The 60948-nt window shown below is 42.4% G+C and overlaps 2 protein-coding genes across 2 annotated transcripts; one reads left to right on the forward strand and one right to left on the reverse strand.

Moving 5' to 3' along the window:
* Window positions 1-17241: 17241 nt before the first annotated feature.
* LOC145413538 (uncharacterized) lies at window positions 17242-42886 on the reverse strand. The gene is made up of 8 exons (XM_080283233.1): window positions 42789-42886; window positions 41861-42113; window positions 36687-37970; window positions 34814-34996; window positions 31389-31571; window positions 28155-28364; window positions 25155-25286; window positions 17242-18708 (listed from the first exon to the last, which is right to left on the reverse strand). Exons 2-8 carry the CDS (start codon window positions 42101-42103, stop codon window positions 17731-17733), a joined length of 3213 nt encoding a protein of 1070 aa, XP_080139359.1. The 5' UTR covers window positions 42104-42113; window positions 42789-42886; the 3' UTR covers window positions 17242-17730.
* A 3817-nt stretch (window positions 42887-46703) lies between these two features.
* Window positions 46704-56685, forward strand: LOC145413525 (uncharacterized). Its single transcript, XM_080283220.1, has 3 exons — window positions 46704-46741; window positions 51758-52262; window positions 55039-56685. The coding sequence occupies exons 2-3, from the start codon at window positions 51776-51778 to the stop codon at window positions 56520-56522; spliced, it is 1971 nt and encodes a 656-aa protein (XP_080139346.1). The 5' UTR covers window positions 46704-46741; window positions 51758-51775; the 3' UTR covers window positions 56523-56685.
* The last annotated feature ends 4263 nt before the right edge of the window (window positions 56686-60948 follow it).

Here is a 60948-nt window from a genome sequence, read left to right on the forward strand (position 1 = left end):
TACAGGGCTGCCCATATATATATCTGGTGTTGTCGGCTCAGTCTGCGGGTATGGGGGAAGCACGTATTTTGACAATTATGCTCCGTTTAACTGGGTATTAAATTACCATCATTCCTTTGTAAATGCTAGTTGAAGCATGACTAATATGGTGCTAGTCAAGAAGAAGTGCTATGGAAAGGATGTTGGGCCACAGTGCTATCTTATTCTGCCAGTGACGTGAGGGAAATGAATCTGCATAAGGACAAAAATCGTCTGTTTGTGTCATACCTTGTGCCATGCTTTTGTGTGTCATGTCTGTGTGTGTCGTGTTTCTGCATGTCATGTCTCAGTGGCTGTTCAATTTGTATATGGATGAGGCTATAAAAGAGGTAATAGGAAGGAATGTGAATATATTGGTATCTAGTGAGGGAAGGTAAGATGTGGAAACTTCCTGAGCTGTTGCTTGCTGATGATACTGTATTGTGATGAATATGAACTGCAAGGCTTGGTGCATGAGTCTGAGGATGTAAGAAACAGAATCCTAAAGAGAATATACGTATGGGTAAAGTTATGGTCTTGAGGGAAATCACAGCATACAGAGTGAGACTGGATGGTGAGGAAATAGATAATGAAGGTGCATCCAAGTACTTTAGAGTGATGAGTGAGGATGGAAGGATGTGCTTGAATGGGTACAACAGGGTAGAAAGGTTGCTGGATCACTGAAAGCTGTGATAAGACGTTGAGAAATGAGGCTTAGATCCTGTTGGAAGGGCACAAGAGTGAGAGCAGTGGAAATGACCTGAGGAATGTGTGGAGTTTTATGGACAGACAGATATACAAATGAGGAAGTGGAAAAGTGCTGTGGTGCTATTAGGAGAAATACTTTGAGGTAGTTTGGCCATGTAGAGGATGGGGAATGAGAGCATGACTAGAAGGTATGTGTATGATGTGGAGAGGAGGAGAGACCATGGCAGAGACGGAAGACTGGAGTGGAGAGATACAAGGGAGGGAGGTGTGAGTTGGAGAGTGGGCAGTCAAATAGCAGATAACAGAACGACATGGAGTTAATTTGTTTGTGGCCTCCCCTTATGCAACTGAGATGTATGGTAATAGATAAAAGTCAGTGGAGGGTAAAAATCTCTTCTTACCAAAATGAGTGAACTTTAAGCAATTACTGAAGAAAATGCAAGAGGAGATATTAAATTACTTGATAAAAAAATGCAACCAATGGATGCAAACAAGCAATCACTATCAAGTAAGAAAGGGTTATGGGAAACAGAAAATGATGCAGGGTAGAGATGGTAAAGCCGACTGACCCTCCACCATATCAATCATCAAATAATCAAAATCAATATAATAATCATCATTCATTATTATTAAAATCATCACTGCAATCGTCATCCTCATCATCCCAGCCTCTTCTTCCCACCTAAGGATGGGGTAAGGTATGGTTCAAAATGCAACAACAAAACACATGGGATCAGACATGTTATATATGAACCACCCTGTATTTTTTAGCATCTGTGGCACATAACCAGGACTTAACTGCATCTGTTTGTGATGTACAGGCATGTGCAAAAGTATGCCAACAATACTCTGCCAGTACTAACTTGTATTTCATATTTACCACTCTTCCCCAAATGACTAGAGGGTAACATTCCTTCTTCTGCCTGTTTTCCTGATGCCTGGAACAGACACTTTCATAAGGCAATGATCAGATATTGAATGTCAGATTAAAATAACAGCCTTCAGTTCCTTTACTATCCCCATACAGGAGAATGGTGGACTAGGAAAGAATAGTAACGTTGATGTGCAGTCCTTACCACATAAAATATTTCAAACAACACCTTCCATTCCTACAGCTGGCAGAGAAGTGTCTACATACTTTGCTCATGCTCAGGACAGGATTTATGCAAAACATTTCATAGCCAATGGTTGTGTACGGCTGGCCAGTTGTCTATAACCTTAGTCGCTTTACTCGAATCTGGCGAAGATGACTTCTTTCAGAGCTGACGGCAGCAAGTAAAGAAACTGGTTGTTTGATAAGATTACTAATCAAAGTGGACATCTCGTGACTATCATGAGTGACAAGCCAAGTGGCTTCTGGCTACCCAGGATATAAGTTACTACACTTGGTGGTAATATACAACTAGACAGTCACGTGGTGGTGTAAAGAGTTACAGCGCTCCAGCTGGATGTGGCAATATCCGGTATTAAATTAGTCAGTAGCTAGTCCCAGGTCTCTTCACAAAATGGGGAAACAAAAAATTGGTAAATGACTGGGTGGCTGTGAATGTGAGGTCCAGCATCTGATAGATGTGAACAAAGTGTGCAACGTCTGGCTTGCAATATCCACTTAAGAACGTATGCCCAATCCTTGAGGCATTGCCTAGGCCGTAAAAAATAAACAAAAAAACTGGCCATCAAACACAACCCCCTCATAGAGCATTCCACCCCCTTACTGTACGGCCACAACGTGGTCATTGCAAGCAAGGCCTGAGTGCATGTTTTACCTATATAATCATCCACCTGTGTGCCACTTATCCTTCCAACATACGCAATGATGGAATCCTTCTCACTGTCCGACAGCCCCCATTACCCATGTCAAAACGGATATATATCATGGCACACAATGGTGGGTTGTGTGTGATGTAAACGTATTGACCCAACCCCCCAGACATCCCCAATCCCCCAAAACCCCACTAGTAGCAAAGGGACTTGGGGCCACGCTACACGACAGTATTACGGCAACTAATTCGGCGCACAATTTTTAAAGTTTATCTTTACGATGCAGACTTTTTGTTCATTTACTGCAGGAGCAAAACTTTAATCTCCTCAGTCTGACTTGGCGCTAATTTTTTTTAAAAGCATACCGGTACTTAGCGTTCCAACTCCCACACAGGGGAATCGATGGGCCGAGGTTCGTAAACAATGAGTAACGCAAGAACTGCAGGGTTGATTGGTGTGGGTGATTTAAACGGACAACAGAGCGACAATATACACAAGTATCAAACAACTGGCCAAACCACAGGCTATAAAAAAATCTGTCCACTGTGCATCAATTACAATACAAACATCAACATAATAATCAAGCAATAATCATATGTACAATTCACTTGGGTGTCTACTAGGTGGCTCAGGAGGCTTGCTAAGAAATCACGTTAGGAAATCACCCCAGCCACAAAGAAGACAAGCCACTTTGACTGAACTAACACCAGACACTGTTCAACTGAGAGAAACACTACCAGCAGTCAAAGGCATCAAAAATAACATGAGGAACCTTTCCATCACAAAATTCTTGCAGTATACCTGGTATCTACCTAGCTAACATTTACTGCAATATATCTACTACCTATGTGTATCTGTGTAATGTTTACCTATCTGTGTACTTTATCTATCAGCTTGAAATATTGCTGAGCTGAGGCAACACCTTAGCAAGGAGACAAGCTAATCATGAAGTGCAGGGGAAAGGTTTCAAAACTATCTGCTACTGGTAAACCTGGGGAATTTACTTACTGTACTCTCGTTACTCTACCCAGGCATAAAATAAGCATCTTAGCAATAGTTTATCAAGCAGAATGCTAGTCATGAAGAAGTGCAGTGGGATGGATGTAGACATGTAGTACTGTGTTATTCTGCCACAGAGATGTATGAAAAAAGCAGGTGAATGGACAAATCCCAGGCCACGTTACAGTGCAAGAAGTATGATAATTGAGCATAGACGAATATAAATAAGTTAAAAATCCATCCAATCAGCCATCATCCAATCCCACGTTGCCTCACAGAGGAGCGTAGGAACCCGGGGCTAGGCAAGTTCGTCCTGACATTTAAAATGAAAATAAGTTAAAAATAAAGCTCATTATTATTCTTAGACCCCCAGTGCATCACTCTCAGTTGAATAAAACCATCTGGTGTTAGTTGGAATAAAGACAGTTGCTCTCCCACTTACGAACAAGAGCTAAGAAGAATTGCTGTTGAGATTAAACACTTATCGGCTTGAGATTTCATTCGGCTGTGTGGTTGCCAGCCTGATCGTGCCAAGGACTGACTCCTGGCACTGCATCATCCTAGCTTATCATCAATCATCGTCCTCGTTGATTGGCCAGTAAAATCAGCACCTAGACTAAATTAACTGGCCTTCTATATCCTAGTGGTGGAATGATCTAGTTATGGAGCCTAGCACTAACTATTCTATCATCAATCATCGTCGTCGTCATCAACAGGCAAGTAAAATCAGTACCTAGACTAAGTTAACTGGTCTTGTATACCCTAGTGGTGGAATGATCTAGTTATGCAGCCCAGCAATGCCACTGATTATAATTAAAATCATCATTAGGCATTATCATCATCATTCCTGACTCCTCTTCTCACCCAACGATGGGGTCAGGAGTTCTCTATTAAAATATCGTAAGTAGGGGAGCAACTGTTATACTCTGTCCATCTCAACTTGGCTTAAAAGTGATCTGGAAAGGATGCAGAGCCACAGTATTGCTAGCCTTGTCTTACTCTGCTTCTGGCCGATAAAATTAGGCTGCCAAGGACAAAACTCTCCGCCAAGTCAAGGTGGACCAACCAAAAATTTTCTAACTCACATTTCAGACGGGTAGTTGTAGCTGTAGTTGTAGTAGAAGGAACTGAGATGTAGATAGGTTTTCAGGATCAACGGAGCTGGGAACCTCTATATCTATCACAGGTATTTCCCGAGTTTTGAGGCCACTGAGTATTTTTCAACATTCACCACACTATCTTGTATCGCCCTATGAGCAGCAAAGAAGCCCAGGGCTGGACAAGTTGGTCCCGACATTCAAGATGAGAGTGACAAGCCACACTCATCCCCGAGTGGCATTACGTTAACGATAAACCCCAACCACCCTTGGGTATAGACATTGCATGATGAGAAAAATTGAGCCAGCACTGCCGGCTCCAGTAGGCAGCACCACCAGGATCAACTCCAGCACGGCAGCACCACCAGGATCAACGCCAGCACGGCAGCACCACCAGGATCAACACCAGCACGGCAGCACCACCAGGATCAATGCCAGCACGGCAGCACCACCAGGATCAACGCCAGCACGGCAGCACCACCAGGATCAACGCCAGCACGGCAGCACCACCAGGATCAACACCAGCACGGCAGCACCACCAGGATCAATGCCAGCACGGCAGCACCACCAGGATCAACACCAGCACGGCAGCACCACCAGGATCAACGCCAGCACGGCAGCACCAACTCAGCAATCGCAGGAACAGCAGCTTGAGTAACACAGACGGACCCTGAAAATAAGGCAAGGTTTTAGAAGACAATCTCAAGTGTGTTCAAACTTAAACCTTTTGTCTGTGGAGGAGTTCAATATGGATCTTAATTAACCCCTAGTGTATTGGTGCTGGATGGGGGGGGGAAGGCTGCCTGACATTTACACTTCTCAATGCCACATCTATCCCGCAAGAGGAGAATGATGGACTACAGAAGGGTAACTCAGCCTGCAGTCCACTGGGATAATGTTCTGCTGTGCCTGGGGTTGAACTACTACTAGTACACAAGACCTAAGATGAACAAATCCATTTTACATCATCTGTCTAGCTCAATTCCTTGGTTATAGTCCCTTAAGTACTTCCTTATTCCCAGCAGAACAAGAAATTCCAACGGCTCTGCATTATTTACCGAACTCTTCATGACTGGCTTTATTCCTGTGTTAATCTTTTGTCACAACTCAGCACTGAATAAGGACAGATGGCAGTTTAAACAGATAGTGGGAAACTGGGTAGTAGATAAATTCCTTCACAATGATGGCCGTCTCCTAATATAAATGAAAGAGTCTGGTGGTAGCAAGTATATTATGACAAGAGCAGAAGGCCCCATACTACAGGTCCCTTTGGCAAAATTCAAAAAAGTCACAATAGGACGCTTACCTGAGAGTGGAGGCAGATGGCTGGTATTACCGTGACTGGGCAGCTGGTTGGTATTAATTTGGCAGCTGGTTGTGGTTTTCTTCTCCCCTTTCTCCGTCTCTGTTGGCAGTTTCCACAGCTGGGTCAATTAACACACCTGAAAAAACAGTACACATTAGTCCTTTCCTTCCAGACCTTGATTAACAGAAGTATCTGGTTAGCAGCAAGAACAATATAAGCTGGGAACAGTAAGGTTTAATTACATGGCAGTAAGAATTTGTGAAGTCTGTAGTAAAAATAATAATAATAAATAATAATAATAGTAATAACAACAATAATAATAATAATCGTTTCATTTTTAAAGGCTCCAACATGCTTGCATGAGTCGGCCTTGGTCACCTAATGGCGGCTCTCCATGCTGCACGATCTATTGCAGCCTCCCTGTTCAGTCCCTTAACCCTGAGGTCACACTTAATGACCTCGTCCCATGTCTTTCTCGGTCTACCCCTCATAACCCCACCCCCAATATTAACATTTCTCACCATCCTCACCCAATTATCATCCCCCATCCTCTCCACATGCCCAAACCATCTCAATTTACCTCTGCTCATCACAACACCAATACATTCCAGTCCCATCCTACCTCTCAACTCTTCCATCGTAAACCCAGCCCCCTCAGACCTTGCACACAAGGACGCACTACACATCCACATAATCACTGTCATTTCTGTACGTCAAAGCCTGCGAGTATCCTCCTCCTTTACTGCTCAGGTCTCATTACCATTCAGCATGACACTCCTAACACATGCTGCATACAAAGACCTCTTAGCACGTAGGGAGAGTCCTCTCAATGTCATGAGAGGCAAGAGCTCCCTGAACTTCTTCCAACCACTTCTCACCCTAGCCACAGAGCTAGCTCCAGCCCCACCTCCAGCACACAACATGTTTCCCAAATAACAAAACTCTTCCACACACTCAAGAGATTCACCAGCAAGATCAATCCTTTCACGCCTGACAATCTCCATCTGCTCTCCCCGACACGCTGTACACATAAAATCAGCAGTATCTCACAGTATACCTCTGATAGCACTACATCTGTTGCACCCCCATTTATCACAAACACCACACAAGATGGAATTACTTCCCATGCCCTCGTGTCAAACTGCACATGGCCACTCTCCCTCGTCTTTGACAGTACCGCCACCAACCCTAGATATCATCACTTTTGTTTTATCTGCAGTTACCCTTAAGCCCTTGTGCCCCATACCATCCCTCCACTTCCTAAATCTTTCCTCCGCTTCCCTTTCATTCTCTGCAATCAACACCAAATCATCGGCATGCAACATCTCCCACAGGAATCTGCTTTTGAAGTCATGTGAGAGGGTTTCATAGTACCATGATAAACAACATAGGACTCAAAACTGACCCCTGATGCACACCAACGTTCACGGAAAACTCATCACTCAAATCTCCATTCACTCTTACCTGGTTGCTACCTGGGTGCGTGCACCCACATACATAGCCATAACCACCCTAACCAGCCACTCCTCCTAGTCAAGCCTTCTCATTGCCCACTTCATCACCTTTCTAGGGACTCTGTCAAAGGCCTTTTCCAAATCAACAAAAACAAAATACAGATCCCTTTTCTAACCAATATATTTTTCCTGAAGCTGTTAACAATGAATATGGCATCAGTGGTCCCCCTACCTGGCATAAGCCCAAAATGCATCTCATCAACATTCACTCTCTCTCTAATTATACCTTCTAAGACTCTCTCCATTACCTTCATTATCTGATCTTTATAAAAGCTTTATACCTCTATAATTTCCTATTTCCAGGTCATCACCCTTCCCTTTATACACATTTACAATTACACACTTCAGCCAATCATCTGGGACAACACCATCCATCCATCAACCAATCCTACATTGCCCCATGAGGAGAGTAGAAGCCCGGGGCTAGGCAGTTGGTCTCGACATTTAAGATGAGAGTGACCAGCCTCACTTATCCCTGAGTGGCATTCACTCATAAATAATCATATTTGTCAGGTCAGTGACTAACCGCACCCCTATATCTCCTGAGGCCTTCAACATTTCGGCAGTCAACCCAGACACACCTGCTGCCTTACCCACCTTCATCCTGCCTATTGCCTCACTCACAGTAGCAGCATCAATCAAAGGCCAAGGGCCAAACACTGGATCTGCTGGCTCCAAACCTTCCCTGTCCCAGTCAAACTCCTCATTCAACAACCGGTTATAATGCTCTCTCCATGCATCTTTAATATCCCCACTGTTTACCACTACCCTTCCTTCATCATTCTTCACACACTGCTCACCTATAATATCCCGATTATCCCTCTACATCTGATCACTTCATCACCTTAAATATCATATTTTTCCTTTCCACACTATTTAGGTTATCAAACAAAAGTCTTGGTGACTCAGACTTCGCCCTGTATACCTCTCTTCTAGCCCTACGCTTGGCAGCCAAGTATTCCTCCTTGCTATAATGATAATCATCATCATCATCTGGGCAGGGTGAGGAGTAGCAATGTCCAGACAGCCCAAATTTGCCCAATCCAATGGGCCACGCTTCCATTCGCTCACCATTCAAGCTCCCAGAATCCTGGCTCTGTATAATACGCCAAAAACATTGACCACGATCTGTAGCTTCACATAAACGTATCCGAGAGTCAATAATAATAATAGTAATAATAATAATAATAAAAATGCAGTACCCCAATCTGCAGTCCACATACAGTATACGCTGGCTATAATTTACATATTGAAGGGACAAAAAAAATGTCACCATATGCTAAATTAATCTGCCTTCCAATACAAAAGAATTACAGAAATCTGCCTGTATCACACTCCAGGGGTTGTTGCTGTTGATCAACCCTTGTCTGTCTAGATGAGCAGACCCATCAACTGCAGGGAAGCAACTGCCCTTCCCATGCACTGAGTCTGTATTCCCTTGCGGCTGACAGCGGGGAATAGTGTAAAAGTTTAGTTCCTGGATGGATGTCACATTTGGGTAATTCCACGAAGATGTCAACCTTTTGTGTCAAAATCAGAATTGCTTAAAAGAATATAAATTATACATCATTTTAAAGCTTAATCATTGAATTTTATGAATCTGAAGAGAAAGAGAGCCTAAACTGTCAACTTGGGGAGCTGCATAAAAAACTGTCACGTTATGTCACCAAAGAAAAACCAATGCTGAATATAGCAACTTTCAAAACATCATTGACCAGAGTATGTTATTGTTTGGAATGCTGACACTGTGTTTTACTGAAAATGTGTCTATTTGAGTTGTGATTGACACTACAGTTGTTTACATATACTGTATGTTGTGGTCAGAATGTAGCATGACCTTTAAATGGAAGTATTTCAGGAGTAACGTGTCTCATGTTTTTTCCCCATTTTTCCCATACACAACTAACAAACTGGAGAATACCAACATAACTTTATATTATGAACAGGCATCCCAAGGCCTTAATAATGTAACGCTGGGATCTATCTATCTATCTGTCTATTGCCAGACGCCTCAATCCCGTTTGGGGTGGCCACAAACAAATCGCTCTCAAGTCGCCCTGTCCCCTGCCATTTCACTGCCCTGCTCCCAACTCACATCCCCCTCTCTCATATACCTCTCCACCCCATCCCTCCATCTCATCCTCGGCCTCCCCCTCCCTCTTCCCCCCTCCACCTCACTCACATACACTCTCTTCGTCAGTCTTTCACCCTCCATCCTCTCCACATGGCCAAACCACCTCAGTGTGTTCCTCATAACGCTTCCTAGCAATTCCACATCCACACAACGCTCCTTTATATCTTCATTCGTCAGCCTGTCTCTCCATGTGACTCCACAGGCTCCTTATAAATAACTCATTTCCACTGCTCTCACTCTTGACTTGTGTCCTTCCAACAACGTCCAAGCTTCATTTCCGTACGTTAGAGTTGGTATCACAATACTGTCATGTAGTAACTTTTTCATTTCCATGCTCACTTCCCTGCTTCTTATCACTCCTTTCAAGGAACCAGCAACCTTTCTTCCCTGCTGTACCCTTTCAAGCACTTCACCCTCCAAACCTCCATCCTTACTCATTACACTACCCAAGTACTTAAACGTCCTCACATTTTCCAATTCCTCACCATCCAACCTCGCTGTACATTCACTGACTTCACCTCTCTCAAAGACCATCACTTTACTGTTCCCTACATTCACCTTTAGATTCCGTTTCTTACACTCTCCCAAACTCATCCACCAAGCCTTGCGGCTCTCCTTCGTCTTCACTCAACAACATAGTATCATCAGCAAACAACAGTACAGGGAGTTTCCAAACACTACCCTCTCTCACCAGGGCCACTCCAACATCCACTACCCTCCCTTGTATCTCTTTTATTACCCCATCCATGTACAGATTGAACAACCATGGAGACATGACACATCCGTTTCAACCCAACCTTCAAAGAGAAAAATTCACTTAGTTCACCATCCACACGCACTGCAGCCATAGCACCATCATACATACTCTTCACAGCATTCAACAACTTCCCATCTACTCCATATATTCTTAATACTTTCCACAATCCTTGTCTATCCACCCTGTCATATGCTTTCTCCAAATCCATGAAAGCCGCATACAACTTCTTTCCCTTCTCTAGAAACTTTTCCATTAAAGATCTAAGAATGAATATCTGATCTACACAACCTCTTCCCTTCCTAAAGCCTCCCTGTTCTTCTCCCACTAATTCCTCTGTTCTTTCTCTAACTCTGTCAATAAATATCCTACCATACACTTTTCCTATTATACTAAGAAGACAGATGCCCCTATGATTACCACACACTTCTTTTTCCCCTTTTCCTTTGTACAAGGGAATAATTATACCTGACTTCCAATCCTCCAGGACTCTACCTTCCTCCCAGGCCAATCTGCACATTTTCCACATCCATTCTACTACTATCTCTCCCCCATACTTCAGCATTTCACCAAACACTCCATCAAATCCTGGGGCTTTCCCCAATTTAACTTTCTTCATTGCTTCCACAACTTTTACTGGCTTCTTCCTATATTCTCACCTCTCTCCTTCTCCCAGCCATTCCCCAGCCACTTAAACTCGCATTACTTCCATCCTCTATGTTCAACAATTCCTTAAAGTGTTCTCTCCATCTGCTCACTTTTTCTCCCTTCTCCACTAGTAATCTACCATTTTTATCTTTCACTCCCCTGCTAACTTCACTTCCACCCTGTCTTACTCTTTTCACCTCTTTCCAGAACATTTTCTTACAGTCCCTCCACTTTACACTCAAGTTCATTCCAAAGTCCTCATCCGCTCTCTTCTTACTCTCTCTTACTAATCTTTTCACCTCTCTCTTTCTTTCTACATATAACTCTCTCTTCTGCCTCTCAACTTCTTCCACACTCCTATTTCTCATCCATTCATTGTATGCTTTCTTGTTTTGTGCCACAGCCTGTCTCACCTCTTCATTCCACCATGCTGTTCCTTGCACTCCCTCCGTCTTCTCTTCATCCCACACACCACATCACATGCTGCACATATTTCTTTTGTAAATATCCTGCACACACCTTCCACTTCCCCCATCTGCTCCAATTCATTTTTGCCCAATCGTTCCTCCACTTCTCTCTTATATTCTGCCTTTTTTCTCATCCTCTTGTAACCTTTCCACTCTCCTTACAAATACTTCTTCTTCCTGTCCTTCCCTTCTTCTATTTCTCCATCCTAATTGGACCTTGATTCTGGCCACCACCAAGTAGTGGTCAGAAAGTCCACTCCCCCAACCTCTATAAGCTCTTGCATCCATTACACATTTTCGCATCCTTTCATCCACACAAACATAATCAATCATTGCCTTCCTTTCATTCAGGTCACCACCCACCCTTCTCATCACTCACCATGTATACCTGTGGATCATTTTGTGCCTGAAGAGGGTATTGGCTATCACCAACCCCTTCCCAGCACAAATGTCCACTAACACACTGCCATTCTCATCTATCTCAGCAGGCACACCCCACTCACCAATTATTCCATCCACCTTCACATTCCCTATCATACGCCTTCTCTAAATCCATGAACACCCAAAACACATCCTTACCTTTCGCCAAATAGTTTTCACACACTTGTCTCACAGCAAACACCTGATCCACACATCCCCTCCCCCTCCTAAAGCAACACTGCTCATCACCAATCACTCCCTCTGTACCCTCTCTAACTCTTAATTAACACTCTGCCATACACCTTACCTACAACACTCAACAGACTTATACCCCTAAAGCTAGTACATTCATCCTTATCACCCTTACCTTTATACAACGGGACCACGCAAGCACTTGCCCAGTCAATTGGCATCATACCTTTCACAAAGCACACATTCAACAACCATACTAACCAGTCAACAATAGTTGCTCCACCACCTTTCAGACATTCGACAGCACACCCATCCATACCTGCAGCTTTCCCTGTTTTCATTTTTACTGCCTCCTGCACTTCCTCCTTTGTGATCAAAGAATCATTCAACTCTCCCAACACATTTATTCCTTGCATCCTTCCATCCGCTACAATCTCAGCCTCCCTTTCCTCCTCTACATTTAACAGTCTTTCAAAATACTCTGCCCATTTCTTTCTTACTGCATCCATCTCAGTTAATATCCTTCCATCCTCTGCTTTTACTCGCTCTTCCTTCCCAGACTCTCCCTTTTGCACCCGTTTCACCTCCTTCCAAAACATTTTCTTATTCTGTTGAAAATTCTCAGTCAACTGCCTACCCCACCTCTCATCTGCTGCCACTTTAGCATCACGCACAGCCCTTCTTTTCCTTATACTCTCACATGATACCTCATCCTTCCTCTGCAGCCACACTTCATATGCATGTCTCTTCTCAGCCACAGCCATACTTACTTCCTCGCACCACCATTTCACTTCCTTTTCTTACACCACCAGCCACTCGTCTCACACCACACACCTCTTCTGCATTGCCCCACCACAGCACTCTTAAATAATTGCCATTCCTCCTCCACACTGCCACTTTCCTGATCTTTCACTACGTTCCACTCATCTTTCAGTTTCTCCTGATACTCTATCATATTCTCTCTTTTGTCAAACTCACTCACTTTCAAAACCTCCCTGCCACACCTAACTCTCCACCAGGTAGTGGTCAGACATACCTTCACCCTCCCCTCTCAAAACTCTCACATCCAACAATCTTCCTATTACATTCCTGGACACAACCACATTTTCCATCAATGCTCTATCAACAACCCTTCCACCCTCCTTTCTCACCCTTGTATACTTATAAATCTCTTTCTTCTCAAACAGGGTATTCCCAATCACCATCTCTCGCTCAACGCACATCCTTATCATTCATTCCCCATTTTCATTTCTTCCAGGCACACCATGCATACCAACTACACCTTCAACTGCTACATTTCCCACTCTAGCATTCAGATCTCCCATCATTACCACATTCACATTTGCCCCCAAACTGCAGACACTCAACATCATTCCAGAAAGATTCCCTCTCTTCTTCATCCCTTTCACTATCAGGCCCGTGTGTACTCACACACACCCACTCACGTTCAAATTTCGCTTTCACCACATCAGTCTTGATGACACCTCCTTCCATTCAATCACACACTGCTGTACTTCCGGACTCACTAACAAGCCACACCTTCTCTTGCCCTTCCTCTATCAGCACCTGACAATCTTCCATTCACACTTCCAAACATAGACTCACCCTTCCCTTTCATCTTCATTTCACTCAAGGCTAACACATCCAACTTTCTTCTCACAAGCATTCTCCCAATCTCCTCCCTTTTAGCCTCAATCGTACTACATCCATGCACATTCATAGAACCAATCATCAGGGTACAGTGAGAACTCAATCCCCCATCACATTCTCTGGTCTGTCTCTTTTTAGGAACTAAAAAACAGAGGAGGGTGTCCAAGTGAAAAACTTACTACATGACAGAATTGTGATACCAACTCTAACGTATAAAGTGAAGCTTGGACCTTGTTGGAGGGACAGAAGTCAAGAGTGAGAGCAGTGGAAATCAGTTATTTGAGAGGAGCATGTGGAGTCACATGAGAGACTGACTAACAAATGAGGAAGTGACGGAGCATTGTGGTATGGATGTGGATGTGATAGGAAGCATTAGGAGAAACATATTGAGGTGGTTTGGCCATATGGAGAGGATGGAGAGTGAAAGACTGACAAGGAGAGTGTACGTGAGTGAGGTGGATGGGGAGAGAGGGAGGAGGAGGCCAAGGATGAGATGGAGGGATGGAGTGGAGAGGTATATGAGAGAGGGGAGTGTGAGCTGGGAGCAGGACAGTGAAATGGCGGGGGACAGGGTGACATGGAGGCGATTTGTTTGTGGCCACCCCTTACGGGATTAAGGCGTCTGGCAATAGATAGATAGCTAGACACACTCATGACATGAGGTGAGGCACTTTATTGAATAGCTTTTGAAAGTCAAAGTAAATGATGTCTGCTTTATTTCTGTCATACTCACCCAGCGTTCTGAAGAAAAATTGAAGGAAATTGGTTAGCTTTGATCTATGTCGTTTAACCCATGACGAGAGTCCATAATCAGGTTATGAATCTCCAGAATCTTGTCTACATTTTTTCCCTCTAACAGTTTTATTATGGCAGAGGTCAGACTAATTGGACAATAATTCTCAGGACATTCTTGATTCCCTCGCTTAAAGATTGGGGTAGCATCTGCAAGCTTCCAGTCTTCATGCCGTTTCCATGTTTCCATTGACTTGTTGAAGATTTTTGCAAGTAAAGGAGCTACTTGGTCACGTACCTCATTAAGAACTCTCGGAGGGATTTTATCTGGACCAGGTCACTTGTAAACATTAAGCTTTAGCTTGTCGATTCTTCTTGCCACCTCCTCAGGTGTACATCTGAGGATGACAGAATTTTCACTCTCATGGGCCAGTACTTATCTTGCCATGTCATGAGTATCTACCAAGGTAAAGTTATTTAGAGTGTGGGCCATATCCAAGTCTGAGATGTGCATTACACCTGACTGATCCTTACGTGGTCTAGTGCTAACTTTGAAAGGTTTCCTACGATTTACAAGGCTGAAGAACTCTTTAGAGCTCTTTTTGCATCACGATGCCAACCTGATTTCTTCAATTAGCCAACTTTATCAGTGGTGGTGGGTGGGGGCATTCACCATCCACCCACTCAATGTAGTGCTGCTCTCACATGGCAGCCCTGTCCTCTCTTTCTTCCTTCCTCCTTTGTCTGACTTTCCTTCATTCATTCCTCTTCCTTCTGTCTACGGGTGACTCTACACTGAGTGACAGGCCAAATGGTTTCCTGTACACCAGGAAACCATTTACTACACTGGATGGTAACCATATAACCAATTCATGGCATCTGGTGTCTTAGTGGGTAATTAGGGCACTCCAATCAGATTGAGCCTGTGTAGGTTTATATCCAAGGGGTGGCTGAGGTTTACCGCTCACCTAATGCCACTCAAGGATGAGTGAGGCTGGTCACTCATCTTAAATGTCAGGACCGACTTGCCTAGCCCCAGGCTCCTACGCTCCTCTTGGAGCAACGCAGGCTTAGATGATGTATGTACAGTACCCTCGCGTCCAGCACGGTAATATTGTCATGCATGGGTCACGTGTTGGACCAAAAATGTGTTGGACTAACAACAGAGCTTATGGGGAAAATTGAATTATGTCAGCAACCCTCGGAAAAGTCACCCTAAATACCTACCATATACCTATACATATATTGGTACTATTGTAATTATAATAAATGGTACTGTGCTATGAATGATAACTAACCTTTTAGGATAGTGTTGGTGGGCTTGCTGGGAAATCAAACCTCCCTCATAAATCCTTCGAAATCACACTCAGAATCACTATCTTCGTCCATTAATCCTCAGCAAAGTGCATGCTTCTCACACTGTTGCCAAAGCCCCGTCTCGTGACTGTGGAAAGTGGTCGCTGTCGCTGACTTGGTAGAGAATAAGGAGAAGCAACTTTGCTTATAAACTGGTATGCACGCCTATGAGAAGGGTTTCAAAACGATTGATATTTATTCTAAAATATTAATATGTATTCAGTGCCAGGCTAAATGTTCAATGCTGTAGTACGATACATTCTCTGTCGGGTCGCCTGGGTTTTGGTCACACTGTTTTCCCCATCGTATCCTCGGCAGGAATCCATCCAGATGAATTCCAAATGCCCGTGGTATCGTCGGCAATTTTACAACGTTACCGTTCCGATTTATCATCGTATCCTCGGCAAACCTGGTATGAAGTGCCGTGTGATAGCCTTCGGCTGCCAGGATCTTGTCTTAAGTTTTTTATTATGATCACGTTGGCTTCATTCATGTTGTAGGCCTTGGCAATGTCAACTTTCCTCTCCCCTTTCTTCTTCCTCTCGATGCTTTCTAGCTTGGTGGCCTGAGGGAGGTGCCGACGCTTCTTGGGGTGCTCAGAAGGCTTCCTAGGCATCATGAGCAGGGTAAAATGCAGTAACATGGGCAGAAAATGCATCAAGAAAAAAGCACCTTCCAATGCAATTATGTGACTGAGTGGCTCTGTGGCGGGAGAAATATAAACAAAACATCACGTGACACCAGAAGCGTTTTTAATTGGGCGGCATCACGATCACGTCACGATAGCGGGCGGGGAAGGCTACTTGATCAGAAGTTTTTCATTGGCTATCATCATCATGGGAATGTCCAGTATGGCCGTGTTGGACCAGGGGTGATCGTGCTAGAGTGAACTCTGCGGATTTGGCCCACTTCTCGGAGCTCTGTGCGTGTTATGCTAACACACTCGTGTTGCAGTAATTAAATCATATTAAATACTGTAATACTAATTAATTGCTCACCGTGCTGGACTCGTATCGTGCTGGATTAACGCGTGCTGGACGCGAGGGTACTGTACTGTATATATGTATGATTAGAGATTTCCCTCTATATAAAATCTTTAAGGAGTCCAAAAAATAATTCTGGTCCTGGCTGCTTTTGGCCCACTTGCATGTGGCCCTTCTCTCTTTTCCTGCATCGACAATTTAATTACTAACCATTTTGGTTGAACTGAGTTTAGAGGAATCGAGGGGTATGGATGCATCCTGTTGTTCTGAAATTTACTCTTTACATGAGAGATACATTGCATGTACATTACTGCCCTCTGGTCCAACACTCATAAAACACTAAAAACCTGCAAAGTCAGCTCGAGGGATGTCCAGTTTTCTTTTATGAGGTCCAGACGATCTTCATAACAAATACACAGAGAGAACGTAATCAAGTTATATGCTGACTGTCAAGGGGATGTTGTAGTGAATGAGGGCAAGGAGGAAGGGAATGTAGTAGTGAATGAGGGCAAGGAGGTCATTTCAAGCTCTGTTCTCTGAGAATAGTGTACTGTAGTTGGATATGATTTTGAATTTGATCTCTCGTATTAGTTTTACGCTGATGTACATGTGGTTGAAACTGTTTCGTTTTGTGGTTTTTGTGTTTATATCATTACAGTTTACTGTAATTATATAAGCTTTAGTGTGTTTCTTTTGCTTGGGTATGTGTGTAGTATATTGTTTTGTGTGTTAGAGCAGACACATTTATACTGTAAAAGTGTAACGTGTACTGTGCAGTTCTTAGAAGGCTGGAACAGCTAAGGCACAACCACTCACTGCAACCATTCTAGCTGACTGATCACTGTCTGTGTCTGCTATTTCTTTTCCATGTTAGGCAAGTGTAGGTGAGAACATGGGTTGGTCTCAGTGTCTCCATTAAGAGAAGCAAGAGGGATTAACAGACATGAGCACCTGCAGTCCCTCAGGGTAGTAAGGTTGAATGTATTGTGTATTATAAATCTGATTCAGATCTATTCAGTATGACTGTCTGGACAACTGGTGATACCAAATCAGAGCTGAGAACCGGGAGAGTGTGTGTAGTCTCTGAAAATGTTTGATCTGAAACTATGAAAATGTTTGTGTTGTCATTAAGATTACTACCATTTTCAATAACTGGAGTATCATTTGTAATCCAAACTTTAATAGTAGATGATGAATGGATGTCATCAATTTCTCTGCTGTTATTGGAAAACTTGTCCAGGATAACAACTTCCTTGCAATCGCTATTCACAGCCTCACTAATGTTAACTGAGAGATCATCCAATGTCTGGTTTTCACTGACAACCAATGATGAACTACCTGTTCTACTCACTTCTTCTTGCAACAGGGAATGAACATCAATGGACTGATCATGCCCCATGGTTGTCGCTTTTCCAGATATACCACTCAGAGGAATGTCCCGACTTTCCTCAAATTCTGCACTGGGTGAAAGAAGTGGATATGTGATCTGTACCTGACCAGTTTCTTCTGTGATTCTTCTAACAAGATGAACTATAGGGGTCATGTTCTCCATCAGTTCTTTGTTAATGTCATTCCTAACTTCCATACTTTCCCTTAGGTTATTTGATAAGCTGAGAGATGGTGGATCCTGTTGTGATGAGGCATCAATTACATCGCATGAAGAAATTTCTAGTGAGCCATCAGGTCGGACTATTTCATCCGGTACCTCAAGACAGATTTTTGGAAGATTGATCAAATCATCATGACAGCTAAGAATGTGCCTTTCAAAATTCTCTTTCACTGTGAACTCCTTGCAACAATGGCGACACTGGAGAAGTTTCTGCCCCGTATGAGTCCACTTGTGTTTCAGCAATTCCTCTATTGTTTTGAAGTCTTCTTTGCAGACTAAACACGTGAAAGGCTGCTGGCCAGAATGGATACGATGATGACTCTTCATGTTGCTGTACTGAGCAAAGCGTCGCCCACAGATCTGTAAGTTCAAACAAATGCAAATTTTTACAACTGTAACAGGTTGTGGGTAACAAGAAATGACCATGCTTTATAGGTGTGAGACTGTTTGATCAGACTTGAGGTTGTCAAAATCAATAAATATCTAATTCACTAGTACACTGACATAGTGAGGCTGACAAAGCACTGATACTGTGATGGAGAACTGAGGTATGGAAAGAACTATAATGGAGGAAGATACTCGTGGAATACTTGGAAATGGTCACATGGAAACAACAGATAATGACAAGCCTGTTAAAATATGCATCTCATGTGAAAACCTAGGCAGGTAGGTGGGAGGTACTACCATGGGAGGTGTCGAACAAAAATCCTTGAAACTGGCTTTACACTCCCAGCCAGAGGACTCGACTGCATTTACACAATCAAAGTTTGGGCTGAGAAACTATACATAAAGTACATATCTCTTTTTACATGACAACCCTGAGCTATGCTGCACTCATTAGCTTCGGATGGTAACTGGTCTAGGAGATGGAAAATCCTGAACTCAAATCAAAAGCCCCTAATAGCTGGTGACAGTAAGGTCATAAGGCCATTACCTGGCAAACACCCTGAGGGATACTTAACTCCCAGATGTCATAAATGTTTGATGGTTACTGCTATGAGCAGGGTTGGTGAAAGCCGGGTTGAGAAGTTAAAATGTACCTGAGAACTTCAAAAAAATTGATCTACCTGTGATGCAGCTTTTGCAAGAACTGACATAGGAAGTGTGTTCATCACTGAAAAGTTATTTCCCAACTTTTTAAAAATGTGCATATGCATTTGCATCCCTCAAGGCCAGATGATTTTTTTCATGATACATGGCAAGCTTTAGGACAAATGCATATGGACTGGAAAGACAAGGAAAGAAATGAGAGTACCTGGAGTTAGTAATGCATAGATTATACATATTACGTCAGAAGTCTCCAAACTGGGGGAAGCACTTCCCTTAGAAGGAGTGTAGTGAATACAGTGCATGAAAAAATGTTTAATTATTTGTTTGAAAGAAGTATTAACCCCTTAACCGTGGGGCATCACTTTTGTGACGTTTGGGAGCAAGGGATCATACCGCGGGGCGACACTTTTGTGATTCTGTGTTATTTTGAATTCGCCCGGGGTTTGAAGTGGTGGCTTGTATCATCTATCAGTACTGCCAATGTCCAACACTAGTCAGCACTCCTAATCTCATCTGTACTCCCATCCATTGTTGACAATTTAGCCATTTCTCCCCATTCTTGACTCCCCTCCCTACCTCCCCTCCATTACCCTATCCTCTTGCCTGCCCGGCCATGCTACGCTAAGTAAATCATCCCTGGAATTTTTCACTGATTTCATCCAATGAAATGAGCCCTATGCCTTATTCTTATACCAAATAATATATACAAGAAAGAAATAAGGTAAGTGAGAGTGCCATACACCTAGAATTGGCTAATTATCACCTGACAACATCTCACGTGCACTCGTTAGCTAATTTTCGCTGTTAATTTCCCTTGAAATATGCCGTATAATCTATTTTTGTAATAAAAATATATATAAGAAAGGAAGGGAGAAGCCTAAGTGATATTTACATTCACCTGGAACTACCTAATTATTGCTGGCCACCACACTGTATTCTACGCTAAGTAAATCTTCCATGGAATTTTCCACTGATTTCATCCACTGAAATAAGCCCTATGCCCTATTCTTATACCAAATAATATATACAAAAAAGAAATAAGGTAAGTGATAATGCCATACACCTGGAATTGACTAATTATCACCTGACAACACCTCACATGCACTCGTTCGCTAATTTTCGCTGTTTATTTCCCCTTGAAATATGCCGTATAATCTATTTTCGTAATAAATATACATATAAGGAGGGAAGGGAGAAGCCTAAGTGATATTTATATTCACCTGGAACTACCTAATTTATTATGTATTGTCTTGGTTTCCTGCCAATCATTTCATTGCTATATATTAGCAGGTCTCATAGGGCTGAAGTTGGTAGTATTGGACCTACCCTAGCCAGGCGGCAGGAGGCCACCACTATCAGTTCACTGTCGTCTTTGAAAGTGGGAGTATGTTTGATTTGCTCCTGCTAACTTCCGTCACTTTATAGCCCCATGCAAAGGGCCCTGTGACTTTCATCCCCTACTAAACCTCGTGTGGAAAGAAGTAAAGGGCTGTCAATTGATAAAGAGTGACTATGATCTTTTTATTGAGTAAAACAATGCAAGTGGAATTGTAAATAACGTGTAAATAATGTGTAAACAGCAAGAAAGCAATGAATGTAAATATAAGTGAACAGTGGAAAATAGTTTTATAAGTTACTTCAAGTGACAGTGCATAACACAGTGTAAATAAAATAGAAATGTAAATAATGTAAATAAAGTAGAGAACGTAAATAGAAATGTAAATAAGTGGTATTATAAGAATACGAGTATATATACTAGGAGTAATGAAAGTGAAAGTTTCACTCTAGCATGTATGAATACTATGAGTTATGAGAGTGAAGGTGAAAGTGACATTCACTCTCAGTGCTAGTATACAGGACGAGAAAGTGAATGCTACGTATTTTACTGAAAGAAATTGAATCCCTACAGTGACAATAAACTACTATTACTGAAGGAAATTTAAGGATAAAGACTGTAGATATATATAAGTGTTATATAGTAACAGAAATATAAACTATGAGTGTTTTTATGAATAATAGACAACACTAGCGGCGAAGGATCGGAAGTGGGATGGTCATACGCCCTCGTAATTTTCATTGCTTTCACAGTGTTATATCATCTGCATAGGAAGCTATGTGTATCTGTGGTGTGTGGGGTGTGGGTATGTCGTGCATGTACAGATTAAAGAGTGTAGGGGACAAAACTGATCCTTGGGGGATGCCATTTGTGAAGTTTCTGATGTTAGAAGACTGACCGGCAAATGTTACGTATGAACATCTGCCTGCTAAGTAGTTTGCCAGCCATCTTTTTGTGTTATTGTGCATGTTTGTGTTGAGTATTTTGTTTGTGAGGTTGTGGCGGGGGATGGCATCAAAAGCTTTGCTAATGTCTAGTGTGATTAGGAGTGTTCTGTGTGGTGGCCTAGCTGAATTCATGCCATCGAAAACTCTCTGTGTAAGGTCTGTAAGAAGGGTGCTTGTGGAGTGTAGTGGCCTATAGCCATGTTGTGACTGGGCTAGGGGAATGTGAGATGTGACTAGCTGTAGTACCAGTTGTTCAGTGACTTTAGAGGGGGTGCAGAGGAGTGTGATGGGGCGGTGTGAGGAGGGTAACATGGGGTCTTTGTTGGGTTATGGGATAGAGATGATAATGCCATGCTTCCAGATGTTGGGTATTATGTTGTGTGAGTAGCTGTAGTTTGATATGTTGGTGAGTGCTTGTATGCCTTGTGGTCCAAGGTGTTTAAGGTGAATGTTGCTTATGTTGTCTGGTTCACAGGCGGATGAGTGCTTGAGGTTGTTAATGATGAGCTTCGTCTGGTTGTAAGTGAAAGGTGCGTAGTCTGGGTCTTTGGAGAACTGTCTCTTACGTCTGATAATACGTCGGCCTTCGGGATGGGGGTTTAGATGGCTGACTTGTGAAAAGTGATTGATGAGAGTGTTTGCTTGTTGACTGTTTGAGGGTATGGTGTCTGTTGTTGTGATGGCAGCATGTGATTGTGTGGTGCTGCTGTTGGAAAGTGTGATGCTGTTGAGCGTTTTGTAGAGTTTGCTGATGTTTGTTTTGTGGTCAAGTGTTTGGAGGTAATTTTTCCAGTTTAGTGTTTGCTGTTCTGATATTTCATTGTTTATTTGAGTGTTGGGTTCTTGTATTTGTTGTACGGTGTCTTGTGTATGGGGTGTTGGGGAGTGTCGCAGTGTGTCCTGTTGTCTGATGAGGCCTTGAATTTCTGGTGTGAAGTTGGGGTTGTGTCTCTTTCTGTTGCCTCTAGGGATGTGTCTTTTGTCTGCATTTTGTATAATTGTATTGAAAGTGTGCACAGCGGTGTTGATGTTTGTGATGGATGTACTGTTTAGTGTTTCGAAACGTTGTTCTGTTTCAGTTACAAAGGCTCCCAGTTGGCTCTCTTATAATTAGTGTATGTGTGTTTGTGGCCAGCTGGGGTGATTCTGGTTTTGGTAGTGATAATGACTGGGAGGTGATCAGAACCTAGGGTTTTAACCACTCTCCAGGATGTAGTGGGGGCAAGGTTTGGGGAGCAGAAGGTGATGTCTGGAGATGATGGGAGGAAGAGGGCTTGGTGTGAGATATGGGTATGTTAGCCTAGAGTATTCAGTATGAAAAGATGATCTGTCTGGGATTGTAGTACCAGCCCTCTGTCTGTGTCAGGGTTGTTGACATGCCAGGCTGACGACTTGGCGTTGAAATCACCACCCAGGATGATGTATCTAGGGTTGGTGGTAGTACTGTTAAAGAAGGGGGAGAGTGGCCATGTGTGGTCTGCCACAAGGGAGTGGGAAGTAACTCCATTTTGTGCAGTGTTTGCTATAAGTGGGTGCATAAGAGATGTAATTGTATTAGAGGTAGACTGCGAGATAATGCTGGTTTTATGCATGTGGTGTTTCGGGGAGAGCAGGCAGAGATTGTCAGGAGTGATAAAACTGATCTTGCTGGTGAGTCTCTTGAGTGTGTGGAAGATATTTGTTACTTGCAAAACATGTTTTATGTGTTAGTGGTGGGGCTGGAACTAGCTCTGTGGCTACAGTGAGGAGTGGTTGGCAGAAGTTCAGGAAGCTGTTGCCTCTCCCAGCACTGGGAGGGCTCTCCCTCTGTGTTAAGGGATCTTTGTATGCGGCAAGTGTTAGGAGTATAATACTGTATTGCAGTGTAACCTGGCAGTAAAGGAAGAGGATATTTGTTAGCTCAAATGTACAGAAATGTCAATGATTAGGTGGATGAGCAGTGCATCCTTGAATGTGAGGTCTGGGGGGGCTAGGTTTAAGATGGAAGTGTTAAGAGGAGGGATGGGACTGGAGTGTACCGGTGTTGTGATTAGGAGAGGTAGATTGATATGGTTTGGACATGTGGAGAGGATGAGGGATGACAACTAAGTACAGAAAGTGAAAAGTGTGAATGCTGGGGGCAGGGTTGTGAGAGGCAGATCGAAAAAGACCTGGGACGTGGTCATAGAGGGCGACCTCAGGGATAAGGGATTGAATGAGGAGGCTGCCAGCAATGCAGCAGCATGGAGAGCCGCCATTACGTGACCGAGGCTGATTCATACAAGCATGTTGGAGCTTTTATAACTGAAACAAAACAATTTCATGTGTGCAGTGTGTTGGGCAATGCAGGTGGAGACTGTCAGGCGTGACAGGACTGATCCCGCTGGTGAGTCTCATGAGTGTGTTGAAGAGTTTTGTTACCTGGGAGACATGTTATGTGATGGGGGTGGGGCTGGAGTTAGCTCTGTGGCCAGAGAGAGGAGTGGCTGAAAGAAGTTCAGGGAGCTGATGCCTCTCCTGACACTGAAAGGGCTCTCCCTCCATGCTAATGGATCTTTGTATGCAGCATATGTTAGAAGTGTAATGCTATATGGTTGTGAGACCTGGGCAGTACAGAAAGAGGATATTTGCAGGCTTAAACATACAGGAATGATAATGACTATGTGGATGTGCAGTTCATCTTTGCATGCAAGGCCTGTGGGGAACATTTTTATAATGGAAGAGTTGAGAAGAAGAATGGGACTAAAGTGTATTGGTATTGTGATTAGGAGGGGTAGACTGAGATGGGTTTGGGCATGTGGAGAGCATGGGACGTGACAACTGAGGTGTAGAAAGTGAGAGGTGTGAACACTGGGGGGAGGGTTGCGAGAAGCAGACTGAAAAAGACCTGGAATAAGGTCCTGGTGTGTGACCTCAGGGATGCGGGATTGAATACGGAGGCAGGGAAAGATCAAGCAGCATGGAAAGCAGCCAGGTGACCAAGGCCAATGCATGCAAGTATGTTGGAGCCTTTCTAAATGATACAATGAACAATACAAATTAATTACACATGCAGCTGAAAGTTCTTGAGCAGAGAGTAAACTTAAGTTACAAGTGTTTCAAGACATAATGATACTAAAAAAAAAACAATCACTGAGCATCACTGGCTGACCCAAATGCTTGATTAAAAATAGCTGAGGATGTAAGCTGTCTGAACTCTGCCCATGGCAGCCAGGGCTTTGGTTCTCTCCATGCTCAATGACTTTCAGTCACATATGCACCTGTAATTACTCTGGAATGGATATGAATCTTAGCAGCTGACAATAAAGTTGAATTTTAAATTTTCAGTCATCAGTTTCTACTAGGGCAATTGGTGAGTTTTGCCACATAAGTGAGGGAAGAATATTAACTGATATCACCATATAATCAGAGATTACACAACTCTCAATGTGAAAAAGGGCCAATGTATTTAAAAAACAAATGTGCTCCAAAAACCAATAAACCAAATTACTAACCTTACAAGAATACTTTCGATCACCAGTATGGATATTTTTATGCAATTTCAGCAGAGCAGAATCACAGAATGTCTTGTTGCAAACACTGCACTTGAATGGGCGCTCTCTTGTATGCACTGACCGAATGTGAACCTGCAATGTGGCAAACAGAAACAAATGGCTGGACAAATTATTATGTAAGTAAATCAAACTGGGTGAAGATCAACACATAATATACTAAGAAAGTTTTGATTTACAATTCTATCTATCTATCCATCTATCTATCTATTGCCAGACGCCTTAATCCCATATGGGGTGGCCACAAACAAATCACCTCCACGTTGCCCTGTCTCCTGCCATTTCACTGTCCTGCTCCCAACTCACACTCCCCTCTCTCATAAACCTCTCCACTCCATCCCTCCACTTCGTCAGTCTCCCACCCTTCATCCTCTCCACATGGCCAAACCACCTCAGTGTGTTCCTCCTAACGCTTCCTATCACATCCACATCCACACCACAACACTCCTTTATATCCTCATTTGTCAGCCTGTCTCTCCATGTGACTCCACAGGCTCCTCTTAAATAACTCATTTCCACTGCTCTCACTCTTGACTTGTGCCCTTCCAACAACGTCCAAGCTTCACCTCCATAAGTCAGAGTTGGTATCACAATACTATCATGTAGCAACTTTTTCACTTCTGTGCTCACTTCCCTGTTCCTTATCACTGCTTTCAAGGAACCAGCAACCTTTCTTCCCTGCTGTACCCTTTCAAGCACTTCACCCTCCAAACTTCCATCTTTACTCATCACACTCCCAAAGTACTTAAACATACTCACATTTTCCACTGCCTCACCATCCAACCTCACTGTACTGTACATTCACTGACTTCATCTCTCTCAAAGACCATCACTTTACTCTTCCCTACATTCACTTTTAGATTCCATTTCTTACACACTCTCCCAAACTCATCCACCAAGCCTTGCAACTCCACTTCATCTTCACTTAACAACACAGTATCATCTGCAAACAACAGTACAGGGAGTTTCCAAACACTGTTGTCTCTTATTAGGGCCACTCCAACATCCACTACCCTACCTTTTACTTCTTTTATTACCCAATCCATGTACAGATTGAACAACCATGGAGACATGACACATCCCTGTTTCAACCCAACCTTCAAAGAGAAAAATTCACTCAGTTCACTATCCACACACACTGCAGCCTTAGCACCATCATACATACTCTTCACAGCATTCAACAACTTCCCATCTGCTCCATATATTCTTAACACTTTCCACAATCCTTGTCTATCCACCATGTCATATGCTTTCTCCAAATCCATGAAAGCCGCATACAACTTCTTTCCCTTCTCTAGAAACTTTTCCACTAAAGATCTAAGAATGAATATCTGACCTACACAACCTTTTCCCTTCTTAAAGCCTCCCCGTTCTTCAACTAATTCCTCTGTTATTTCCCTAACTCTGTCAATAAGTATCCTACATGCCCTCTCCTCCTCAAGACTGCAGCATCATTTTACAAGGCTACAGTAATATCATACTATGCTACTAATGAAAAAGTTCTAGGACAGGGTGTGAAATTATGGTTCAAGTTGGTGTAAAATGGGTATAGTATTCATTGCTAGTGATAGAATATGCAATTTTGCTAATATAGTTATCATTATCTGCTTGAAATCTCACTTTGGGGGGGGGGGACATCGGATTTAATGGGTTATTGGCTTTATTGGACAGGGCTTCCCTGTAAATGATCTGGTATGGAAAGGTTTCTCTCTCTCTCTCTCTCTCTATACTCTCACTCACTCACCAGTCACACTCACTCACCACTCTCACTCACTCTCCCACTCACCACTCTCACTCACCACTCTCACTCACTCATTCTCACTCACTCACTCTCACTCACCACTCTCACTCACTCACCACCACTCTCACTTACTCATTCTCACTCTCACTCACTCACTCACCACTCTCACACACACACACACACACACACACACACACACACAGAGCCAGGCAGGCAGCTTGCAGTTTGCCAGGCAGGGGTGGGGGAGAGTGTGAGCATGGAGAGAGATGCAGGGCAGGGGGACATGCCTGGCAGTGCTGAGTATGGTGGGGGAGGGAGAAGAGAGGGGATGGAGGGAGCGTGGGAGGACTGGGAGAGCTGGTGAGCTTCGTTTCAAACCTTGGAAGAGGAGGGGTGTCGGACTAGCGAGCAACAGATATTCAAACTGTTCGGATAGTAGGAATGTTCTCCTATTTTTTGTGTTCGGTCTAAGCTGGTTATTGATGTGTCTGATAATGGGGTATGGGTATATTTAAAAAAAAAAAACAGCATACATGGCCTGACCATGTTCTAACACACTGCCAAATGGTAAACTTTTACCCTTTGATCTTAACTCATTTCATGCAGATGATCAATTTTTCAGAAAAAAAAAAAAAAAAAAAAGTTATGTCCATCAATGAATTAATATTGGGAGTGCATGTTGAACTACTCCCTGTAGAAGAAGTGAGTTTTACGCCAGGTACCCCTTTTTTGGATAAGGGCTAAGGCGTTGCTCCTGGGTAGAGGACTTTGGTTTGGAGCGTGTAGCATTTTATGACCGGATGCCCTTCCTGATGTCTACCAATGACCCTTGGGTGGATTCGATCCTCCGACCCTTCGGTCAGAGCTGAGCGCTCTAACCCACTGAGCCACGGCTGCTACTATTAATTAAAAATGTCACATGTTTTGCATTCACCTCAAGAGTATTGCTCAGTCTGACAGTTATTACAGTCTCCACATTGTACTAAAATTGGTTAATTATGGGGTCACTAATGTTTCAAACAACTAATACCCTGAATAAAACAAAGTACAAATATTACTGGATCTCAGTATACTGTACTACAAATGTAAATGTTAGCTCAATCTACTTCAATGGCTGAAACTCAAGAACATCCTTTATTTGTTGAGTACTATCTTCTCATGGACCCATAGTGAATAACCATTTAACACCACTCTCATCTTACCTGTAAAGAAGATGACTTGGAGTACCTCTTACTGCAGAAATGGCATGCAAAAGATCGCTGTTTCTGGTGAATACTAGCAATGTGATTTTTAAGGTTTCTAACTGAAGTAAGTTCTTTACTGCAAAGGTTACAGGTGAAACGTTTCTCTCCTGTGTGAGTTGTCATGTGTGCTGCAAGATCTTTTGGTAGCTTGAAGATTTTGTCACACAGCTGAAATTTAAAGAACATATTACCATGATGTGTATTCGGGGATTACAAAGTTATGGTATTGAAGGGGACAGTCTACTAATTCAAAACTTAGTCTATACTGTATTCCTGGGAGTTCCCCTGTGGGAAGTCAACACAACAGGAGTGTTACCAGGATACTTGGTCCTTACAAATCTCTTGCTAACTTAAGCACTCATCTTTGCTCACCAACTTTCACCTATGCAGTAATTAGTTCCTCTCTGGTCTCTAGTGTTATTTAAGGAATTCCTTCTGCAACACCACCAATTACTTTACTTTCAACATTCCTTGCTATTCTGTTTATTTGCATGATGTCCAAAAGTCCATATTACCTTGTTACTCTCTTCTCCCAACCTTATCACTACACAATGGCAAACTGGGAGGATGGGGGCTCCTAGGTATGTGCCCTTCCCCCCCCCCAAAAAAAAAAACTATTACTGATGATGATGATGATAATAATAATAATAATAATAATAATAATAATATAATAATAATAATAACAATAATAATCCATCCATCATCCATCAGCCAATCCAATGTTGCCCCATGAGGAGTGTAAGAGCCTGGGGCTAGACAAGTTGGTCTTGACATTTAAGACGAGAGCGACCAGCCTCAATTATCCCTGAGTTGCAAACTCGAGCAATAAACCCCAACCATCCCTTGGATATAAACCTTCACTGGCTCAATCCAACTGGAGCACCATAATTACCCACTAAACCACCAGGCGCCATAATTTGGTTATATGGATACCACGTAGCGCAGTAAATGGTTTCCTGGTGTACAGGATCCCATTTGGCTTGTCATTCAGTGTAGAGTCACCCATAGGCAGAAGGAAGAGGAAAGAATGAAGAAAAGAAAGACGGAAGGGGGGAGGGGGGAGGGGAAAGGGAGGAGGGGGAGGGGAAAGGGGGGAGGGTGGGTTAGGGGAGGGGAGGGAAGGGAATGGGAGGGAGGGGACAGGAGGTATGGGAAGGGGAGAGGAGGGGAGGATAATTTTTACTATATATCATATTTTTATTGGGGGGGGGGTTCATGACCATTTTCCCTAGCTAGATTTGACAGCTCGGCAGGGAGGGAAGGGAGGAGGGGAAAGGGGGAGGGGAGGTTAGGTGAGGGAAGGGAAGGGAAGGGAAGGGAAGGGAAGGGAAGGGAAGGGAAGGGAAGGGAAGGGAAGGGGAGGGGAGGGGAGGGGAGGGGAGGGGAGGGAAGGGAAGGGAAGGGAAGGGAAGGGATTGGAGGTATGGGGAGAGGATAGAAGGATAATTTTTACTATTTATCATATTAATTTGGGGGGGTCTGTCACCATTTTATTTTTTCTAAGCACATTACAATGGTTTATAACATCTGTAAACACCAAAAAAATTGATTTTGGTGATTTTTGTACATACTTATGTGAAGAAAACAGGTGCAAGCAGCGTATTTTCTTTCTCGCCAGGGCCGTGACAAGTAACAATTATCAACTTTGACGGGCCATAGCTCAGTAACTATTGGGTCTAAGAGGGTGGGGTTTGCGTTTCCAGGTGTGTAAATTCAAGCTCTATAAATCGGGCATAAAACTTTTAACCTTTGACATAGTCAAAAAATAGGCCTGCTTTTGCGTCCAGGGGGGTAGACGAGGCTGGAGAATTGAGTACCCTAGGGGTTAAGATGAGAGTGACCAGCCTCATTCATCCCGGAGAGGCATTATGTGAGCAATAAACCCCAACCACCCCTTGGATATAAACCTACACAGGCTCAATCCGATTGGAGCACCTTAATTACCCACTAAACCACCAGGTGGCTCAATCGGTAGAGTGGTGGCCTGCAGGCCTACCAGACCCAGGTTCAAATCCCGGCTAGGGCAGGGAACAGTTTAAGGATTTGAATTTCTTAAAATCAGACTTTACTAATCTACCAAAAGACCCGCCGACATGCAGTAAAAATACCCCTGCTAATACCAACACAGTACACCAGTCTTGTATGAGACAGCCCTAACATGTATTCATGGACAGCAAAACATTAGTCACATTCCATACCTCACAATAAACAACACCCCCCTACCATACACACATACAACCAAAATCCTTAGTGTAACCTACAATACATTAATGTCATTTAAACAACACATCACAAACATTAAAAATAAATTAACACCAAGACAACGCCCTAAGGTCACTTGCCCATGCAACATTTGGACACAACAAAGAAACCATCACCACAGTATACAAACAATATATACATTCAGTGATGAATTAAGCAAGCCCTGCTTGGGCTTCTAACTACATTAAAACGCACTATAACACCCTACATAACACACAGAACAAGGCCCTAAAAATAATCACAGGCTGAACAGCTACTACACCTACAGACCACCTACACCAAAAAACCAAAATCCTCAAAGTCAAGGATCATCTATACATGAGAGGCACAGAGATTCTTGATGCAACCTCCATAAAAGCACACCATCCACTACACTACATGACAGCACATCCACATACACACCTAGGAACATCAAAACAACACCCAGCACATGATATCATACACACTTCACAGCACCAGCTACTTTCCTTCCTTGTGTCACTCAACTTTCCACTTCTTTTGCATATTTTCCTCTCTTTTCTATAACTGTACCCATGTATTTGAACTCTCACCAATTCCAGCCTCTCTTCATTTGCTGTAACATCACACTGGGAGTCACCTTCTCTCTCTCTCTCTCTCTCGAATACCATCACTTTATTCTTTTCTACATTTACTCCAAAAGCACAACACTTGCAGATATCGGCATAACTCTAAACTAGTCTACTAAGTTGCTGTCCAGTATCTGCAAAGCAGTACTGCTTCACCAGCATACAACAAATTTGAAACATGGCAGACTGACTGCTTTGTGTGTCCTCTCATGCTGATATACATCATAGTCTCTCCTAAACATCTGGCCACAGATTTGACATCGGACAGGCCTCTCTGAGTCTCTATGCACAAGATGAGCATGTAACCCAGGAGTTAGTTAAAGTTTTAAAGATTAACCCCTACCTGACATGGCAAACTGGCTGCTTTGTGTCTCTTCTCATGCTGATATAAATCACAACGTCTCTTAAACATCCGGCCACAGAATCGACACATCTGACGAGCCTCTCTGTGCACAAGACGAGTATGTGACTGGCAGTTTCGCAGATCAGAGAATTTCTTCCCACACTGATCACATTCATAGCTAACCTGGAAATATAGGAGTCGTTATATAAATCCAATGAACTTATACATAAATACTCGAATAAGATTAAAATATGACTATAACTTGAACTTATATATACAGTATGTTGGTAGGATACTTATTGACAGAGTTAGGGAAATAACAGAGGATTTAGTTGGAGAAGAATGAGGAGGCTTTAGGAAGGGAAGAGGGTGTGTAGATCAGATATTAGATCTTTAGGGGAAAAGTTTCTAGAGAAGGGAAAGAAGTTGTATGCAGCTTTCATGGATTTGGAGAAAGCATATGACAGGGTGGATAGACAAGGATTGTGGAAAGTATTAAGAATATATGGAGTAGATGGGAAATTGCTGAATGCTGTGAAGAGTATGTATGATGGTGCTAAGGCTGCAGTGAGTGTGGATGGTGAACTAAGTGAATTTTTCTCTTTGAAGGTTGGGTTGAAACAGGGATGTGTCATGTCTCCATGGTTGTTCAATCTGTACATGGATGGGGTAATAAAAGAGGTACAAGGTAGGATAGTGGATGTTGGAGTGGCCCTGGTGAGAGAGGGTAGTGTTTGGAAACTCCCTGTATTGTTGTTTGCAGATGATACTGTGTTGTTGAGTGAAGACGAAGGGGAGCTGCAAGGCTTAGTGGATGAGTTTGGGAGAGTGTGTAAGAAATGGAATCTAAAGGTGAATGTAGGGAAGAGTAAAGTGATGGTCTTTGAGAGAGGTAAAGTCAGTGAATGTACAGCGAGGTTGGATGGTGAGGAATTGGAAAATGTGAGTACGTTTAACTACTTGGGTAGTGTGAAGAGTAAGGATGGAGGTTTGGAGGGTGAAGTGCTTGAAAGGGTACAGCAGGGAAGAAAGGTTGCTGGTTCCTTGAAAGCAGTGATAAGAAACAGGGAAGTGAGCATGGAAGTGAAAAAGTTACTACATGACAGTATTGTGATATCAACTCTAACGTACGGAAGTGAAGCTTGGACGTTGTTGGAAGGGCACAAGTCAAGAGTGAGAGCAGTGGAAATGAGTTATTTAAGAGGAGCCTGTGGAGTCACATGGAGAGACAGGCTGACAAATGAGGATATAAAGAAGCGTTGTGGTGTGGATGTGGATGTTATAGGAAGCGTTAGGAGGAATACACTGAGGTGGTTTGGCCATGTGGAGAGGATGGAGGGTGAAAGACTGACGAAGAGAGTGTATGTGAGAGAGGTGGAAAGGGGGAGAGGGAGGGGGAGGCTGAGGATGAGATGGAGGAATGGGGTGGAGAGGTATATGAGAGAGGGGGGTGTGAGTTGGGAGCAGGGCAGTGAAATGGTGGGGGACAGGGTGACGTGGAGGCGATTTGTTTGTGGCCACCCCAAACGGGATTGAGGCGTTTGGCAATAGATAGATAGATAGATAGATAAATACAAACAATTCACGCTACGTTATATATATATGTGTTCTATTTGTATTATTTATATTACGGCATATGACATTACCATGATTCACAGTTTCACACAACAGTGTAGATTTTTAACAAAGAAAAATATTCTTTTTAAACAGCGCGGGGACTGTGTTGGTCCCAATGCTGGTGACATATACCGGAATACTAGGCTTTTCAGAAGCACCCCATTATGCCAGATGTTCAGGAGATTACTGTGGTTTGCATGTCAGTGTGCAAAGAACAAAAACAAATGCCTGGAGTGGCTGTGATGAGACTGAAGAAGAGACAATTGGAACCAAAGCAAAGGATATACAGGTCTCCATATCACTAAACTAATATTACAGACCATTATGCTTTTATTATTTTTCAATTTAATATTAACTTTCATTTGACTGTGAATGACTTCAGTTCAGTAAGGTTTATGAATACAGACTCTGATAGGTGTTATGCAATGAGCTTTTCATTACCGTATTTCTAAGCAAGAATACTGCAGTTACTTGTTCTTTGACTGAACTGTTTTTTGTTTTGGGAGGTTACCTTCAGCTGTTTCACTGCTGTTGTGGCAAAAGCTAGCAAGTGACAGAATGTACGATGAAGTGTTGTGGTGGCCAGGTGAGTCTGGGAGAAAGAATGAATGGCATGCAGAGGGAAACATTTTTCATTTCCTCTCACTGTAGGCCAAGAATGTGCCTTCTAGCATTTAACAATGATGCTTAGCAGCATGTTGGTAACTGCAGTGTGGTTGTAGGGAGTGATGTTGTGGGCTGAAAGGCCAAGAGGGGAACTTCGGGCTTGAGATTGGGACACAATTACATGTAATTATTTCCATAAGTTCTTTTTTTTTCAATACTGTGCTAAAAGCTTAGAATACAATAGGCATTAAGGACACAATTTGGACCCTCTATGCAACTGTACTGTACTCTTCAAGTTCTACCCTTACCATCTGGTATTAATCCATCCATCCATCCATCATCCAATCCTATATTGCCCCATGAGGAATGAAGGAGCCCAGGGCTAGGCCTTCTAGTGCCGGTATTAATACGTAATAATAATAACTTTACTCTCATCTTAAATGTCCTAAATGTCATAGCCCTGGGCTCCTACACTTCTCACGGGGCAACATTGGATTAGATAACTGATCGATAGATGATGATGATGATAATAATAATAATACAGTAATAATAATAATAATAATAATAACAACAATAATCATCATCATCATCATCCATACCTCCTTTCCCACCCTAGGGCAGGGTGAGGAGTAGCAATGTCCAGACACCCCAAAGTTGACCAATCCAATGGGCCACTGTCCCATTCATACATCATTCAAGCGCCCGGAATCCTGGCTCTATCGGATATGCCCCGGCTGGGGCAGGGAACAGTTTAAGGATTTGAATTTCATAGAAGCAGACTTTCCTGATCTACCAGATAACCCGCCGACATGTCATAAAAGTACCCCCGCTAATACCAATACACCAGTCCTGTATGAGACAGCCCTAGCATGTATACAATATGGACGGTGGGTGTTAGCGCCGAAGTGGTGACATATGGAGGTGTAGGAGGACTACTGGGCCTTGGGATAGGCTACTGCCCCCGAGATATAGGCCCTGAAGCCTTTGCCCAGAGTCGGACACATTAAAAAAAAAAAAAAAAAAAAAAAAAAAAAAAAAAAAAATCATGTTTTGTAGCTTCACATAAATGTATCCGATAGAGTCAATCCGGAAGCTGCCACGTTAAAAAGGGGTGCCAAATAATAACATAATAATAATAATAATAATAAAAATAATAATAATGCTGTTGGTGAGATAACACAAAAATTCAGTACACAACTTACATCTGCTGTGCTGACCCTAGACTGCAGGTAATGATCTATTTCCTCTGATATCCACTGATTAATATCCACTCCCTCGTCCGGTTCTTGGTGCTTCCCAGTCCCCTCTTCTGTCTCTCCTCCTTCCACCTCACATTGAACAGAAGTAGTGCTGCCTGCAAGTGCCTCACAGTCTTTGATCAGAACCTGAGAAGGGATATAACACACAGTTGTATGCAGAATATATGGTACACGATATGCTCATCTGTTACTCGTTTTTAATGTCTGCCTATGAGCACAGATTTGACAGTTCATTCCATGAAGCCTGGCACTCCTCCAACGTGCTAAACTACTTCATATGTCGCCAATGTTAGCAAGATTATTTTTTTGACATGCTGACTGATTATGTAAAAGACTGGTAAAGTTTGTTGTAATGAAATTCAAAAAATAAAAATGTCACCTGATCCAGTCTGAGATGGAACCCATGTCCTTTTCTACAAAAGATCACCTCTCAAACCACTTCACCATCATTTCCTAACAAGTGGCTATGGTAGTAAAATGGCATTCAAACAAGTTTTTTACTATGGCATAAGCTTAGGCCTCATCACATCACTACTGTATAAGAAAGGAACTGAAAGGTTTGCTTCAGTATCATACTAAGATATTGTACTCCATATCACTTACTCGTAGGTGATATGTGGGGGCACTCACCATCCACTCACTCGATGTAGTGCTGCTCTCGAGTGCCTGTCCTTTCCTCTCATCCTTCCTTCTTTTCATCCTGCTTCTTCTATCTGTCTTTCCTTCATTCTTTCCTCTTCCTTCTGACTATGGGTGATTCTACACTGAGCGACATGCAAAATGGTTTCCTGTACACCAGGAAACCATTTACTGTGCTGGGTGGTAATCATATAACCAAATTATGGTGCCTGGTTGTTTAGTGGGCAATTAAGGCACTCCAATCGGATTGAGCCTGTGCAGGTTTATATCCATGGGGTGGTTGTGGTTTACTGCTCACATAATGCCACTTACGGATGAGTGAGGCTGGTCACTCTCATCTTAAATGTCAGGACCAACTTGCTTAGCCCCAAACTCCTACGCTCCTCATGATGCAACACAGGATCAGATGATGAATGAGTGAATGAATCACTTACTAGTAAGTGACTAAAGTTAACTACCAGTTCATTCATTCATTCATCATTCAATTCTACATTGCCCCATGAGGAGCATAGAAGCCCAGGGCTAGGCAAGTTGGTCCTGACATTCAAGATGAGAGTGACCTGCCTCACTTATCACTAAGTGGCATTACATGAGAAATAAACCACAACCACCCCTTGCATATAAACCTTCACTGGCTCAATCCAACTGGAGCACCATAACTACCCACTAAACCACCAGGTTATATGGTTACCACCCAGTGTAGTAAATGGTTTCCTGGTGTACAGGAAACCATTTGGCTTGTCACTAAGTGTAGAGTCACCCACAGGCAGAAGGAAGAGGAAAGGATGAAGGAAAGAAAGACAGAAGAGGGAGTGTAAAGTCACCTGTAGGCAGAAGGATGAGAAATGAAAGAAGGAAAGAAAGACAGAAGAGGATGGAGGGAAAGAAGGATGAAGGAGAGGAAAGGGCAGACACCCGAGAGCAGCACTACATCAAGTGAGTGGATGGTGCGCGTGTGTGCCCCCACCTACCACATATTAGCTACCAGTAAAAAAATAAATAAATAAATAAATAAAAATCAGATAGGCCTAACTGCTACTGAAGAAATGGAGACAAGAGCTCAAAAATATTGCTTTAAAGTAACAAAAGCTGCAAAGGGGTGCACAAAATGGAAACATAAGATGACAAACTTAGTTTTTGCACTTAGTAAAATATGAGAAACAAAAGCATGCCAAACCTGAAATTTAAAAAGTCCATCCTCTTCATAATTATCTTCACACTTGACGTCATACGGGTTCTTGGGTGACTCCTGGCACTGGTATAAATCAGTGACTTGCTTTATAGAAACATCTGATTGTGAAACTGATGATGCTACCACTTCTCTCCTTGGTGGTGAAAGCGACAAATTTTGAGAAATAACAGAAGACTCTTTGGCAACTGATTCTGGGGAAACATTTGTTGCAGTGTAGGAAGAGGATAAGTTGGCTAGGTTTTGTTGTTCTGCCATATCCTGCAGGTAGGGAGTGTCAGAACAAAACAAGTGAGGCATGCTGAGTGGGGACATTCCTGGCTTTGATGTAACTGGTAAAGCTGATGGGTGGGACACAGACCTATCACTCTTAGTGGGTGACTCACTTGGTATAGTAAAACATGGCGATAGTGAAGATCCTGAATCATCATCTGCAACTGGTGAAACATTTTTCATTTTCTGTTCATTTACACAATTATAGGATTCTACAGGTACATGCACAACAGAATTGTCGAAACTATTTTCAGCCCATGTATCTGTAGGTTTTCCAGACTCAAGTTTTTTCTCTAAATTACTTCTCTTTACTGGTGTATCTGAAACATTTTTTCTCCTGCATTTTCTTAACTTTGGAAAGCTTAATTCATAAACATCTGAACTGTATCTGTTCCTTATCTTTCTGCAGCTTCGACCTGGCTGTCTGCCGTGACATGCTTTGTCTGCAATATGTGCGCTGGTTTCATTCTTTTTTTTCAAAGCAAGGTTTGGAGAATTATCACAACTAAAAAGTTTCTTTTTTTGCAGATTCTTCCGTGTTCTCACTGTGTATAAATTCATTTCCTGAGGTCTCTCATGGGAGGGTTTCAGATTAACACACTTTTCATTCTTGCATGGTCTAGCATTAGTGATTTTCTCATTCTTGCATATACTTTCCTCTATGCAAGTCACACTGCACTCCCTGACTTCAAGGCTGCCATCCTCATTGTTTGCATATTCTCCTTTCTTGCCAACCATGTCAATGCTTTTTTCACTTTTACCAGTCACATTGTTGCTAGCATTTTCTTTTGCCACACCATCAGATTCAAGACAACTGACCAAGCCCATAATCTGTAGCAGCTGAGAAACCTCAAAGACTTGTTTTTTCTCTGCAAGGGGCACACTGGCTTTCCCACAGTATAGGAAGTTAAGGATGTGCCTCAGGGTGCCAGGGGACACATTAGGGAGGGTAATTGTAGGGCAAGGGTCCCTGTAGTCGCAGTAGTGCTCTTGCAGCAGCTGCAAACACCAACACAAAAAAATAAGTTGGGTCAGAAACAATATACAGTACCAGTACGTCATTCTAACAAGGTCTGTCTGTAATGTCTATCTGTAATGTTACCTATAAATGCTTACCCTGAATAACAAGCCAAACATATTCCTGTATGGGCTAATAGGAAAATATTTATTACAACCATAAAACCTAACCATTGGGCTGAGGGAAAGAATAATGCACCTGTACAGTATTCTCCTCCTGTTAACCCTTTAACCGCGGGTATTGTTTTGGTCTGACTGTCCTCTCCCGCGGGGGTTTCAGCCAAATGTAAACAAACCTTTTAACCTTAATAACTCTGCACAGAATAAAGCTAGAGAAAAAAATAAGGTACCATTAGAAAGTACTAACCTTCAGCTTTCCATTGATGTAGGTTTCATGACTTTGTTGACTTTCACAGGACGGGCAGTGCCGTTAGAAGTGAGGGGTGTAAAATCACTATTTTTCGCTCACACATCATTACCTTCGCTCATACACCATTACCAAATGCCAACCTCATTCTGATAATAATACTATAAACATATATGAACACTGCACATACGATAAACACCCACTCTGTGTTCACTGAGGCAGGTAAAAGGCACTGTAATTACCTGCACTTCACTGCCACATCAGCAGTGTTGTAATCACTATTTTTCGCTCACACACCATTACCAAATGCCAACCTCATTCTGATAATAATACTATAAACATATATGAACACTGCACATACGATAAACACCCACTCTGTGTTCACTGAGGCAGGTAAAAGGCACTGTAATTGCCTGCACTTCACTGCCACATCAGCGGTGTTGTAATCACTATTTTTCGCTCACACACCATTACCAAATGCCAACCTCATTCTGATAATAATACTATAAACATATATGAACACTGCACATACGATAAACACCCACTCTGTGTTCACTGAGACAGGTAAAAGGCACTGTAATTGCCTGCACTTCACTGCCACATCAACATGTGTTGTCACTCACACAGCTGGACAGATACTGATGCGCGCTTGGTCAGGGGTGGGGTGGGGGGCCCAGGGGGTGGGAGGTGGGGCCCTAGGGGGGGGAAGAGGGAGGTGGGGGTCGGCTGGAGTGAAAGAACTTAATAGCTACTCTCCCTTGAAACAATTGGCGCACGGAAAAAACGCGGGGTATTCAAAATATTCACAAACATTCGAGAATGACACCCGCGGTTTGGTCCAGTTTTAGCAACGTCATTCTGGAATGACACCCGCGGTTAAAGGGTTAAGCACCAGCAGGGTAAAGGGAAGAGGATAGTAAAAACCTTCAATCACCTTAACATTAAAATCTTCCCTAAACCAGTTCAAATGGGCTTGAATCTGGGTCTTGTGCCTGTTCCAAGTCCTAATAAAACCAGAGAGGCTGATATGACTGTGTGGAATGTGAGAGATGTGAATTATTATCGTTTTTTATGTTTTTCAAATGTCCATATGTAAGCATTTTTCACCAGATGATGACAAATAACAATGATGCTGGATATCATGGCTCAAATGACACTGATGTGTAACCAACAAGCAGGTGGTCAAGTTCTTACAATGGCATTATACCCTTACATTCTCAACACTTACCTCTAGCCTTGCATTTGAATTTGAATGTTCCTCTTCCTGGGCCTACATTAAGAGTTAAAAAGGTCCTACATTAAGAGTTAAAAAGGTCCTACATTAAGAGTTAAAAAGGTCCTACATTAAGAGTTAAAAAGGTCCTACATTAAGAGTTAAAAAGGTCCTGCATTAAGAGTTAAAAAGGTCCTGCATTAAGAGTTAAAAAGGTCCTACATTAAGAGTTAAAAAGGTCCTACATTAAGAGTTAAAAAGGTCCTACATTAAGAGTTAAAAAGGTCCTACATTAAGAGTTAAAAAGGTCCTGCATTAAGAGTTAAAAAGGTCCTGCATTAAGAGTTAAAAAGGTCCTGCATTAAGAGTTAAAAAGGTCCTACATTAAGAGTTAAAAAGGTCCTGCATTAAGAGTTAAAAAGGTCCTACATTAAGAGTTAAAAAGGTCCTACATTAAGAGTTAAAAAGGTCCTGCATTAAGAGTTAAAAAGGTCCTAGGCATACACTGAGTAAAACAGGATTACTAAATTTCTTTCCCATCTTCCCACATGCACTAATATCCTCATTTTTTTTTTTTTAACTCTATCTATCTATCTATCTATCTATTGGCAGACGCCTCAATCCCGTACGGAGTGGCCCCAAACAAATCTTCTCTACGTCGCACTGTCCCCTGACATTTCACTGCCCTGCTCCCAACTCACACCCCCCTCTCTCATATACCTCTCCACACCATCCCTCCATCTCATCCTCGGCCTCCCCCTCCCTCTACCCCCCTCCACCTCACTCACATACACTTTCCTCATCAGTCTCTCACCCTCCATCCTCTCCACATGGCTAAACCACCTCAGTGTGTTCTGCTATGTGAAGAGGATGGAGGGTGAGAGACTGATGAGGAGAGTGTACTGTATGTGAGTGAGGTGGAGGCAGGGAGAAGGATGGGGAGGCCAAGGATGAGATGGAGGGATGGGGTAGAGAGGTATATGAGAGAGGGGGGTGTGAGTTGGGAGCAGGGCAGTGAAATGGCGGGGGACAGGGTGACGTGGAGGAGATTTGTTTGGGGCCACCCAGTACAGGATTGAGGCGTCTGGCAATAGATAGATAGACAGACAGATAGAGTTAAAAAAAAAAATGAGGATATTAGTGCATGTGGGAAGATGGGAAAGAAATTTAGTAATCCTTTTTTACTCAGTGTATGCCTAGGACCTTTTTAACTCTTAATGTAGGACCTTTTTAACTCTTAATGTAGGCCCAGGAAGAGGAACATTCAAATTCAAATGCAAGGCTAGAGGTAAGTGTTGAGAATGTAAGGGTATAATGCCATTGTAAGAACTTGCCCACCTGCTTGTTGGTTGCACATCAGTGTCATTTGAGCCATGATATCCAGCATCATTGTTATTTGTCATCATCTGGTGAAAAATGCTTACATATGGACATTTGAAAAACATTAAAAAATGACAATAATTCACATCTCTCACATTCCACACAGTCATATCAGCCTCTCTGGTTTTATTAGGACTTGGAACAGGCACAAGACCCAGATTCAAGCCTTCTCCAAATCCTTAAACGCAGCATGCTGTGGCATACCCATTCTGACGCAATGGGACAGTGTGCATAAGTGCTCTTCCTTCATACAAAATGGTAATGTGACTGTGCTTGTTTCAATTCAACATATCATTCTGTCATCCTACAAGATCTCATTTACATAAGCTAAAAACTAAATGAAAGAAAACAAGAGCATGTTTTTCTGTCAACACCCGCTCTGAAGCATGTGGTCTTTAACTGCCTGAGTAGGCCATTTAAATTTTGTAAAATAGAAAACAGACTGCTGCCAGGGATTCCTGTCAGGTTAGGCATCTGTACACAATGACATCTGACAACCTTTACTTTTCATGATAATTCAAGTTTGAAAGTGGCATAGTTCTCTAATATACCCATGATTCTAACACTCTCCCCAGGTCCCTTGCTCTCTGGACAAAGAAACTGTAACTGCCTTTCTCCATTCTCCATTTCTTATTACAGTTCGCACACATAGTACATTATCCTATGTCAACTACCTTAGTCACTGCCATACCACAACATTTCTCCATTAATGTCATCCAATCTTGTTGTCTTACACAACTCCAGCTTATTAGCTGTTGTAAGTATTTCCACACTTCTAATCTGTCCCTGTACCACTGGTCAACCATCACCCATATCCATGCCTCCAAATCAAATACAGTAAGTAATTTTCTGCTGGAATCATTTAATTACCATTAACTATGATCTTCAACAGCTCCCTCTCATAAAACAAACCTTTAAAAGAAATGGCGATGCAGCTGCCAGCATTATTCTGTGGGCAGGGAAGGCTACTGTCCTCCCATCAAACTTAACGCTTTCATCTGATGATGGCCACGGAGGTTCCCCATTTTCAGATTTTACCTCATTTGACACAGTCTCCAGGTAAACATCTACTTGAACAGCATTCTGCTGGAGCTTATTTGCAACATCCCAAATGTCCTCTAAGTGTGTACTCCACAGAATGCTGCTACACTCCATCTCCAAACTTCTGAAAATGAAAGTCATACACTAGTAGGCTTAAGCTACTGTACATAAATACCTTTCACCCATGAGTCACTGAAAAAATGACCATCAATGATTTTTTTGGATCAAATATTTCCTTTGCAAAATTTAGCTGAGTGGTATTTCACGAAGAAAAAAAAAAAAAAAAAAAAAGTATACTGCCTTCATGGATGTGAAAATTTATGATATGGCTGACTGGTGTGTCTTGTGATAATTACAGTATTAAAATATATGGAGTTGCAAGGAGGCTATTAGAAGAAGCAAGAGTCTTTTACATGGAAGGCGATGCTTGTATGAAAGGGAAAGGTAAAACTAAGCAACACTACTAAAGTAAGAGTGGGTTAAACTGAGCAACACTACTACAATAAGCGTGGGAATGTCACAATGGTTGTTCAACACTTGTAGGGATGGTGTTATAATGGATTTCAGAGCCAGAACAGTAGATTCATGAATACAACTGAACCAGGAAAAAATGTGCGAAGAATCTTAACATCCTTTTTATGATGATAATACTGTCAATCATTAGTAAAAAAAATTCTGTAAAATCTGGGTGTCATAAGTTTACAGTACAACTATGAAAGATAATCCCTGTCATAGGATTTTCATCATTCAGTCATGGGAGCTCTCCTGCAGGTTGTCCGAAATAAGTTGTCCTTCTTACCTGTACCTTATGGGGAGTTTGGATCTGCTGTCCAGAATCTGGTGTGATGAGAATCCACTCTGGCGAAGACTCAAGGACACCCATTCACCATGACCAAGAACAATTATTATGAACAAACTGTAGGAGAGAGCCCTGTTTTCCTTCGATTCATTATTTCCAATTGTTCTTGCTCCCAACAAGATTCCTGTTTACTCTTCTTGCATGAGTAGTAATGCTGTGTGATTTTTAGAGGGTGAGGGCGACGAGGAAGCCGTTTTCACCCTAGCAATGATCCAGGGCAGCTTTAGACTGATGCAGTGGTGAACTTGAAGCGCCCGCGATTTCGTAAAAAGTTACTAAGTAGGCGTGATGCAGTACGGTAGTTTGGAGTTGGGGGTCAAGTCCTTGTCCAGATAGGAGTGTCGGGTGGGTGAAGATGGTGATCTCCTCTGTTACTAGTCTGTCACGTAAAGTCATACGGTTCTAGTGGAAACAGGGACAGTCAAAAAGGAAATGGTCAATCGTCTCATCGACTGCGCGGCACCTTGTAGAGTAAATAGGGCCCGTCAGTTCTTCTTCTTTGGTTGACGAGTAGAGAAGCAATGAAACTTATACACCCTCCCTGGTAGAGTTGGTACGCCAGGAGGTGAGGCTTTGCAGGGATGCCTATGCACTGGTGATCAAAGGCCGTAAGTTGCGTGTCTTCATAGAACTGACAGAATTCTAAAACCCGTCCGGGAGCCTTTTCTTAATCCCATTAAGTCCGGGGTTACAATGACTATTCACGTTAACACCAACTCGAGTCTCAGAATAAAAAAAAAAAAAAAAAAAAAAAAAAGTTTGAGTTGACATTAACCTTTGATCTATTCACAAAAGCAATACGTTTACGTCGTAGCACACCCTTAACATTTCTATTTTTTGTCAGAACTGGATCAAAACTGAGTTATTCTATCAGCAAGCATACCTACTGATCGAATTTTGACCTTACTCTGTGACCTTGACCTTTGATTAATTATTCTCAAAATTGATTCACCTCATTCTTGCTTTATCCTCCACCATTATCCCCGTAGCCTATCTGTTATGAAATGGATAAACACAAGTTGATTTTGCGAGGTCAACGTTTGACCTAACCTTGTGACCCTGACCTTTTACCTGTAGCTTTCAAAAACAATGTTACCTCATGGGCTGTCCCTTCACCCATCCACCAAGTTTGGTTGAAATCGGATTGAGATGCCCTCCTCCGCAGGAAGCCCAGGGAGGGATGTCGCAACACCCATCCCAGGAAGGGCCAACGGCCCCACACCCACCCCAGGAAGGACCCACGGCCCCACACCCACCCCAGGAGGAAACCACGGAGAGGCACATAGAGAGAGCACAAGGCCCGAGCGAGATGGGCCTAGGGGCCCCACGACCCTGCGCCCCTCTTCCCCTCAACACGGCCACCAGCAGGAACGCAGTCCCGGCCAACTATAATGCAGCCAGGTCAGCCCTCGTCAGGATCGGGATGGGACTCGTGTTAGCACAGTCCCAAGCAGCACCGTCGTGACGGCCACTGTACGCCCTTCTGCTGCTACCCCCTGCAGCCCCACGGTGATGGCCACTGTATGCACTTTGGCTGGTAAACCAGGAAAAGGCAGACCCACAATGACAGCCACTGTATGCACCGGGAAAGAAGGGACAGCCATTGTACACCCTTCATCTGCCACCTCCTTAGGGAGCAGTCCCACGGTGACGGCCACTGTGCGCACTTCGGCTGTTGTCTCTAGGGCCCGTGGACCCGCGGTGATGGCCACTGTATGTACCGGGTCAGGAAGAGATGGCCACTGTACGCCCTTCATCCACAGCCCTTGAGACTACCCCTTTGGAGAAAGTCCCTGGCTCACCCTGCCACACATCCAGAGGCCGGGTGGGACGCTTCTCTCTCTCTCTTTCCTCACAGGTGCAGTCCCCCAGAGGAGTTGCAGCTAGAGGAGTTGTGGCGGGGGCCCATCAAGAGCCCAAGGATCCACTCCCTGCGGCCTGCCCCTGGATGATGCCCTCCGCTGACGAACTCCATGAGGAAGAGAAGCCACAGGCAGCTCCTGATGGCGGTCTGACCGAGCGGCTGGGAGACAGTGCCTGTTGGACTCTCCCGGCCACAGCCACGGATCCGGCAGGGCCTGCACTCCGGCCGTAGGACCCTGGGACTCCTGCCTCTGTGATAGTGGGAGAAGGAGGTCAGATGAACTCTCCTGGCTTTTACCACAGCTCCGACAGAGCGTGCCCTCCTTCCATAGGGGTCGGGATTCCTGTCCTGGCGCTGATGGGAAGAAGAGGTTAGACGAACTCTCTCGGCTTTTGCCACAGCTCCGACGGAACATGCCCTCCTTCCGGCGGGGGAAGGTTTTGTCCTAGGGACAGGGGGAGGAAGAGGTCAGACAAACTCTCTCGGCTTTTGCCACAGCTCTGACAGAGTGTGCTCTTCTGCCGTAAGGGGATAGCAACCCTTGAGGTTCCTCCTGAGTCCTCTATTAAATAGGAGGCCGATCCAGGGGACTCGGCGTCCGATGGTGTGCTTGGGAGCTTGTTAATACGAGTCCCACCCCGATTCTGGTTAGCGTTCCCACTACTGAAGAGTGGTGTACTTTCCCTGTACACTGCCGGGTGGTCCGGCTGCGAGGAAGAAGGGCGCCGGGTCACGGGAGAGATATGTCGCTTAAGCCTGGACTGTGAGCCAGGTAAGCCAGCTTCTCCATTGTCCCCTTGTGGTGTAGGTGTGACCCCCTCATACTCTCCTCCTGGGGTGGTGGTGTTAGGCTCACCCCGCCGCTCGGGTATTCCACTATTCAGGACAAAAACAGCTCTTACTTCCCATCACGGCGACTCATGTTGCCCCGGTCCCCCCACTTCACTCTTCTGCAAGTAATTACTTCGTAGGTGCATAAAGTGCACCTTCTAGCCTGTATCTTTACTTTGCTCTTTCTTACTTATTTCCTACTTTCTGTGGCTGGCGCATCAGCAGTGTGTGGCTTCCGTCTTCCGTGGGCCCTTCCTTTGGGAAGGGTCCGGGTAAAGGACACCAACAATCAGATTTTTTCTCGCAAAAGACCGAAAACTAAATCCAACCTCAACTGCGCACTTGTCAAATGTACTTTAAAAATGGCACAAATGTGCTTTTTGTTGTAAAATTTGAGTGTTAGAAGTGGGCCGAGATTGTGTTTTATATCTGATTAAACCGATCTCCGGGCGGAATTTAGGATCACTGATCCTGCTTGAGATGGGTGTTGTGAAACACATTTAAAACTGTTGTGTTGTGAGTATAGGTTTGTAAATAATTCAGCTGATACCAGGAAAGACGGCAATAATTTTTAGGGATTCTTCAGTTGATCTGATAAATGCTAAAGACAATGAAACAGAAAAATAAGTTACTTGAGGTGCTCTTGCCATGTACTGACAAGCAATCACAACTTTTGGTAGCTGTTATTGAATTTTGTTTTACAGTTTGTTTCATTTATATATCATTTCGGTCAAACTGCAGGACAGTCCCCATTAATAACTGACGAAAAGTTAGTGACGGATTCTGTCTCTCTATAGCCCTCCAGCAACGCACTTACTGACGTGTAGGGAACCAAGGGAACCCATGTGTTGGTTATATAGTTATCACCTTTGACATAAATGGTTTTCAGGCTAACAGGAAACCATTAAGCTTATCACTCAATGTAAAGCCACTTGAAAGAAAAAATAATAAAAAAATGACGGAAAATGAAAGAGCAAGAAGAGAGGAGTAGACAAAAAGAATGATATAGATGAAGGAAGTATTAGGCAGCACTATACCATGTGAGTGGATGATGGTCACTATCACTTACCATATAATAATGGATTACTCTTCATAACTGTAAATTCTTTTTGTTATTCAAGCAACATTTGCCAATTGTGGAAGCAGTGCCACATCCCCAAGGGACCCAAAGTGAAATTGTCACCTATCTTTATATAAGGTCTGTCCCAAATCTTTTAAATAATGCACCACGTAGCCGGTGCAGTGCGTTCACAATGGGAGCACTGTGTAATGATGACTTTGAGCTTCATCACGTGGTAGTCATGAGGTACACGCGCTTGAGTGAACATGTGTTTAGTGCATCTGGCTATTTATTACAAACTGAACAACAAAGGGTGTTGAAGAACAATTCAAATTGAAATTCTGTTTCAGACTGCGAAAAACTTTTACACGGGCTTTTCATATGTTACAACAGGCTAATGGGGAGGATTGTTTGAGCTGTACATAGTGTCACAAGTGGTTCCAGCAGTTCAAATAGGAACCCCTTAGGGGATCATGGCATCTTGGTACAGATAGATAAATAGCAAAGTTGCCACTGCACATGCTCCCATCACGATCACACTAAGCCAGCTAGTTGGTGCGCTGTTTAAAAAATTCTGCTTCTTTTTTAACAGACCTCATTTTTATAATTATGGACAGTAAGGTTCAAGTATATACAGTAGTTAGGTTCATGAAGCACCATTTTACAATACATTTTTCCATCATAGTACTAAATCTTGTATAATATCCATAGCATAGCAGTAGGAGTCAGCGCCATTCCACACTGACCACTTTTAATTAAGATAATATTAGTCCCTAATACTTCTAAAGATTATTCCCAGTTTTAATATTTTCAGCCAAAAGGCTGTCACTTTATTGCTATATGATTTGTTGTTGTTGTTATTATTATTAGTATTAGTATTATCATTATAAGGTGGGATGCAGCTGGGGATGGTGGTTGGTGTGTTTAAGTTGACTGCGGAAATGCTGAAGGCCTCAGGAGATATAGGAGTGGGGTTAGTTAGTGATTTGATAAATTTTAATATATATGAGTGTATTGTCCCAGATGACTGGCTGGAGTGTGTGACTTTAAATGTGTATAGGGGGAAGTGTGTGACTGTAAATGTAAATAGGTGATGCCTTAGAAAGAGGAAATTATGCAGGCATAAAACCTTTGGACCAGTTAGTGAAGGTAATGGAGTGAGTCCTAGAAGGTATGATTAGGGAAACTCTGAATATTTATGAGATGCAGTTTGGGTTTATGCCAGGCAGAGGGATAACCGATGCCATATGCATTGTCCAACAGCTACAGGAAAGTACAGGTATACCCTGGTTTAATGATGCAACTGGTTAAAGAAAAACCCATTGCCACTGCTGGGCAGGTGTGCAGACACTTGCAAAGCGCAATTGCGCACTGTTGCTCTCTGGTGAATATCGTTTGTGCATTGCTCACTGCACGAGACCATGCGCAATATTGCGCTTTCGCACATGAAAAGGCAGGTGCACAAGTGCAAATTTAGTTGCGTTTGCACAACTAAATTTGCGCTTGTGCACCTGCCTTGGACACCTGTCCAGTGCGCAATCCAAGGGACTCGTGGTCTTGGGAGCTTCCCGTATGTCTGGACAAGGGATGGGGGAGGCTTGGGTAGGTCACATGGGTTCTGGGGGAGGTGGGAGGGATGGAGGGTAGTAGCATTTCTTAAAATGCTGCAACAGAGATACCGGTAATGTATTTTAATATTTTTTAAATTATTATTACTGTATTAGTAAATAATAATAAATTAAAAGCACATTATTTATTAAGAGTAGCATATGATATTCCTTACAAAAATCATTAAAACATATTATTTAAATCAAGTATCCACAGTCTAATAATTTATTAGGCTGTGGATAATTGATTTAAATGTTTCAAAGATTTTTGTAAGGAATTACATATGCTATTATAAATCTATATTGAATTATTAAATAAAACATCTTGCAAAAATGCAGATAAAAGTAAAACTGGCAACATCACAGCCTTTGTTCCCCTGTCCCTCTGCTTCTCTGTTTGAACTTCCACAAGTGAAAAAGTTACTATATGACAGTATTGTGATACTAACTCTAATGTATGGAAGTGAAGCTTTGACCTTGTTGAAGGGACAGAAGTCAAGAGTGAGAGCTGTGGAAATAAAAGAGTTTTTTAAGAGGAACATGTGGAGTTACATGGAGAGATAGAGTGACAAATGAGGAAGTGAAGGAGTGTTGTGGTGTGGATGTGATAGGATGTGTTAGGAGAAACACACTGAAGTGGTTTGGTCATATGGTGAGGATGAAGAGTGAGAGACTAACAATGAGAGTGTATGTGAGTGAGGTGGAGGGGGGGAGAGGAAGGGGTAGGCCAAGGATGAGATGGAGGGATGGAGTGGCTAAGTATATGAGAAAGGGGGGTGTGAGCTGGGAGCAGGGCAATGAAATGGCAGGGGACAGGGTGACATGGAGGCAATTTGTTGCTTGTTTGTGGCCAATGGCCACCCCTTACAGGATTAAGGCGTGTGGCAATAGATAGCCTTTATAAATTAAATGAGACAAAACAATTTGCCAGTATTATTATTACTGTATTATTATTACTATTACTATTACTTAGTGTAATGGTACTCTGTTTTAGGGTAGCTCTACACTGAGTGGCAAGCCAAATGATTTCCTGTAAACCAGGAAATCAATGACAACGCTGAGTGGTAACCATATAACCAACCAAAACATGTTCCGTATGTGACAACAACTGGGTTGGCGGAGGGTTAGTGCCCTTCCCCAGAAAACAACTAACTAAGAATACAAGTTTAATCGAAAAGTGGAGGGAATGGAAGAAAATGTTCTGGAAGGAGGTAAATAGAGTCAGACAGGATGATAAAGAAGTTAGTCAGGGAGTGAAAGATAAAATGGTAGATTGCTAGCGGAGAAGGGAGAAAAAGTGACCAGATGGAGAGAGAACACTTTAAGAAACTGTTGAACATAGAGAGTGAAAGATGTGAGTATAAGTGGCTGGGGAATGGCTGGGAGAAGTAGGGATGTGAGAAGAGAGGAAGAAATTAGTAAGACAGAAGCTGTGGAAACAATGAAGAAAGTCAAAATGGGGAAAGCCCCAGGAATTGATGGAGTGTGTGGTGAAATGCTGAAGCATGGAGGATAGTAGTAGAATGGATGTGGAAGATGTGCAGATTGGCCTGGGAGGAAGGTAGAGTCCCAGAGGATTGCAAGTCAAGAATAATTATTCCCTGTACAAAGGAAAAGAGAAAAAAGAAGTGTGTGGTAATTATAGAGGCATTTGTCTTCGTAGTGTAATAGGAAAAGTATATGGTAGGATACTTATTGACAGAGTTAGGGAAATAACAGAGGAGTTAGTTGGAGAAGAATATGGAGGTTTTACGAAGGGAGGAGATTGTGTAGATCAGATATTCATTCTTAGGTCTTTAGTGGAAAAGTTTCTAGAGAAGACAAAGAAGTTGTATGCAGCCTTCATGGATTCCGAGAAAGCAAATGACAAGGTGGACAGACAAGGATTGTGGAAAGTATTATGAATATATAGAGTAAATGGGAAGTTGCTGAATGCCATGAAGAGTATGTATGAAGGTGCCAAGGCTGCAGTGCATGTGGACAGTGAACTGAGTGAATTTTTCTATTTGAAGGTTGGATTGAAACAGGAATGTGTCATGTCTCCATGGTTGTTCAGTTTGTATATCAGTGGGGTTATAAAAGAGATACAAAGTAGGGCAGTGGATGTTGGAGTGGCCCTAATGAGAAAGGGCAGTGTGTGGAAACTCCCTGTACTGTTGTCTGCAGATGATTCTGTTATTAAGTGAAGGAAAGTGGAGCTGCAAGGCTTGGTGAACGGGTTTGGAAGATTGTGTAAGAACGGAATCTAAAGGTGATTATAGGGAAGAGTAAAGTTATGGAATTGATAGAAAGGAAGTCACTGAATGTACAGTGATGCTGGATGAGGAGGAAATGGAAAACATGAATGCATTTAAGTACTTAGGTAGTGTGATGAGTAAAGATGGAAGTTTAGAGGGTGAAGTGCTTGAAAGGGTACAACAAGGAAGAAAGGTTGCTGGTTCTTTGAAAGCAGTGATAAGAAACAGGGAAGTGAGAATGGAAGTAAAAAAAAGTTGCTGCATGACAGTATTGTGATACCAACTCAAACGTATGGAAGTGAAGCTTAGATCTTGTTGGAGGGACACTGTCAAATTGAGAGCAGTGGAAATGAGTTATCTGAGGAAAGCATGTGGAGTCACATAGAGAGACAGAATGACAAAGGAGTAAATGAAGGAGCATTGTGGTGTGGATGTGGATGTGACAGAAAACATTAGGAGAAATACACTGAAGTGGTTTGGCCACGTGGAGAGGATGAAGAGCAAGAGACTGACGAGGAGAGTGTATGTGAGTGAGGTGGAGGGGGGAAGAGGGAAGGGGAGGCCAAGGATGAGATGGAGGAATGGAGTGGAGAGGTATATGAGAGGGGTGTGTGAACTGAGAGCAGGGCAGTGAAATGGTGGGGGACAGGGTGACATGGAGGCAATTTGTTTGTGGCCACCCCTTATGGGATTAAGGCATCTGGCAATAGATAGACAGATAGACTAGTAGTAGTAGTAGTAGTAGTGAAGAGGATGGAGGGTGAAAGACTGACGAAGAGAGTGTATGTGAGTGAGGTGGAGGAGGGAGGAGGGAGGGGGAGGCCGAGGATGAGATGGAGGGATGGGGTGGAGAGGTATATGAGAGAGGGGGGTGTGAGTTGGAAGCAGGGCAGTGAAATGGCATGGAACAGGGTGACGTGGAGGCGATTTGTTTGTGGCCACCCCAAACGGGATTGAGGCGTCTGGCAATAGACAGATAGATAGTAGTAGTAGTAGTAGTAGTAGTACAGTAATACCTCAATATACGATACCCCTAGATGCGATACCCCAGCTTAATGATGGGGGTAGAAATTGCACCATACCCCACCTAATGATGGGGGTAGAAATTGCACCATACCCCACCTAATGATGGGGGTAGAAATTGCACCATACCCCACCTAATGATGGCCAAACCCCGGTTTAATGATGGGTTTTGTTTTTTCTTACCGATTTTGATTATATTTTGGACTAAAATTGTGTGTTTAGGTTGATTTATAAACTGTTTTTAGACTTCAATTAATGTGTCTGATAATATCAAAATTTCATTTCAGGATTGACTGACGCAGAAGATGAAGGTAACAAAAATTATCAGATACTCCACTGACATGGAGCCAGAAGACATGATAATGGTAGTAGAGGAGGCAGAGTCTGAGAACATGCATGAGGATTCGAAAGGCAAATCAGTTGAACAAAGAAGCAAAGCATGCCAGACTGCGCCTACTTATGGTGGTGATTCATCATTACCAGTTATATTTTGTGCATTGTTTTCTTCAGTCAGTGAAGCTTCTACCCAAGCTGACATCCCCAGAAAGGTCAGCATAGGTGTGTCGACATTTCCAGCGGAAATTACAACTATTATCCCCAAGACTGAGCCACCTGATAACAGCAAAGAGCAGCTAACTGCAAGGGGGAAGGAGAGAGATGTGACGAAAGCAGTTGATAATGTGGTTAATGGAACTGACCGTGAGTGGATGAATGACAGCAATCAGGATGATGATTATGACACTGATGAGCTGCTTGATGAAACTCCTTTAAGGTTGTCTCCCTCTAACAGTGGTAAGCACTACAATATATTAACTTCAGGCTACTCAGTATGTTATCCAGTTTGTGGCCTTTAGTATTTTATTCTGTAATAGATGCATTTCTGGGTGAGGGTACATTTCTTGTTTTATAGTTAATGCCTATTGATTTCATATACAAAATTGGAAGATGGAAGAAATCCTTAAGGAATGGTGAAGTGTAACTTGCTTAGAGTTAAAAGATTTAGAAAAACATTATAGTGTTAATGCTGATTTCTTTTAATACCAGTTGCATGTGTGAAAGATTGCAAGATTATTACAGCATACAGTATATGGATCTGGAAAAAACCTATAACAAGATAAATAGGGAAGAATAATGGAAGGTTTTGTAAATACAGTATATGATTTGGATGGAAAACTGCTGAATTCTACAGAGTTTCTGTCATTGTACTGAAGAATATGTAAAAGGGGTAGTGATTGTCTGATTAGTTTATGGTAATAATACTGTTTGAGTGAAGCAAAGGTGTGATGTCCCCATGGCTGTTCAGTATACAGGTAAAATATCCAGGCTACTCTTTCCTGAGTGATAATTTTTTTTTTGCAACAACTGATTTATTGTTTGACAGCTTCAGGAAAAATATATTGGTAAGGAAAGGGATCTGTATTTTGTTTTTGTTGATTTGGAAAAGGCCTTTGACAGAGTCCCTAAGGTGGTGAAGTGGGCAGTGAGAAGCTTGGCTTGGAGGAGTGTCTGGTTAGGGTGGTTATGGCTATGTATGTCGGTGTTCGCACCCAGGTAAGAATGAATGGAGATTTGAGTGATGCGTTTTCCATGAACATTGGTATGCATCAGGGGTCAGTTTTGAGTCCCATATTGTTTATCATGGTACTTGAAGCCCTTTCACGAGACTTAACGGACTACCGTGGGAGATGTTTTATGCTGATGATTTGGTGTTGATTGCAGAGAACGAAAGGGAGGTGGAGGAAAGATTTAGGAAGTGGAGAGATGGTATGGGGCACAAGGGCTTAAGGGTAAATGCAGATAAAACAAAAGTGATGATATCTAGGGTTGGTGGCGGTACTGTCAAAGACGAGGGAGAGTGGCCATGTGCGGTTTGCTACAAGGGCATGGGAAGTCATTCCATCTTGTGCGGTGTTTGTGATAAATGGGTGCACAAGAGATGTAGTGGTATCAGAGGTAGACTGCGAGATAATGCTGATTTTATGTGTACGGCTTGTCGGGGAGAGCAGGTGGAGATTGTCAGGCGTGAAAGGATTGAACTTGCTGGTGAATCTCTTGAGTGTGTGGAAGAGTTTTGATATTTGGGAGACATGTTGTGTGCTGGAGGTGGGGCTGGAGCTAGCTCTGTGGCTAGGGTGAGAAGTGGTTGGAAGAAGTTCAGGGAGCTGTTGCCTCTCCTGACATTGAGAGGACTCTCCCTACATGCTAAGGGGTCTTTGTATGCAGCATGTGTTAGGAGTGTAATGCTGTATGGTAGTGGGACCTGGGCAGTAAAGGAGGAGGATATTTGCAGGCTCAGATGTAGAAATGACAATGATTAGGTGGATGTGTAGTGCGTCCCTGCGTGCAAGGTCTGGGGGGACTGAGTTTACGATGGAAGAGTTGGTAGGTAGGATGGGACTGGAGTGTATTGGTGTTGTGATGAGGAGAGGTAGATTGAGATGGTTTGGGCACGTGGAGAGGACGGGGGATGATAACTGGGTGAGGAAGGTGAGAAGTGTTAATATTGGTGGTGGGGTAATGAGGAGTAGACCAAGAAACACATGGGACGAGGTCATTAAGTGTGACCTCAGGGTTAAGGGACTGAACAGGGAGGCTGCAATAGATCGTGTAGCATGGAGAGCCGCCATTAGGTGACCAAGGCTGACGCATGCAAGCATGTTGGAGCCTTTAAAAACAAAACAAAACAAAACGATATATGTATATACATATATAAATATCTGTATATAGATAGATAGATAGATAGTATAAGAGTGGATAAAATACAGTATGTATGTTTTATTTTAAGCAGCAGAAGGACCCTGCCAGTTCAGTTGCTATTGCTCCAGTGTGTTTTCTGTATTTTTGCAACTGGTGGTAAACAATTTTCTGGTGACTTTTCTTCCCCTCTTGTTATCATATTTCTTATGCCTCACAGACATTTGTAATGGCAAACTTACTAAAATTTACTGGAATCTTGGTTAAGTTTGGTTAGATTAGGCTAAATTGCTGGGTTAGGTAGGCTAAGTTAGGTAAGGTTAAAATGTAAGGTTAGTAAGACTTACTAAAAGTTGACCAGGACGTAGATGTGTTGGAAGTGTCTGCCATTGTACTTGAGAAACAGCTGATAACAGTGGAAAGAACGAAGTTAAAAACAATAGGGAAAGGAAATTAACGTTAAACATTGATTTATCACGTCCAAAAATAACCAGAAAAATATGAAAGACTATTAGGAAGAAGAAGAACTGATTTGGTAAGGTGCTTCTGCTGCAAAAAGTAAAGCATATGTTTACTTTAAACTGTATAAATTAAACTACACAGTACTTCACTTACAACATATAGTAGACTTATTTCTCAGTAATCACTCTGAATAAAAGCTACTGTTTCTTTTGTTAATAATAACAATGTGGGATTTAAATCAAATAAAGCATGCCTACTTAGGACTTTCTGCATTTGAAATTGAGAGACCAATACTTAATTGTGTGAATTTCATTTGCATCAGACTTACATATACAACAATGTACTGAGAGTCAAATCTACCTATATACAATAATTTATATATCACTTATTTACACCTTTTTTCTGCTTTCAGATAATGATAAAGAATCTGATGACAGTGACTTCACTTCTGACAGTGATGATGCTTTCTGGGCAAAAATGAGATTATTATCAAAGAAGTCAACAGAGAAACATAAATCAAAACTGAGATCAGGCAACAGATTTTTGAGATATCCTACAGGTTGTAGCAACAATGACAGTGAATTGTTAAAAAAAGTATTTGGTGATAGTGACAAACCAGTTGAACTGCCAAAGATAGTAAAGCAGGAACCTGATTGTATTGAAGATGACTGGATTACAGATGATGAGGTTGATGATGAAAATGTTGACATCAATTTAGCATTTAAGCAGGAATGGAAGAAAAAACGCCATCCTTACAACAGTAAGGAGAAAAATTTTGTCTGTGAGGTCTGTGGAAAACTGTACTCCAAGCACAATTATCTCCGTGAGCACATTGTTAGGGATCACAGAGACCATGAACAGGCCAAGCGTTACCCCTATTCTTGCGAACACTGCATGAGGCTTTACAGTGGACAGAGACAGCTGGAGCATCACAAACAGCAGCAGTCAGGACCCTGTGAAATATGTGGTGTTATGCTTAAATGCAGTGGTCAGATCTGGATACACAAAAGGAATCATCATGTAGAATGCAGCTCTTGCGGTAAGTCGTTTAATTCTCGCAATTCGCTTGACATGCATATAAAGGTCAAGCATAGGGAAAAGACTGTGCCATGTCCATTGTGTCCAAGAATGTTTTCATTTAAATTCCTTTTGAGAAACCATATGAATAAGATGCATCAGCCAGGCATGAAGACTCCACATAAATGTGACAGTTGTGACTACCAAGCCAGGACAGAGTTAGCAGTCAGAAGTCATCAGCGGCTAGTGCATAACATTGAATCTCATGAGTTTAAGTGCACAATATGTCAGGCAAAGTTTAGCATGAAGTATTCACTTAAGTTGCACATGTCGCTGCATCAGAGTGGTGGTAGGTATGCATGTGATAAGTGTCCTGGAACATTTGATATTGCCAACCATTTACGAGCCCACAAAAAAGAAGCACATGCCAAAGTAAAAAGAAAGTATACAAAAAAGAAGAGGAGTGATGAAAGACTTGAAGAGCAACAAGATACCCAAAATACCCAGGATATCCAGCCTTACCACTGTAGTGTTTGCAATACTGTTTTGACAACCCATGAGGAACTGAATGGGCATATGACTCAGTATCATGATAATCAGAAAAATATTAATTCCCATATAGTTGAGTCAATTCAGCTGACAGAAATGAGTGAGAATGCAGTTTCTATGATGCAAATTAATGTTAACAATGAAGGAATTCAGGTCCAGGGAGACAGAAGGGAACCAGCAGAGGAAACATCTATGATAGATTTCAGTTCTGGAATCAATTTTTCTGGAACTCGATCAGCCCTACTGATGCCAGCTAGTGTTGTACCTCCTAATGTGAATATGGTGGATATTGATGGAATTCAATATCATGTTATCAGAGGAAGTCAGTGAGCTATCCATTAATACCACTACTTATAATTTTTTATTTTAATGATACTGTACTTTTCCTATCACTCTTGTCGGGAGCATAGGTCTGTCTTGTATCTTTAAATGTTGAGGATTACCAGTATGTTCATAACATTTAAAGGCTGATATGAGATTGGTTACTGTATTACCCTCCCCCCCTTTTTTTTTTCTGTAATGCTTAATTAAAAGAACTCATAATTTTTTAGTTCTAATTTTCCTGATTATCATCTCAAAGTATGGAATCGGAAATCTTTTGATCCATCATTTCAATAGTTGTCAGGTACTTTACATCCCTGGGGATAAGGGGGAAAGACCACAGCCCATATAGTCCATGCATACAAAGGAAGAATACAGCCCATAAACGTCTTGCACAGAAAGAAAGAATTCAGTCCATGCAGTCCTGCAACAGAGAGAAATAATACTTCTCTTGTATTCCTTACATAGGAAGGAAGAATACATCCCATGAATTTCTTCCATAGAGAAAGAATGCAGCCCATGTATTCCTTGCATGTCCCTTTAGTTGCATTTTTACTGACTGCTGATTATTTTGGCCTGTGTTAGACTATTTTGCAATGCTTAAGAGCTAGGACACCATATGTGTTAACAACTATCACAGTGCTTTGGGAGAGAGTAAAGAGCATTGTAATTTATTTCTGTTTGCAACTGTTGGTTTTCTTCAGGTCATAAAAACTAGCTGCAACCAAAGGGTCAAAAGTGACGAGTGGAGTATGACTAAGGGACTGGAAATAACTTTTTATTTTATGTTAGTTTTGAAGTGTAGTGTTTAACTGCCCAGCAGTTGTGTTGCAAACAGCCTCATATCTTCTGTGGCACAGGATGGGAAAGATTGTGCTGTACTGTACCTTGGTCTTCATTTTTGCTGTGATTTATGTCCCCTATGTGACCAAGTGCTTTACTCTGAATTTCTCCTCCTCATGTTTGTATGCAATTCCGTGTTTTTGCTGTCTCCTTCTGGAGACAATGTGAGGAAAAGGCTGAAGATAGATTCTGGGATGACTTGATATGTGTGGTAAACGATATGAGGGATGATGAGAAGTTTTGGGAGGGGACTTAAATGGTCGTGTGGGTGAAGGAGCACAAGGATATGAAGGGGTGCATGGGGGATGCACATATAGTACGAGGGATGTGAAAGGGGAGAGGATAATTGAATTTGGGGAGGCAGCAAACATGACTGTGTGCAACACGCATTTTAGGAAGAGAGAGAGTAGGTTGAATATATATGAATCTGGGGGAAATAGTAGCCAGATTGTCTATTTCTTGGTCATGTGGGCTCACAGGAGGTTGGTGGACAATGTTAAAGTTAAAGGGAGCAAATAATGTGTGCAGCAACACAGATTACTGATATGGCACATGGTGCTTAACCTCCCCTCTGTTGGAAACATTAACACCTGACACCCCCAGTGCTGACCAATTTTCGATTTTTTTTTTTTTTTTTTTTTTTGCCTAGATAGGTTAGTTTTGATGCAAAACTCATAAAACACCCAAACTGGTACTCACAGAAGCCAAGAAGGTCGATTTGGGGCCCCCATCATGACCGCGCCTGTGAAATATCGGAGTAAACCCTGTAGACATTCTTCTCTCCAAAGAGGACCAGGGTCTTATCTTTGGTGTTTGGCCATGGTACAGGCATACCCCGGTTTAACAATGCAATTGATTAAGTAAAAACCCATCGCTAGGCGAGTATCGTATCTCGATGTAGATTTAACATGTAATGTATAGGGATGCATTTTTGAGCCTTGGATTTTCCCCCCAGCCAAGTCCTAAACCCACCCAAATGAGTCCAAAAAAAAAAAAGTTTAAAGCCAATCTAAGCAGTCTAACAGCTGTACAAGAAGGTAACTTAACCCGTCACGTCCCGCGTACTTTCGCACCTCCGACACCCCCCAGTCCCGACCATTTTTGGAAATTTTTTTTTTTCGCTAAAACCTCCGCTTTTGGTGAGAAACATCGAAAATTCATAGAGAAATTGCTCACCTGAGGTTTAAAATACTCGATACAGGTAGAAGTACCTCCTTACCTTACAGGGTTTTCTATCAGGCTGGCTGCAAAGAAAACGAGTTCTATGGGAGGATAACTATTCCACACCACTCATAAACGGTATTTATTTATTTACTTGGTACGAATTTATATGTAGTACGAGAGTATATTGGTTTTCAAACAGTAATATAGGCATTATAAGCATTGTTTCACTCACTAACTCATCACCATTCCTGACCTTCTTTTGCCACATTACCTGATCATCATTTCTGACTATTTCTTCCTCTAATGCTATGTAAACTTTGTCTTCCACATTGTCATCGATTGGGGAATCACTCTGGCCCTGAATGTCTTTATTGGCCAGGTCACTGGTAACAGGTGAATTGCTGAGACAATGGCAGGGGGGGGGGGAGGTTATGCGATGTAAGGCATTGTCCTTGCTTGGCATCTTGTAGAGGAATAGAGGAAGGTGTCCCATGTATACGTACAAAAAATCACACGCGAAAATTGAAAATTGAAAATTGTGCAAATTAGGGACCTTGCAATTGCACAATGTACCAGTACGTCATCGGGACTGGCAAATGCAAAATGTTGCAATGTACCTGTACATCGACGGGACGTCTCAGGTTAAGCCTAAAACCAGTGTCCGTCTCTCTTGCACCCAGTCAAGGTCATTGGAGAATGTGATCTCTGACTCATATTCAAACTCAGTAGAGAAGAAGCAGCAGCATTGTATACAGTCCCACCATCAGACGGTCCCAGGACATTAAATAAACATCTGTCATGCATAATAATACTGGTAATGTATGTATGATGCACAACTGTTCTGAGGTGCGAATTGTTGTGATGGAGAATCATTGATGTTTTGACGAAGTCTCTTGACGAGGAATGCTGTCGATGATGCGATCGGGATAGCTTTCTCAACGGCCCCTCTTTATGTCGTTTTTGTTACTGTCCTGATTGCTGAGCTCCTTTATTTTCTTCTCTCTTATTTTCCAACATTTATTTAGAAATTCCTTTGTATTTTCAAAGTGTTTTCCCATGAACAGCCCAAATGTAAACACATGATTTATCGATCAATCATGCGATAAGGAGTGCCTTTTCAATGTCCCCTCTTTATGTTGTTTTAGCTACTGTTCTGGTTGCTGAGCTTTATTTTCTTCTCTCTTATTTTCCAACATTTATTTAGAAATTCCTTTGTATTTTCAAAGCATTTTTCCTAGAATAGCCTGAATGTAAACACATGATTTATTGATGTCACAGTTTTCATCAATGCATGAAATATTTGCTCTCTAAGGTTTTCATAATTATTAATATTTTAAAATTATTATTATGTATTCCATGGTAAGCAAGATGACAGTTCAGTGATCAAACATGATATATTCTTTGTTGAGTCGCCTATAGTCAGTTTCAGTGAGTCTGACACACTGATTCTGCCAGCTGAGGACTGGTGGAATTGGTAACACTGTGCAATGCTCTCGGGCTGTGATTGGTCAATTCCTGTTGTGTTTGAATGTGCACCAAATTGACTTTGTATTCCAACCAAAACTCATTTATTTGTAACATGCCAGATTATCCAGATGCAAATTAAAGCAATGATATCTTTAATGATAAATTTATGCCTTTTGAATTACTAGAGATAAACCTGAACGACACTGATAACATAACTGAGTAAAGTCGCAACTGGACAAGAGTCAACGACTGAATTATTTGTTTAAATTGTCATTTCATTACGTTTGATTTTGTTCACATTGAACGTGGAGCATAATTCAGTTATTATTTTCTCATAGGGTTTGCTTTTATCTTACTTTCCTTTTTTCCACCATTAACAAAAATTCGGTTCATTATACACCGATGTAATCCATTACTTTCCCGACACCTCTCGGTCAAGGGGACAGAGATACATTATGTTTGAGGAGAGGGTGCATGGTGACCAGGGATAGAGTGTCTGTCTGTCTGTCTCTTATGATACTTATGAAAATGTTCAGAAAAATCAAACACCTAACTTATTAATGTAAGAAATAATTTTACTGAATCTGATTATGAATACAAACATAAATGCAGAGTGTGTTAAGTTTAGCAACTACTCAGGCTATGGTTATGTCTTCTGTGTGAAGATCTCAGAGAAAAATATGGGATCAAATAATATTAATCCTTAGCTTGCAATGGTTGGTTTAGGTGTTATAAAAGGCAAGGATATGAAACAACATTCTGGATATTAGACAGATATGTTACATGAAAAAATATGTACCAGTAAAATATACAGTACTTAGGCACTCTGATTACACTATACAGTACAGCAGTCATCATTTCAATAAATTTAAAATTCATGCTATACCTCAAAAACAGGTATGCTAGCTCTCTCTCTTGTGTATATAAATATATATATATATATATATAAGGATGGACTCAA

This window comes from Coenobita brevimanus, chromosome 96 (assembly GCF_032717465.1).
Source record: "Coenobita brevimanus isolate Jiangsu-jjx chromosome 96, ASM3271746v2, whole genome shotgun sequence".
Taxonomy (NCBI): domain Eukaryota; kingdom Metazoa; phylum Arthropoda; class Malacostraca; order Decapoda; family Coenobitidae; genus Coenobita; species Coenobita brevimanus.

Bases quoted from the DNA above. Each gene is read 5' to 3' on its own strand.
- LOC145413538 (XM_080283233.1), bottom strand. From the start codon at position 42,103: ATGGAGTGTAGCAGCATTCTGTGGAGTACACACTTAGAGGACATTTGG. The intron at 31,572-34,813 runs GTAAGTTGTGTA...CTATATTTCCAG, and splicing joins CTAGGGTCAGCACAGCAGAT to GTTAGCTATGAATGTGATCA. The intron at 28,365-31,388 runs GTAGGGGTTAAT...TTTAAATTTCAG, and splicing joins CAGCCAGTTTGCCATGTCAG to CTGTGTGACAAAATCTTCAA.
- LOC145413525 (XM_080283220.1), top strand. From the start codon at position 51,776: ATGAAGGTAACAAAAATTATCAGATACTCCACTGACATGGAGCCAGAA. The intron at 52,263-55,038 runs GTAAGCACTACA...TTCTGCTTTCAG, and splicing joins GTTGTCTCCCTCTAACAGTG to ATAATGATAAAGAATCTGAT.